This window comes from Ylistrum balloti, unplaced genomic scaffold, assembly GCF_031769215.1.
Source record: "Ylistrum balloti isolate Yb309-2 unplaced genomic scaffold, AGI_CSIRO_Ybal_v1 Utg369870, whole genome shotgun sequence".
NCBI classification, from domain to species: Eukaryota; Metazoa; Mollusca; class Bivalvia; order Pectinida; family Pectinidae; genus Ylistrum; species Ylistrum balloti.
In genome coordinates, this window is record NW_026782013.1 from 268364 (window position 1) to 340452 (window position 72089).

Sequence of the window (72089 nt, forward strand, 5' to 3'; positions counted from 1 at the left end):
CACCTTAGTGACATAGGAAAGTCCTTTATTCTGTTGAATACTAATTTCATATCTTGTTACTGTTTTGTGTACACACCTTAGTGACATAGGAAAGTCCTATATTCTGTTGAATACTAGTTTCATATCTTGTTACTGTTTTGTGTACACACCTTAGTGACATAAGAAAGTCCTATATTCTGTTGAATACTAATTTCATATCTTGTCACTGTTTTGTGTACACACCTTAGTGACATAAGAAAGTCCTATATTCTGTTGAATACTAGTTTCATATCTTGTCACTGTTTTGTGTACACACCTTAGCGACATAAGAAAGTCCTATATTCCGTTGAATACCAGTATCATATCTTGTTACTGTTTTGTGTACACACCTTAGTGACATAGGAAAGTCCTTTATTCTGTTGAATGCTAATTTCATATCTTGTTACTGTTTTGTGTACACACCTTAGTGACATAGGAAAGTCCTATATTCTGTTGAATACTAGTTTCATATCTTGTCACTGTTTTGTGTACACACCTTAGCGACATAAGAAAGTCCTATATTCTGTTGAATACTAATTTCATATCTTGTTACTGTTTTGTGTACACACCTTAGTGACATAGGAAAGTCCTATATTCTGTTGAATACTAGTTTCATATCTTGTCACTATTTTGTGTACACACCTTAGCGACATAAGAAAGTCCTATATTCTGTTGAATACTAGTTTCATATCTTGTTACTGTTTTGTGTACACACCTTAGTGACATAAGAAAGTCCTATATTCTGTTGAATACTAATTTCATATCTTGTCACTGTTTTGTGTACACACCTTAGTGACATAAGAAAGTCCTATATTCTGTTGAATACTAGTTTCATATCTTGTCACTGTTTTGTGTACACACCTTAGCGACATAAGAAAGTCCTATATTCCGTTGAATACCAGTATCATATCTTGTTACTGTTTTGTGTACACACCTTAGTGACATAGGAAAGTCCTTTATTCTGTTGAATGCTAATTTCATATCTTGTTACTGTTTTGTGTACACACCTTAGTGACATAGGAAAGTCCTATATTCTGTTGAATACTAGTTTCATATCTTGTCACTGTTTTGTGTACACACCTTAGCGACATAAGAAAGTCCTATATTCTGTTGAATACTAGTTTCATATCTTGTTACTGTTTTGTGTACACACCTTAGTGACATAAGAAAGTCCTATATTCTGTTGAATACTAATTTCATATCTTGTCACTGTTTTGTGTACACACCTTAGTGACATAAGAAAGTCCTATATTCTGTTGAATACTAGTTTCATATCTTGTCACTGTTTTGTGTACACACCTTAGCGACATAAGAAAGTCCTATATTCCGTTGAATACCAGTATCATATCTTGTTACTGTTTTGTGTACACACCTTAGTGACATAGGAAAGTCCTATATTCTGTTGAATACTAGTTTCATATCTTGTCACTGTTTTGTGTACACACCTTAGCGACATAAGAAAGTCCTATATTCTGTTGAATACTAGTTTCATATCTTGTCACTGTTTTGTGTACACACCTTAGCGACATAAGAAAGTCCTATATTCTGTTGAATACTAGTTTCATATCTTGTCACTGTTTTGTGTACACACCTTAGCGACATAAGAAAGTCCTATATAACATTACATACCAGTTTTCATATCTTTGTATGGCCTTGTCTACATATCAGACATCTTACAGTGCTTTAAACTCACTTTTAATGACCATTTAAAGAACATTTCTATTTTTCCATACAAATGTTTTGCATCATCATTATGGATAAAAACTCATTCATAATGATCTTTAATGTTACAGAATACTTCAAATTATCAATATTGAAGAAATTTTGTCTGTATATATGTAATATTTTAATTTGACTTTTGTTGGCAATGTGATGGAATGTAAGTACTACACTATGTTACTAAATTGTGATAGGTGATCGATATACTGCCGTGATATGATTTTGCTATGTTGGGAAGGTTGAGTTTAAGATGATTGGGAAGTCAATGTTAAGTTCTGTTGTCGTACACGTTGTTTCCCAGATAAAGTCTTTTATGTTTGATGTTGTTTACTTTGTTCATCGTGTGTTCTGAGGATGTTCACTGTTTCTTGCAAAGTATAAACAGGGATTATTTATTGTGGTTTCTGCGAGAGGAATGTTAAAATTAAATGTGGTTATCTGTTTTATGATAACCTATTATTTCTATGCTTTATGAACCATTGGGATTTATGTTGATATCATTAGGAGCTTTTGTGGTTTTGACGTTTGTACAAAATGTAACATTTAATTTTGTGAAAAGCATGTTTTTCCTGTGTTTGATTTTAATGTTTAGATTATCCATTGTTTTTTAGTACATAGGTTTGTAAAAAGCTGGGATCATACTTACATCAATATCTTTGTGCATTAGAACACACGATTCTGCAAGTGAAACTAGAGCAGAGCCTGTTTAACTATTTATTGTAATCATTGCTAACACCCAAGTTGTATTTATGTTGTAATAAAATATTTGTGATAAGTTTTTAATTTCAAATTACACAGCTAAAATCTTATAATAACAAATTGGCAATGCTTTCTACTGAACAAAAATGTGTGATTATGAGTCAGATATTTTACTGTCACGATAAAATACTGCAGGAAGCTGAATTGAAATGTTTTGACACAACTTTGTTTTACATGAATACAACATAGTGTTATTGAGTGTCATTCTAGATTATTTAAAACTAGAACTAACCTAACGATCATAAGAATTCCTGGGAATGTGGCCGGTGTAACTTTCTCACACCTGGGGTTTTACAATCCAGACTGTTGACAATTTAACGACCAAGTGACGGAGCTATGCTGCGATATTGCGTTGTAGTTACAAATATTATGGAATAAAAACGGCTTTTGTTGAATTTCTGTGAATCTAGAACATTGAAATGTACATCTATGTTTACTTCATGATTCAATGACTTTTTAAAGCACTTTAGCTTGATGATTATTCTGTTGTCATAGTGCATATATCATTATAAGATTTCAAATCATTAAGTCCGTTAAGTATCATATGTCCTACTTACTACCTCAATTGTAGGAGGACGTACAATAAAAAAAGTGTGTATGAAAATTTGGAAAACTCTATAACTGAGATATGTATCCCAGAGAGAGTGTATCACATAGATATCGGATGTAATCAGAAATATGAGTTCAAACAATAGAGCTGATTAAGTGCCTTTTACCTTCAAATCACGTTCTACATCAGTTATCATAGAAATACAGAATATCTTTCTTTTTCTTCATGTACTCTGTAATGAGTTAGTGTGTACTAGGTTATCAGCATCCTGTAGACAAACTTTTCCAAAAATATTTGAAATTTCTTTTACTACGAATATCATAGGTTTGAAAATATGTATTCTTCCAAAAGTATAAAACGTCTCATTTTTCTGTTTTCTGTTATTGGTTGGAGTATTAATCTATCGTTGTGTCTCAGCATCAAACCTGTTAGTCGTTTGAATTTCTTCAATTACAACATTTCATAAAACTTGTAATACTTGATGTAAAAAAAAAGTATAGCAGGTAATTTTCAGGGATCAAAATTTTCGTGATTTTCTTACAAAATGGTCGAAGGATCTGGATGTAAAAGAACATCTAATACATGCGTGTCTCATTATTCCAAACATTAAATGTTCTTCCACGAGATGTGGAAAATCTTCCCCATGAAATTTACTGGCTTTAGCTTTTTTTTCTTTATATATTTTTTCCTCTTGGGAAGACAATAGAATTAGAATGTAAACATTGGTGTATATTACATTATGGTCCTCTTATGTCAGCATGATGTGTGTGTGTAGTAAGGGTGTCAATAAGCTGGACTCAGCTCACTTAGTGTAACTGTGGAAATCGGAACCAGGGAAGAGAGTGTTCATGCTGGCTAAAAAAGCAGGTGGAGCTCATGATCAGTCATGTGTCAATATGTTTTTGTTTACTAACATAGTAACAAAATTCTTCCTGAATGGAACAGATATGTATATAACACATACGTGTCTGACTGGAAGTTGATGATACTTTGCTTATACATTTGCTTTGTGTTAATCGTCTCATATATTAAATTACAAGTTAGTTTTCAAAAAGCTCTTCCAACCATCATGCCATGCTCTACTAAACAAACAGTGAAACCATATATGGTTTTCACCACTTTTCCTTAAAAACAATCTGTTAAGTGAGAGTCTGTTTGGAAGATATATGTTTTCTCTCTGGGTATTTTGAAGCTTGTGCTTTAATCATCTTACTTTGTGTGTTTTTCGGCAGAGTTTATACCGCACAATTTTATGAGTATCATCACTAGGTTGTGATTATTGTTTTGTAAAGTTTGTCTTGCATAATATTCTTCTCTCCTAATTAGTTGATGTTTTGAGATCTGTGAATCATTTTAATGTTATGATTTTATCTGAGATTTTTTCTTCATTTGATTACTCCATTTTGTTGATGATGCTACTGTGTTATATTGTAACAATTTAATTCCAGCAATTAAAAGAAACATGTTTGATGTAAGACTTATTTCAGATATTAGATGCGAGATGTCTACTGAGATATAATTCCAATTTGTAATCAGAAAATACCAGGGATTTAAGTATAATTAAGAATCAAATCTTAAAGATATTTTTACAAGTCATATGTTTTAAGCAAATTATTGATAATTTCAAAGAACACATGGTTGGTAATCCAGGTCTGTTTGTACTATCACTTTATCATAATAAGTGATGACAGTGTACTAGACTACCAACGATAACGGAACATATATAATATGTAATAGATGCTTGATCATCTTGTAGTGTAAATGATGATCTTAGATGTCTGATACGAAATACTAAATGCATTAGTAAGATGTTGAATACATTAAAATTCATAAGTTTCGTTTTCCCGTACATTTATGAGAAGGTAAAAATTTGTCAATATCACAAAGTATGTTTTACCACCTTCAAAGCATCACAGACAAAGTCCGAGTGTTCTTTGTCTTCACATATCACTTGTTGTCACAGATATATCTACTTGTTATATGAAAGAAGAAAGAATAAAATTTGTTTCTAGAGAGTTAATGTTTTTATTATTATTGTTTTTCTTCTCTCGGTCTTTGTTCTAATTGGCTACATTCTCGTTGTGATGCTGTTTGTCAGTTTTCAGCTTGCATCCACATCGTTTGATCTTCATTTTTTCTTTAAAAGTTTAATCGTTTTCCTTCTGACCTCTTCTCTCCTCAAGGAAGTATCCTTGTTCATGAAAATGAACAACGATGTGTGAGCGGCAGAGTTCACATACTGAATAGTTATTTCGAATACACAGAAAACTTCAGGTTGAAATAGAAGATGACTAATTCACAGAAAGAGCGCGTCGTCTTTGGAGTATTACAAGGCACTTTTCCATGCCCCCTTCTATTTCAGTGCCAAACCATTCAGTGACGTTGCACGCGCTGTTACTCGCAAGTGACTTTCCTTGATCTGGACCAAATTTAAAACGTAGGTCTCCAACGACTTCTAAAAATCTTTTAAACAAAGTCTCCTACGTTAGAGGGTATGCCTACTGAGTCTCTTGCAATTTGTGAAGGGGGCGCGAAAGCTGTGATTATAGAGAATGTTTTGTTATTTTGGTTGTTTCCGTAGACAATACACTTTACCTTAAGTTCTATTTTGAAGAGCATGCGGCGGATCACTCGCATGATGTTAAGTCAGCTAACCACCAGCTACTACAAGAAGATCCTACCCCACAATGTCCAAAATGGCCGAGGACATCTGAATGACATTTATGTGCTTGCAACATGTATCTATGAACACGTTTTGCTTGTGATTACCTAGATACATCAGCAGGGTCGTCTTTGGAGACACTTTTCTCTTATTCCGAGTTCGAATTTAACTTTTTCTGTAAAACTGCATGTTTTTACTTATTATACTACTTACCTTCGTCTGTGTACTGTTGATCGGTAACATTTTTGTCTATACCATAAATATACAAAATTCTCAAACTCAACCATGCAAGACCAAGTTGAACGAAACTGTTTGAAATTTAAATATAACAGCAACCATATAAAGCATAGGACATCTAAACGTGTAAATCTGTCTCATTTATTACCAACAGTTGATTACAAATAATTATATGAATATTTCAAAACAAAGTGCTAATGACAAAATGAATAATTCATGGGAAATTTATGTCAAAAACAACTGTTGTAATAAAACTGAGATGTATGAAGACTCTAAGAGCGAAATCTTCTTGGGAGCGGACCATGTGATTAGTTATTGTTATCGTTACTAATTGCTTTACTACTAAAAAGGCATTGTAAGTACTCAGGATGGTTTGTGAAAAAACATTTGCTGGCCATTGTTGACCTCTGGAGGAGTTGATAGGGGCCACCGTGACCTTGGAGCAGGGTATAAATGTGACCAATGAGGTCGGACCTCATTAATCCTGATTAAAAGCCACAGTAGTCACGATGTTTATCCTAGCTTTATGCCTTGTAGCTTTCGCAGGTAAGTCACTATTTCCTATATCTTAAATATTTTGTTATTCCATTACAACTTAGACATTTTGAATAAAGTTGATGAAACGGTAAAGTATGAAAATGGAGACTGCCACAGAATGAAAACAGTGTTTCAAAGAGTTCACGAAACAGTCACTATTTAATAAATGTGAATAGCTTAGTCAACGAAGTATCGACTAAAAAAACCCTTACTTTTATTTTTATGTTACATATTTTTTTTTCGGTTATTTATTTATCTAATTTTATGTTTTTGTGTTGTCTTTTGTTTCTTTTGGTGTATCATTTTGTACCTGGATTGTTAAAGCTGTATTGTTATACTGTTATACAGCTCATGTGCCTGTTCATTAAACAGTATCATTTCCATGTTTACAGGCTGTTCCTCGCTGACACAAGCATCCAATGAAGATCACATACAGCAGGCATCGGTACGTAATTTTGTTTACAAACATTTTTTTTAGAACGTATTGTTTAATGTACGTTCCCTGTGAATTGATTTGTCTCACCGTGTTGTATAAGTTTTAACATGCTAATAAATTCAAAACGATTAATTTCAATCTTATGTTACCGATTTGATAACTTGAAGTCAAGTAAGCAAATAAAGAGTGATTTGTGTATGTAATACCTATAGTACTGGGTACATTAGATGATACTGGAACAACACAGTAGTACAATCGTTCTCTTTCGACTACCATAAACCTTCCCCTGAAATTCAAACTGTTCTGTATAATTGATCTCATTATTTGAGCTCTTTTAAGAAGAATGTGCCACGGCCACTGAGTGTTATCTATCCCCATATTGCTACTCTATCTATAACAATGTTCCTTACGAAAACAAACATAAAATGCTAACAAAACATAACTTCTGCTCTTGATATTTAAAAAAGAACCAATTTAAGTCTATAGTGGTAAATTATCGTTTATTGTAGCAATTATAGAAATATGCATTTTCATATATAAACTTGATTTTCTCCATTTTGCTCTCTTCAATACTCCATTCCACACTGAAGGAAAGCCTTTTCTCTGAAGTTGAGAGCTTTCTTATTTAAGAATAAGTGAACGGCGGTACAAGTGCATGATTGTGAATTATAGTGGAGCGTAATTCGTTAAAAAATCTGTCTAAATCAATGATACATCGGAAAGGTAAATGGTATAATGAATTGAATTTCTGATTGAATTTCTAGTTGACAATCCCTTCGTAGAGTTTGGTTGTAGGTTCTCCAATAGATATACCCATGGTGCTCCTCTCTTCTTGACTTCCTTTATTTTATACGAGACTTAATTTATCAAAGGGCTTGTCGAAATGGTGCTTCCATGTCGCAGTTCGATATTCAAGAACTTGTTCACAATATTACGATTTTTGTACAAGAAATCGACATCTGACGGATAATCTTCCAACTCAGGGTTTTGAGGGATATAGGTTGATGAAGATTACGGGGAAGATTTATGGTTGATATCATGACTTCAATGGGAAATTTCCTTGTGAGATATGCTTGGTTGGGTGTGTTATGATAGGTCTTATCCTTAATCCACATTTTCCCCCAAGTTTCAAAGAATTATTTATGTTTCAATTGAGATTCTGTTGCAATACTGTTTTTTAAATTCTTTATTCTATTATAAATACCTACCGGGAATCTGCTAAGTCAATATGGTACCAGATGCCATATCACATTTCTATACTTATACACATTTCAGACGCAAGTTGCTGCCTTATACCAATAGCAAATTAATACACAAGTTAATTATCGATAGTTTAATCCATCCGCGTCATCTGCGTTTCCATGCCAACAATTGATAACGTCGTTTTAAGGTCACGCGCAGTATTCTATTTATGCTACGTTTATATCGCAATTTTTCAGGCTAGTTTATATTGTGACGTGGTCTTGCAAAGTAAATACACGGGTTGTTATCTTTTTTTTTTCAATATGATTATGAACTTATGAATATTTCCTGTGTTCTAACAAAGTTTTAGAATGTATCCGTAGTTACCATATTTTCAGTCGTATGGGATGAGTAGAATTATTGGAGGAAACGACGCGGAGATATGTGAATATCCATGGCAAGTTTCTCTGATGTTCTTGGGCAGTCATATTTGTGGAGCAGTTGCTATTGGCGACACGGTAGCCTTAACAGCAGCTCACTGTGTCACCTTTGCACCGGCGAGGTATGTATATGACATCTTTAGAATGCGGTATATGTGACTTGCATTCTTAATAACAATGTATATGAGATACGTTTTTAAATTTTGTAGTCGGAAAATGGAATATAATACAGAATTTTTTACAATCAGAAATAACACTTAATTTCCAATAAACATGTACATTATGTTTTTTAGTTTGTACTTTATATGAAATAAAAGATATATTATCCCATGAGGATCTCCAAGAAAATGCGTTTTTCTCAAATATTTATCGGGGATAACAGAATCCAAAATGTACCTTGGCCTGTGTACATCATAACTAGGATGTTTTGGATATGAATATAACAATGAGAACTCTCAATTAAAAAAATGTCAACATTATTCCTTAGTAATCGAATTTGAATTAGTAGTTGAAAGCTGATCCGATCGTAAAGTCCTGTCATGTCCATCTTTCAGTACCATGACTTGCATTTTACGTGTCAACCGAAAAATAGATTAATGATTTATCATTCTTTCTATACGTTTCCCTATTTTTATTGGATCTTAATGATCTTAATGATGAACACGTTGTCATATTCTGAATGAATGCAATTGTCCAAAGTGATTGTACCAGGAAAGGTTAAAAAATGCCAAAAAAAAAAAAAAAATAAAAATAAAAAAAAACCAAACCCAAAAGAACATTTCTAGCATATGAGAAATCTACCTATTTGCGTTTTGTGTTCTTACCCGATCTATCAAGCCGTGGTTCACGTGTTTTCTATTTCTGTACAATCAAGTGATCGTAACAATTCTTCTTAACAACTTGCTTTACAACAAATAAGCACATTTAGTACGTAAATCGTAAAGCGTATTTTATCATGTAAATCTGGCCATCCATCTTTGTAAGAAATAAACACACTTTATCCTTCCATTCCTTGAATGTTGTCATGTAAATCAGGTCATAGTATATATTTACACATTACACCTCATCACTTTACTTACCGAGTCGGTTTTCATTGTTGAATAGTTTCTTCTCCATTCGGGTCGGATCTTCATCACGTGCAAGAGGAGGAGTGGTGTTTCCAGTGGCCGAAATAATTGTCGTAAGTAAATATAACTTACCATCTTACCTCTTACCTTGTTATCGTGGGTCAATTATCATTATCGTTCTGTATGATTGTATAAAGTATTTTAATGAATGATTGCCAAGGTTTAATGTAAGTGAGACATCTTTAGTAAACAACCTGTAAAATTACAACACACCTCTTCATCTCTATGTTTGTGTTCACTTTTTACAGCACGAATACTACGGCGAAGGTGATGGTGCTTTTCCTAATGACATTGCACTTCTCAAGTTTAACGAATCCATCACTGGTCCTGGGGCCGCATCATTGGTCAAATTACCAGACAACGACTCCAAAAACAAATTCGCTCCTCATCGCTGCGACATCACTGGATGGGGATATACAGTATATGGTGTAGGTAAGTATGCCCCCTTTTTGGTAACAGTATGCAAACTAACAGCATTGAGAACAGCAGAGTATAACGTATCCACTGTACTATAACGAGGGTACACAGTAACTCAATTGTCAGTCGAGTACACCATATATATTTTGTATGATAAGGAAATAGCGGAAATTCGGATATCGAAAGTAATTTTCCTTTGTTTAAATCATAAGCTTGAGAGTTAAGCTCTGCGAACCACTAAGAAACATCAATCTGATTACGAACTGATGGCGGTAAAATATCGTAATCATAGCCCAATATTCTGTAAAACTGTACCTTTTAAGTATTAAGAGCTAGATACAGTAGAGTCAAACAACGAAATTAAATGTACCATACAGCTGTTTTGTCCTTATAGGACTTGTCAGTGATGTTTAAGGCCTAAATGTTGAAGCCTCGTAGGTACTAAAAATATCCAAAGTAAACGAAAGATAAGTCAAAATATACACAGGGAGGTGCAGCAGCCCCATAATCAAATAAATTCATAACATTGAACATTGTAGCTTTATTTACTGAGTGGAGTAGTCACGTTCATATGCATTTGCAAAGTTTTCAATAAATACAGCTGAATATATAATTGTAATATATCTATATTCAGATTCTTCTGCACCACCCGTTTATCTCGATTTTTATTTGTTTATGTGTCGCGATTGATTCGATATTCAAAGGCATTTCCCTTTATCACGATTTCCGGCCAGACTGTCGTCAACTGCCTTATAATACAGGGTTTGAAAAGATGCAGGTTGTCATAACTGTCGTCATAGTGATCTCCTTGTACGGTTTGAAACAGGGCGTATTTGATGCTCGTTAGTCTCATTTTAAAACATAACATTGCGTTCTTGGATTGACCAAGATTAACATAGCGGATTCGCCGATAAAAACAGAAGAAGCTTACTCTTCCGGGACACCTGGTCTTTCCCTCATGGTGTTTTTTTCAGGAGTCTGCATGTAAATCTTCCTTTTGATCATATTTTGCCCTTGTTTTATTAAATATGAATTTATTTTCACGTTGGTATTTTTCATATATTCTATATAGATGAAAATCACTTTTCGGAATGAGCTCAACAGTATAATTTTATCACTAACAGTTCTTCCTGAAGTCCTGCAACAAGCTAAAATGACCGTAATGAAGGAAAAGTGGTGTGTTGACGTGTTTGGGGAAGATATCATTGCCGATGGTCATGTATGCATTTTATCGGATGATTCTTCCTCCTGTAATGTAAGTATACTAGGTAATCCATCGATATAACCACACACTTATTCTCAGTATCACGATTTCCGTGCAAGCTATCGATACCTGACAGATCCTTCTACAATATTTAGTGTCGAGAGATACAGCTTGATAAAGATAACGAGGAAGTCTTATGGTTTTCACAATGATTTCATCAGGGAATATTCCTGATACTTAGATATATGTGTTCCATACTCGTTAATTTAATTGGCGGTTCCGTTCTTCACATCTGGTAACGTTACATAATTTACTTTGTGTGACTTAGTATTAAGTTTGTATTTTGCAGGGTTCTCCGTGAAATCTTTCTTCTGTTAATATTCCGCCATCATGTTGAGTATAGATTCTGTTTGCGTTTTCTCTGCCGCATAGGGAAAAGCTGAAGATTTGCGCAAAATATATATATACTTTTTGTTTTACAAATTAGGGCAATGATGAATTTGCACACCCAAAATAATTACTTTAACATGGACAACATTCAGAAAATGCAGAGGTTATAGAATTATTGTGATAATTCACGATTAAAATATATGAGAGCCGCTTTATAACATATCGTGAAGGGTAGACGTATTGTGCGATTACAACATAAAGTGAACATTTTTCTCGACTATGCATACTGCGGTAAATGTAACATACTGTCACTTATCATCTCTGAAACGATTTGCCAATTTACCGAAAGCTGTCAGCCCTAAATTCAATTAGTGACATATGTTTCGTTTAAAAAAATGAGGTATATCCCTGCCGAATATCTACCAGCATATTATCTATAACTTACCAATAAAAAGTTAAAACAAAAATAACAACGGTTCCTTACGAACAACAAATGAATAACGGCGTGATGAAGATATGGATAAAGATGCATATTTTGCCTGCATCCATTATTGAACTGAAAGCTTAGGACAGTTGAGTTTGTAATACATATTTTTGATTTACTGTAATAAACTGCCACACAGTAATGTTTATGATAACACAGGTGAAATATTCGTTTATGTAAATTGCATAAATGCTGTTAAGCATACAAATAACAATTAAGTTGTCTTAGTTAAGTTCTCTGTACCGCATCAGTTACCCAGTATAGAGTGCATGATTATGTTTGATCAGGGCGATAGCGGTGGACCATTGACCTGTGGGGACACCTTAGTCGGAATAACGTCATTCGGTTATATTGGATGTCCTCCCATGTATCCTTCAGTGTACACCCGAGTCACTCATTACCGGCAATGGATCAAAGACAACTCCGGCATTTAAGGCCCAACGGTCATTCTGTACACCATGGGTGCAATTTGAAAAAAAGTCGTCTTATTGATTTATCGATTGATTGAATTCCAATAAAATTAATCATTACGGTAAAAACATTTTCGTCATTTTTCAACAAATAAATGAGTTTTCTGCTAGCCAAACAGCGAATAAAATAAAGGTTATTAAACCATTTCACCTGAACCCTATCTGTATCCTTATAATCTATACTTAATGCACGATTTGTATATACGTTAATTTCATAATATGCAAAGTAATCAAATTGCTATTTATGCATATATGAAATACCTTCATGAAATCTTACAACCAGTTACACACGTGCTGCACATTTAACGCGGGAGTAAGTGTATATTCCATGATTACTTTAGTAACCCTGTATTTCCATATGCAATCACACACTCTCTGACTCTGCGTGATCCATTCGCTCGTAAAATGAAAATTATACATTAAATCCATAATTATTGTTAAATTTCCTATTTGTACAGACTTTGTAATTAGATAATAATGGTAAACAGGAGATCCAAGAGTATCTTGGTACACATCATTGTAGAAGCTTAATTAATTCCTTATCACTTGTGTCTTTTTCTTCTCCTCTTTCCTATTTTGCCACCAGTGGTATATGTACAACAAGGGGACCTACAAATTTGAAAACGATCCGTCCACAGATCCTCATAAGATATAGTAATAACCAATAACAGTCGTAATCTTAGATTAGAAAAATATTCATTCAGTACGTGCATGTACTTCTCAGAAAATAGTGATAACAATTTTTCATAGCAAAAATTCGAGATGGCCACCTGTATGTCTTTTTTTCGCAAATCGGTCCCTAACTAAAAACGACAAAAGTAGGGACATTGGCTGACTTCATGAAAATCCTTTCCCAGGAATGGTGATTACTAACGTTTCATTGTCAAAATCCAAAGCTGAAAACAAGGGACAAATGGGACATTCGTATGAAATTTGAGAAATACTCATCCAGTACTTCTCAGGAAATTGCGATAACACATTTTCATAGTCAAGATCCAAGATGACAGCCATTTTTCTATCAAAGCTAGGGTTTCAAAATTGAGAAATATCCATTCGGGCCATTTAAGACACAGCTATGATAATTATTGTAAAGGGACATGAGGTGGATGGACGGACCACGGGCGATTGACGGACCACGGAAGCAAGGTGGCAATCTGATGATAGCGAGCTAACCATGTACACACAGTAAAATTCTCATCTGCATTGAATACATAACCATTATAAATTCACTTATTTTTCAGCAAGCGTTAATGGTGTACAATTGTTATAAATGTGCAAATGTCGTGCATATCACTGTAATATCAGTTCCTGTACAAAGTAATTGTGCAGTTCGCATTCGCTTAAGAGCAATTTCAGCATTCATGTTTCCTGAAGTAAACAGTATTGTACAAGCAGAAGTGCAAACATTTCGTAGAACCAAACGCATATATAACTCGATTACGTACTAAAATTTACAATACGTGTACACTTGTATCATATGTACATTATACAAAGTATCAGACCACTCACTCCATAAAATACTTGTATATACATGACGATATTGGCCAGTTGATTATAACCGTTCACTGGCAGCCCTCTCTCTGTCATTTCTATATCCGAGGTTATCGAACACGGCCTGGTCGTCTTCGGTAATCGACTCAAGATTCACACTGTTAGACTTGGACGAATCTTCACGTATGTACGGAATTTTATTTTTTCGTTTTTGTCTACAAATAAAGTAATAACAAATATAGAAAAAGTATACTATATGACACGCAATGATATATATTGTACTGTATAACAATGCCTCAGTGGATTTGCCACAATCCAGTTATGTTTTATCTTAATTGAGGCTATTTGTTTGACAAACTGGGCGATCGGTTTTGAATTCGAACAGAGATTTTGGTTTTTACATAATGTTGTTGTTCTGTCTTCGGTTCATAGGATGAAAAAGCAAAATATCAGTAGGATGATTTTTTCAAGATAGATTAGTATGTACGATGCGATATGAAAATGAATGACACACCGATTAATTAGTCAATAAGGAGTGCTTACCTTCTTTTTATAATGATGACGGAAGCAATGATGATGGCTAGAGCTAGGAATGCTGACACTGTCGCAATCACAACAGTGTGTCCGGCAGCACGTTTCTGAAGACAATTGATGGTTATTGGAAAAGATACCATATGAGTTAATACTAATGGTCCCTATCATGTAAGTGACCTTCACTGTTTCACATGGATATCTATAGTTGCCATCACTGGATCGAATTTATTTTCATAATGCAAACGACATATGGCAATGTGTTTCATACTCCCGGTAACACTAAATATTTGGTGTCGAAATTATCGCCCGTTTATGATATATATGTTGCAACCACATAAGGTTTGTTTTATTCGTGTAAGTCTTTGTGATTCATCAGATCTTTTGTACTTCCAACACGTTTTCATACTATCCTTAGTAACACATAATAGAAGTTCCTAAATATCATTCTCATTTTCCACTATCTTTCTTAATTATTGCGTTATTCTTAAGATAACAAGTTTTTTGCCACTTCACTACTTACTTTAGGATTGGCAGAGTTTGCGTTCGAGTTGCCAAGTTTGTGATATTTTCGTACATGTAATGTTGACAAAACTTTGTTGATGGTTGCTTCCAGCGTTGCGTGGGTAACTGGAGAGCTTTTCGATGTTACAATGATCGTCATGTTAGTAAAAGTTATGCTGAAAGCGAAATCAGTTTTCTTAGTATAATTAGAGATATGTCATCTAGAAAATTATACCATATGAAGTCTTTATAAAAAACTAGATACACTCATTGTATCACTGCCATATATAAGCGCCTAGTGAAATATGCTCAGAGAAAAGAGAGCTGAACAGGTATCACATCTATGACAACATTCAACGACAAAGTGTAAATAAATAGAACAATATAGAAACCAAGACACTCGAGGACGCAGTCTTTACCTCATCAAACCAACACATTTTCTCACGTGATTTCATTCAATTCAAGATTTCAATATTAAATAGGAAATTGTTTCACATCACCTGTATTACCGAACTCAATATCGAAGAAAAAGTAAGATCTAAAGATTGTAGATATGGGTACATAGTGCATAGTGCATAGATGTCTGTAGTCTTGTATACATAGGTCTGTAGACTCATGGGTCTGTACACTTGTACATAGCACTGTACATGGGACTGTACACTTGTAAATAAGTCTGTAGACACATGGGTATGTACACGTGTAGATAGGGCTGTAGACACATGGGTCTGTACACTTGTACATAATGCTGTAGACACATGGGCCTGTACACTTGTACATAAGGCTGTAGACACATGGGTCTGTACACTTGTACATAGTGCTGTAGACACATAGGTCTGTATACTTGTAAATAAGTATGTAGACACATTGGCCTGTACACTTGTACATAGGGCTGTAGACTTGTACGATATCTTTTTATTGAAAACTGAAGGCATATACGGTTAATGGGAAATTAAGCCCGAAACAGTAAAAAAAGGATTTGCCTGGGCTGATATATTTATTTGATTTTTCAGTGCTTCATACTTGTTCACAAGACCATTGTTAGTCGCATGTTTTCTCTTTCTTAGTGGATACAATTTCTCTTAATTTGCAATAAATAAATAAAAAATCAACACAATAAATTTGAATATGTTCAAAGTAAGTATTGGTAGATATTTCTTAACGATATTGATAATTATCTTTTGTTCGAATACATCCTTGGTAACATATATATTCTTTTCGCGTCGGAATTCGATCAGCAGTATTTATGTTGAAGAAGGTATGTAGTTTACCTGTTGCTGCCTTGAAATGATGCTGATGAAACTCTGACTGTCATCGAAGGCATTCCTAGAAGCTGAAGCACGTGTTTCCGCAATATATTTACCTCACCCGATACATTTCCTTGCAACTGGACACTGACAGAGGTGGTAGATATATCAGCATCCTGTAGACAAACTTTTCCAAAAATATTTGAAATTTCTTTTACTACGAATATCATAGGTTTGAAAATATGTATTCTGCCAAAAGTATAAAACGTCTCATTTTTCTGTTTTCTGTTATTGGTTGGAGTATTAATCTATCATTGTGTCTCAGCATCAAACATGTTAGTCGTTTGAATTTCTTCAATTACAACATTTCATAAAACTTGTAATACTTGATGTAAAAAAAAAAGTATAGCTGGTAATTTTCAGGGGTCAAAATTTTCGTGATTTTCTTACAAAATGGTCGAAGGATCTGGATGTAAAAGAACATCTAATACATGCGTGTCTCATTATTCCAAACATTAAATGTTCTTCCACGAGATGTGGAAAATCTTCCCCATCAAATTTACTGGCTTTAGCTTTTTTTTCTTTATATATTTTTTCCTCTTGGGAAGACAATAGAATTAGAATGTAAACATTGGTGTATATTATGGCCCTCTTATGTCAGCATGATGTGTGTGTGTGTAGTAAGGGTGTCAATAAGCTGGACTCAGCTCACTTAGTGTAACTGTGGAAATCGGAACCGGGGAAGAGAGTGTTCATGCTGGCTAAAAAAGCAGGTGGAGCTCATGATCAGTCATGTGTCAATATGTTTTTGTTTACTAACATAGTAACAAAATTCTTCCTGAATGGAACAGAGATGTATATAACACATACGTGTCTGACTGGAAGTTGATGATACTTTGCTTATACATTTGCTTTGTGTTAATTGTCTCATATATTAAATTACAAGTTAGTTTTCAAAAAACTCTTCCAACCATCATGCCATGCTCTACTAAACAAACAGTGAAACCATATATGGTTTTCACCACTTTTCCTTAAAAACAATCTGTTAAGTGAGAGTCTGTTTGGAAGATATATGTTTTCTCTCTGGGTATTTTGAAGCTTGTGCTTTAATCATCTTACTTTGTGTGTTTTTCGGCAGAGTTTATACCGCACAATTTTATGAGTATCATCACTAGGTTGTGATTATTGTTTTGTAAAGTTTGTCTTGCATAATATTCTTCTTTCCTAATTAGTTGATGTTTTGAGATCTGTGAATCATTTTAATGTTATGATTTTATCTGAGATTTTTTCTTCATTTGATTACTCCATTTTGTTGATGATGCTACAGTGTTATATTGTAACAATTTAATTCCAGCAATTAAAAGAAACATGTTTGATGTAAGACTTATTTCAGATATTAGATGCGAGATGTCTACTGAGATATAATTCCAATTTGTAATCAGAAAATACCAGGGATTTAAGTATAATTAAGAATCAAATCTTAAAGATATTTTTACAAGTCATATGTTTTAAGCAAATTATTGATAATTTCAAAGAACACATGGTTGGTAATCCAGGTCTGTTTGTACTATCACTTTATCATAGTAAGTGATGACAGTGTACTAGACTACCAACGATAACGGAACATATATAATATGTAATAGATGCTTGATCATCTTGTAGTGTAAATGATGATCTTAGATGTCTGATACGAAATACTAAATGCATTAGTAAGATGTTGAATACATTAAAATTCATAAGTTTCGTTTTCCCGTACATTTATGAGAAGGTAAAATTTGTCAATATCACAAAGTATGTTTTACCACCTTCAAAGCATCACAGACAAAGTCCGAGTGTTCTCTGTCTTCACATATCACTTGTTGTCACAGATATATCTACTTGTTATATGAAAGAAGAAAGAATAAAATTTGTTTCTAGAGAGTTAATGTTTTTATTATTATTGTTTTTCTTCTCTCGGTCTTTGTTCTAATTGGCTACATTCTCGTTGTGATGCTGTTTGTCAGTTTTCAGCTAGCATCCACATCGTTTGATCTTCATTTTTTCTTTAAAAGTTTAATCGTTTTCCTTCTGACCTCTTCTCTCCTCAAGGAAGTATCCTTGTTCATGAAAATGAACAACGATGTGTGAGCGGCAGAGTTCACATACTGAATAGTTATTTCGAATACACAGACAACTTCAGGTTGAAATAGAAGATGACTAATTCACAGAAAGAGCGCGTCGTCTTTGGAGTATTACAAGGCACTTTTCCATGCCCCCTTCTATTTCAGTGCCAAACCATTCAGTGACGTTGCACGCGCTGTTACTCGCAAGTGACTTTCCTTGATCTGGACCAAATTTAAAACGTAGGTCTCCAACGACTTCTAAAAATCTTTTAAACAAAGTCTCCTACGTTAGAGGGTATGCCTACTGAGTCTCTTGCAATTTGTGAAGGGGGCGCGAAAGCTGTGATTATAGAGAATGTTTTGTTATTTTGGTTGTTTCCGTAGACAATACACTTTACCTTAAGTTCTATTTTGAATAGCATGCGGCGGATCACTCGCATGATGTTAAGTCAGCTAACCACCAGCTACTACAAGAAGATCCTACCCCACAATGTCCAAAATGGCCGAGGACATCTGAATGACATTTATGTGCTTGCAACATGTATCTATGAACACGTTTTGCTTGTGATTACCTAGATACATCAGCAGGGTCGTCTTTGGAGACACTTTTCTCTTATTCCGAGTTCGAATTTAACTTTTTCTGTAAAACTGCATGTTTTTACTTATTATACTACTTACCTTCGTCTGTGTACTGTTGATCGGTAACATTTTTGTCTATACCATAAATATACAAAATTCTCAAACTCAACCATGCAAGACCAAGTTGAACGAAACTGTTTGAAATTTAAATATAACAGCAACCATATAAAGCATAGGACATCTAAACGTGTAAATCTGTCTCATTTATTACCAACAGTTGATTACAAATAATTATATGAATATTTCAAAACAAAGTGCTAATGACAAAATGAATAATTCATGGGAAATTTATGTCAAAAACAACTGTTGTAATAAAACTGAGATGTATGAAGACTCTAAGAGCGAAATCTTCTTGGGAGCGGACCATGTGATTAGTTATTGTTATCGTTACTAATTGCTTTACTACTAAAAAGGCATTGTAAGTACTCAGGATGGTTTGTGAAAAAACATTTGCTGGCCATTGTTGACCTCTGGAGGAGTTGAAAGGGGCCACCGTGACCTTGGAGCAGGGTATAAATGTGACCAATGAGGTCGGACCTCATTAATCCTGATTACAAGCCACAGTAGTCACGATGTTTATCCTAGCTTTATGCCTTGTAGCTTTCGCAGGTAAGTCACTATTTCCTATATCTTAAATATTTTGTTATTCCATTACAACTTAGACATTTTGAATAAAGTTGATGAAACGGTAAAGTATGAAAATGGAGACTGCCACAGAATGAAAACAGTGTTTCAAAGAGTTCACGAAACAGTCACTATTTAAAAAATGTGAATAGCTTAGTCAACGAAGTATCGACTAAAAAAACCCTTACTTTTATTTTTATGTTACATATTTTTTTTTCGGTTATTTATTTATCTAATTTTATGTTTTTGTGTTGTCTTTTGTTTCTTTTGGTGTATCATTTTGTACCTGGATTGTTAAAGCTGTATTGTTATACTGTTATACAGCTCATGTGCCTGTTCATTAAACAGTATCATTTCCATGTTTACAGGCTGTTCCTCGCTGACACAAGCCTCCAATGAAGATCACATACAGCAGGCATCGGTACGTAATTTTGTTTACAAACATTTTTTTTAGAACGTATTGTTTAATGTACGTTCCCTGTGAATTGATTTGTCTCACCGTGTTGTATAAGTTTTAACATGCTAATAAATTCAAAACGATTAATTTCAATCTTATGTTACCGATTTGATAACTTGAAGTCAAGTAAGCAAATAAAGAGTGATTTGTGTATGTAATACCTATAGTACTGGGTACATTAGATGATACTGGAACAACACAGTAGTACAATCGTTCTCTTTCGACTACCATAAACCTTCCCCTGAAATTCAAACTGTTCTGTATAATTGATCTCATTATTTGAGCTCTTTTAAGAAGAATGTGCCACGGCCACTGAGTGTTATCTATCCCCATATTGCTACTCTATCTATAACAATGTTCCTTACGAAAACAAACATAAAATGCTAACAAAACATAACTTCTGCTCTTGATATTTAAAAAAGAACCAATTTAAGTCTATAGTGGTAAATTATCGTTTATTGTAGCAATTATAGAAATATGCATTTTCATATATAAACTTGATTTTCTCCATTTTGCTCTCTTCAATACTCCATTCCACACTGAAGGAAAGCCTTTTCTCTGAAGTTGAGAGCTTTCTTATTTAAGAATAAGTGAACGGCGGTACAAGTGCATGATTGTGAATTATAGTGGAGCGTAATTCGTTAAAAATCTGTCTAAATCAATGATACATCGGAAAGGTAAATGGTATAATGAATTGAATTTCTGATTGAATTTCTAGTTGACAATCCCTTCGTAGAGTTTGGTTGTAGGTTCTCCAATAGATATACCCATGGTGCTCCTCTCTTCTTGACTTCCTTTATTTTATACGAGACTTAATTTATCAAAGGGCTTGTCGAAATGGTGCTTCCATGTCGCAGTTCGATATTCAAGAACTTGTTCACAATATTACGATTTTTGTACAAGAAATCGACATCTGACGGATAATCTTCCAACTCAGGGTTTTGAGGGATATAGGTTGATGAAGATTACGGGGAAGATTTATGGTTGACATCATGACTTCAATGGGAAATTTCCTTGTGAGATATGCTTGGTTGGGTGTGTTATGATAGGTCTTATCCTTAATCCACATTTTCCCCCAAGTTTCAAAGAATTATTTATGTTTCAATTGAGATTCTGTTGCAATACTGTTTTTTAAATTCTTTATTCTATTATAAATACCTACCGGAAATCTGCTAAGTCAATATGGTACCAGATGCCATATCACATTTCTATACTTATACACATTTCAGACGCAAGTTGCTGCCTTATACCGATAGCAAATTAATACACAAGTTAATTATCGATAGTTTAATCCATCCGCGTCATCTGCGTTTCCATGCCAACAATTGATAACGTCGTTTTAAGGTCACGCGCAGTATTCTATTTATGCTACGTCTATATCGCAATTTTTCAGGCTAGTTTATATTGTGACGTGGTCTTGCAAAGGTAAATACACGGGTTGTTATCTTTTTTTTTTTCAATATGATTATGAACTTATGAATATTTCCTGTGTTCTAACAAAGTTTTAGAATGTATCCGTAGTTACCATATTTTCAGTCGTATGGGATGAGTAGAATTATTGGAGGAAACGACGCGGAGATATGTGAATATCCATGGCAAGTTTCTCTGATGTTCTTGGGCAGTCATATTTGTGGAGCAGTTGCTATTAGCGACACGGTAGCCTTAACAGCAGCTCACTGTGTCACCTTTGCACCGGCGAGGTATGTATATGACATCTTTAGAATGCGGTATATGTGACTTGCATTCTTAATAACAATGTATATGAGATACTTTTTTTGAATTTTGTAGTCGGAAAATGGAATATAATACAGAATTTTTACAATCAGAAATAACACTTAATTTCCAATAAACATGTACATTATGTTTTTTAGTTTGTACTTTATATGAAATAAAAGATATATTATCCCATGAGGATCTCCAAGAAAATGCGTTTTTCTCAAATATTTATCGGGGATAACAGAATCCAAAATGTACCTTGGCCTGTGTACATCATAACTAGGATGTTTTGGATATGAATATAACAATGAGAACTCTCAATTAAAAAAATGTCAACATTATTCCTTAGTAATCGAATTTGAATTAGTAGTTGAAAGCTGATCCGATCGTAGAGTCCTGTCATGTCCATCTTTCAGTACCATGACTTGCATTTTACGTGTCAACCGAAAAATAGATTAATGATTTATCATTCTTTCTATACGTTTCCCTATTTTTATTGGATCTTAATGATCTTAATGATGAACACGTTGTCATATTCTGAATGAATGCAATTGTCCAAAGTGATTGTACCAGGAAAGGTTAAAAAATGCCAAAAAAAAAAATTAAAAAAAAAAAACAAACCCAAAAGAACATTTCTAGCATATGAGAAATCTACCTATTTGCGTTTTGTGTTCTTACCCGATCTATCAAGCCGTGGTTCACGTGTTTTCTATTTCTGTACAATCAAGTGATCGTAACAAGTCTTCTTAACAACTTGCTTTACAACAAATAAACACATTTAGTACGTAAATCGTAAAGCGTATTTTATCATGTAAATCTGGCCATCCATCTTTGTAAGAAATAAACACACTTTATCCTTCCATTCCTTGAATGTTGTCATGTAAATCAGGTCATAGTATATATTTACACATTACACCTCATCACTTTACTTACCGAGTCGGTTTTCATTGTTGAATAGTTTCTTCTCCATTCGGGTCGGATCTTCATCACGTGCAAGAGGAGGAGTGGTGTTTCCAGTGGCCGAAATAATTGTCGTAAGTAAATATAACTTACCATCTTACCTCTTACCTTGTTATCGTGGGTCAATTATCATTATCGTTCTGTATGATTGTATAAAGTATTTTAATGAATGATTGCCAAGGTTTAATGTAAGTGAGACATCTTTAGTAAACAACCTGTAAAATTACAACACACCTCTTCATCTCTATGTTTGTGTTCACTTTTTACAGCACGAATACTACGGCGAAGGTGATGGTGCTTTTCCTAATGACATTGCACTTCTCAAGTTTAACGAATCCATCACTGGTCCTGGGGCCGCATCATTGGTCAAATTACCAGACAACGACTCCAAAAACAAATTCGCTCCTCATCGCTGCGACATCACTGGATGGGGATATACAGTATATGGTGTAGGTAAGTATGCCCCCTTTTTGGTAACAGTATGCAAACTAACAGCATTGAGAACAGCAGAGTATAACGTATCCACTGTACTATAACGAGGGTACACAGTAACTCAATTGTCAGTCGAGTACACCATATATATTTTGTATGATAAGGAAATAGCGGAAATTCGGATATCGAAAGTAATTTTCCTTTGTTTAAATCATAAGCTTGAGAGTTAAGCTCTGCGAACCACTAAGAAACATCAATCTGATTACGAACTGATGGCGGTAAAATATCGTAATCATAGCCCAATATTCTGTAAAACTGTACCTTTTAAGTATTAAGAGCTAGATACAGTAGAGTCAAACAACGAAATTAAATGTACCATACAGCTGTTTTGTCCTTCTAGGACTTGTCAGTGATGTTTAAGGCCTAAATGTTGAAGCCTCGTAGGTACTAAAAATATCCAAAGTAAACGAAAGATAAGTCAAAATATACACAGGGAGGTGCAGCAGCCCCATAATCAAATAAATTCATAACATTGAACATTGTAGCTTTATTTACTGAGTGGAGTAGTCACGTTCATATGCATTTGCAAAGTTTTCAATAAATACAGCTGAATATATAATTGTAATATATCTATATTCAGATTCTTCTGCACCACCCGTTTATCTCGATTTTTATTTGTTTATGTGTCGCGATTGATTCGATATTCAAAGGCATTTCCCTTTATCACGATTTCCGGCCAGACTGTCGTCAACTGCCTTATAATACAGGGTTTGAAAAGATGCAGGTTGTCATAACTGTCGTCATAGTGATCTCCTTGTACGGTTTGAAACAGGGCGTATTTGATGCTCGTTAGTCTCATTTTAAAACATAACATTGCGTTCTTGGATTGACCAAGATTAACATAGCGGATTCGCCGATAAAAACAGAAGAAGCTTACTCTTCCGGGACACCTGGTCTTTCCCTCATGGTGTTTTTTTCAGGAGTCTGCATGTAAATCTTCCTTTTGATCATATTTTGCCCTTGTTTTATTAAATATGAATTTATTTTCACGTTGGTATTTTTCATATATTCTATATAGATGAAAATCACTTTTCGGAATGAGCTCAACAGTATAATTTTATCACTAACAGTTCTTCCTGAAGTCCTGCAACAAGCTAAAATGACCGTAATGAAGGAAAAGTGGTGTGTTGACGTGTTTGGGGAAGATATCATTGCCGATGGTCATGTATGCATTTTATCGGATGATTCTTCCTCCTGTAATGTAAGTATACTAGGTAATCCATCGATATAACCACACACTTATTCTCAGTATCACGATTTCCGTGCAAGCTATCGATACCTGACAGATCCTTCTACAATATTTAGTGTCGAGAGATACAGCTTGATAAAGATAACGAGGAAGTCTTATGGTTTTCACAATGATTTCATCAGGGAATATTCCTGATACTTAGATATATGTGTTCCATACTCGTTAATTTAATTGGCGGTTCCGTTCTTTACATCTGGTAACGTTACATAATTTACTTTGTGTGACTTAGTATTAAGTTTGTATTTTGCAGGGTTCTCCGTGAAATCTTTCTTCTGTTAATATTCCGCCATCATGTTGAGTATAGATTCTGTTTGCGTTTTCTCTGCCGCATAGGGAAAAGCTGAAGATTTGCGCAAAATATATATATACTTTTTGTTTTACAAATTAGGGCAATGATGAATTTGCACACCCAAAATAATTACTTTAACATGGACAACATTCAGAAAATGCAGAGGTTATAGAATTATTGTGATAATTCACGATTAAAATATATGAGAGCCGCTTTATAACATATCGTGAAGGGTAGACGTATTGTGCGATTACAACATAAAGTGAACATTTTTCTCGACTATGCATACTGTGGTAAATGTAACATACTGTCACTTATCATCTCTGAAACGATTTGCCAATTTACCGAAAGCTGTCAGCCCTAAATTCAATTAGTGACATATGTTTCGTTTAAAAAAATGAGGTATATCCCTGCCGAATATCTACCAGCATATTATCTATAACTTACCAATAAAAAGTTAAAACAAAAATAACAACGGTTCCTTACGAACAACAAATGAATAACGGCGTGATGAAGATATGGATAAAGATGCATATTTTGCCTGCATCCATTATTGAACTGAAAGCTTAGGACAGTTGAGTTTGTAATAAATATTTTTGATTTACTGTAATAAACTGCCACACAGTAATGTTTATGATAACACAGGTGAAATATTCGTTTATGTAAATTGCATAAATGCTGTTAAGCATACAAATAACAATTAAGTTGTCTTAGTTAAGTTCTCTGTACCGCATCAGTTACCCAGTATAGAGTGCATGATTATGTTTGATCAGGGCGATAGCGGTGGACCATTGACCTGTGGGGACACCTTAGTCGGAATAACGTCATTCGGTTATATTGGATGTCCTCCCATGTATCCTTCAGTGTACACCCGAGTCACTCATTACCGGCAATGGATCAAAGACAACTCCGGCATTTAAGGCCCAACGGTCATTCTGTACACCATGGGTGCAATTTGAAAAAAAGTCGTCTTATTGATTTATCGATTGATTGAATTCCAATAAAATTAATCATTACGGTAAAAACATTTTCGTCATTTTTCAACATTTTTCTGCTAGTCAAACAGCGAATAAAATAAAGGTTATTAAACCATTTCACCTGAACCCTATCTGTATCTTTATAATCTATACGTAATGCACGATTTGTATATATGTTAATTTCATAATGTGCAAAGTAATCAAATCGCTATTTATGCATATATGAAATACCTTCATGAAATCTTACAACCAGTTACACGCGTGCTGCACATTTAATGCGGGAGTAAGTATATATTCCATGTTTACTTTAGTAACCCTTTATTTCCATATGCAATCACACACTCTCTGAATCTGCGTGATCCATTCGCTCGTAAAATGAAAATTATACATTAAATCCATAATTATTGTTAAATTTCCTATTTGTACAGACTTTGTAATTAGATAATAATGGTAAACAGGAGATCCAAGAGTATCTTGGTACACATCATTGTAGAAGCTTAATTAATTCCTTATCACTTGTGTCTTTTTCTTCTCCTCTTTCCTATTTTGCCAACAGTGGTATATGTACAACAAGGGGACCTACAAATTTGAAAACGATCCGTCCACAGATCCTCATAAGATATAGTAATAACCAATAACAGTCGTAATCTTAGATTAGAAAAATATTCATTCAGTACGTGCATGTACTTCTCAGAAAATAGTGATAACAATTTTCCATAGCAAAAATTCGAGATGGCCACCTGTATGTCTTTTTTTCGCAAATCGGTCCCTAACTAAAAACGACAAAAGTAGGGACATTGACTAACTTCATGAAAATCCTTTCCCAGGAATGGTGATTACTAACGTTTCATTGTCAAAATCCAAAGCTGAAAACAAGGGACAAATGGGACATTCGTATGAAATTTGAGAAATACTCATCCAGTACTTCTCAGGAAATTGCGATAACAGATTTTCATAGTCAAGATCCAAGATGACAGCCATTTTTCTATCAAAGCTAGGGTTTCAAAATTGAGAAATATCCATTCGGGCCATTTAAGACACAGCTATGATAATTATTGTAAAGGGACATGAGGTGGATGGACGGACCACGGGCGATTGACGGACCACGGAAGCAAGGTGATCTGAACAGCCGGCAATCTGATGATAGCGAGCTAACCATGTACACACAGTAAAATTCTCATCTGCATTGAATACATAACCATTATAAATTCACTTATTTTTCAGCAAGCGTTAATGGTGTACAATTGTTATAAATGTGCAAATGTCGTGCATATCACTGTAATATCAGTTCCTGTACAAAGTAATTGTGCAGTTCGCATTCGCTTAAGAGCAATTTCAGCATTCATGTTTCCTGAAGTAAACAGTATTGTACAAGCAGAAGTGCAAACATTTCGTAGAACCAAACGCATATATAACTCGATTACGTACTAAAATTTACAATACGTGTACACTTGTATCATATGTACATTATACAAAGTATCAGACCACTCACTCCATAAAATACTTGTATATACATGACGATATTGGCCAGTTGATTATAACCGTTCACTGGCAGCCCTCTCTCTGTCATTTCTATATCCGAGGTTATCGAACACGGCCTGGTCGTCTTCGGTAATCGACTCAAGATTCACACTGTTAGACTTGGACGAATCTTCACGTATGTACGGAATTTTATTTTTTCGTTTTTGTCTACAAATAAAGTAATAACAAATATAGAAAAAGTATACTATATGACACGCAATGATATATATTGTACTGTATAACAATGCCTCAGTGGATTTGCCACAATCCAGTTATGTTTTATCTTAATTGACTATTTGTTTGACAAACTGGGCGATCGGTTTTGAATTCGAACAGAGATTTTGGTTTTTACATAATGTTGTTGTTCTGTCTTCGGTTCATAGGATGAAAAAGCAAAATATCAGTAGGATGATTTTTTCAAGATAGATTAGTATGTACGATGCGATATGAAAATGAATGACACACCGATTAATTAGTCAATAAGGAGTGCTTACCTTCTTTTTATAATGATGACGGAAGCAATGATGATGGCTAGAGCTAGGAATGCTGACACTGTCGCAATCACAACAGTGTGTCCGGCAGCACGTTTCTGAAGACAATTGATGGTTATTGGAAAAGATACCATATGAGTTAATACTAATGGTCCCTATCATGTAAGTGACCTTCACTGTTTCACACGGATATCTATAGTTGCCATCACTGGATCGAATTTATTTTCATAATGCAAACGACATATGGCAATGTGTTTCATACTCCCGGTAACACTAAATATTTGGTGTCGAAATTATCGCCCGTTTATGATATATATGTTGCAACCACATAAGGTTTGTTTTATTCGTGTAAGTCTTTGTGATTCATCAGATCTTTTGTACTTCCAACACGTTTTCATACTATCCATAGTAGCACATAAAAGAAGTTCCTAAATATCATTCTCATTTTCCACTATCTTTCTTAATTATTGCGTTATTCTTAAGATAACAAGTTTTTTGCCACTTCACTACTTACTTTAGGACTGGCAGAGTTTGCGTTCGAGTTGCCAAGTTTGTGATATTTTCGTACATGTAATGTTGACAAAACTTTGTTGATGGTTGCTTCCAGCGTTGCGTGGGTAACTGGAGAGCTTTTCGATGTTACAATGATCGTCATGTTAGTAAAAGTTATGCTGAAAGTGAAATCAGTTTTCTTAGTATAATTAGAGATATGTCATCTAGAAAATTATACCATATGAAGTATTTATAAAAAAACTAGATACACTCATTGTATCACTGCCATATATAAGCGCCTAGTGAAATATGCTCAGAGAAAAGAGAGCTGAACAGGTATCATCTATGACAACATTCAACGACAAAGTGTAAATAAATAGAACAATATAGAAACCAAGACACTCGAGGACGCAGTCTTTACCTCATCAAACCAACACATTTTCTCACGTGATTTCATTCAATTCAAGATTTCAATATTAAATGGGAAATTGTTTCACATCACCTGTATTACCGAACTCAATATCGAAGAAAAAGTAAGATCTAAAGATTGTACATATGGGTGCATAGTGCATAGTGCATAGATGTCTGTAGTCTTGTTATACATAGGTCTGTAGACTCATGGGTCTGTGCACTTGTACATAGCACTGTACATGGGACTGTACACTTGTAAATAAGTCTGTAGACACATGGGTATGTACACGTGTAGATAGGGCTGTAGACACATGGGTCTGTACACTTGTACATAGTGCTGTAGACACATGGGCCTGTACACTTGTACATAAGGCTGTAGACACATGGGCCTGTACACTTGTACATAGTGCTTTAGACACATAGGTCTGTATACTTGTAAATAAGTATGTAGACACATTGGCTTGTACACTTGTACATAGGGCTGTAAACACATGGGTCTGCACACTTGTACATGGGGCCGTAGACTTGTACGATATCTTTTCATTGAAAAATGAAGGCATATACGATTAATGGGAAATTAAGCCCGAAACAGTAAAAAAAGGATTTGCCTGGGCTGATATCAATTTGATATTTTAGAGTATAGTATAAATACGTTTGCCCGATTATTTTTTATTTGATTTTTCAGTGCATCATACTTGTTCATAAGACCATTGTTAGTCGCATGTTTTCTCTTTCTTAGTGGATGCAATTTCTCTCAATTTGCAAAAAATAAATAAATAAATCAACACAATAAATTTGAATATGTTCAAAGTAAGTATTGGTAGATTTTTTTAACGATGTTGATAATTATCTTTTGTTCGAATACATCCTTGGTAACATATATATTTCAGACTTATTAAAGTTTTGTCAAACATTTGGTTGTCGGAGTCTTTTCGCGTCGGAATTCGATCAGCAGTATTTATGTTGAAGAAGGTATGTAGTTTACCTGTTGCTGCCTTGAAATGATGCTGATGAAACTCTGACTGTCATCGAAGGCATTCCTAGAAGCTGTAGCACGTGTTTCCGCAATATATTTACCTCACCCGATACATTTCCTTGCAACTGGACACTGACAGAGGTGGTAGATATATTCACTGGAAGAAAGAGTCTTATATGTACATACTTGTTTGTATTAATACCTAAACATTACAAACATCGACTGTTTAATTAATGTCAATGGTATGTAAAGTAAATATTAGGAACTTGGTATGTGGATATCGTCCTCTACATAATATAACAGGGAAAAGGACGGAATCGTCGCATGTCAATCGTCAAACAACCGATCGAGATAAGGAGATAAGGAGACACTTATGTTTCTTAACGGTAAGCGTTACTCTTCAATAAAAATCAGTAGACATCCTCAACAGTAATTACATATCAGTTGACGGTGATAATGCTGTTATAGGGACCGTGGTTTTGCTGGTAGGTAGAACACTGACCGGTAAAGCCGTGATGGAATCAAGAAAACGATGTAAAAGGTAAAATGAAATAGGCGCTGCCTAAAAGCGAGCGCAAGTTGGTCAACAAGATGCACATTTTGAACAGCCTGATCCATGTCTTCTTCTTCTTCTAGAAAACAAAGTATCATCATGATCAGGCGGTGGTTTGGTGGCAAAGTTGTAACACACTTGTCTTTCACCTAGCCGTCCGGGGTTCAATTACCCGACGGGATACATGTTTCCCCCCAAAGTTAGACCCTTCGCGTGATTTTTATAAGTTGAAATAACAAAGTTTCCATATGCAAGTAAGTCATGCACATATACTCATACACCTAGAAGGCAGACAAAGAAGAACAAAAGACGACAAAATAACGCAAAAACCTGGCATTTTCCCTGCGCCCAGCTGTTGAAAAGAAAGACAGACAATTCATATATATATATGTATATATATATGCTAATATTGCAACAAGTTTAATTTCTAATTATTCCATACAAAGTATTGAAATTGAGAACTTCTGCTAAAGTACTTGTTTGATGCCTGAACAAAGTTTTGAGTAACTGGTAATAACCTTGAATGGTTTAAGAGAAGTGATCTGAAAAAAACTTAACTTTCTAATTTGGCCTATCTGTTTCCATGGTAACAGAAAAAAACATTTAAATGTTGAACTTCCCCAATAGCAAATGATACTACTATCCTAATAAGTGTAAAACGTTTTGAGCAATTATCTCGAATGGTTTTAGAGCATAGGGCCAACTGAAATTTGTGATGAGGGTCATCGGTTTCAATGGTAACAGTAAATGTATTAATAAAGTCTTTGACAACATAGCTAGACTTTAAAAATTGATTTGAAAAAGTCTTCAAAATGAATGTACAAGAGTTTCCCTTTCAGAGTTACAGATATTGCAGAGAGGACTATCTATCGTCTTTGCTTTAATGAAGAAAGGAGTTTTTAGTCAAAATATGGTGACAGACAAAGTAGTTTCAATCGGATTTGTAAAGGCGGTGGTTATATGTTTAACAAGTTTTCATGAATGTTCTCCACCACCGTTTTCTTTTCTCTTTGCTATTGAAGTTTTCGTTCTGTTAATTAACAAATCATAAAATGCTTTAGAACCTTCAGTTTTTTAAACAATGTTGACTTGTCTTGATAGCAACAACAACAACAACAAAAAACACTCACCACTAATAGTTATCTTATCATCGTGCCTTAAAAGTTTCTGCTGGAAAATTTCTAAACATTCAAATACTTGATCATAATCAATTTCAGTTATCAAAATAATATCAACATCTTGCTGAATTGATATAGTTAGGCGGCGGGAGAGGTTTTTCGCCAAATCGGGACCTTTCGACTGCTTCCGTGTAAGAGACGATGTTTTACGGAAAATGACGAAAGTTCACGAAGGTTATATCGGAAAACTTTTAGTATGATTTCATTTCCACAGGAGAGCTTTAAACGATATTTTGTCGGTAAAAATAATTTTAATCCAGTTAATAGGTTGGCAGTTTTCATTGCGTGCTGCGGTAAGTGTATTGTGGGTAATGTAGTTCTAGCCACACTTTCGTTTAAAATTGATAAAGTTGAATAACCAGACACACAATACCATAAAGCGCTCGCAGGAGAGATCATCACCATTGAATTCGTTCATATATTAAAGTAAGTTTACTTCTGATTACCTAATCAGAGACACCGTTAGTTGCGAAACGTCAGTAACGATTCAAGTGAAGACAACAATTTTCAATTATCAAATACTTCTTGACAAATATTGTGGTCGTTGCTTACGAATACGTACCAGATGTTGTCGGTAAGGTAGGTGCAATGCTCGTGAACCCGATAGCTGACGTACTGGTCAACAGAACTTCGACCGTGGATGCTGCTGAAGATAAATGCAACGATCAAAAATCATTTTAATCCAGTTGCTTTGAAAATGCTTATACTTGTCTTCAATGGAAATCATCCAATATAATAAGAATGGAAGCTATTGAATCAGAGGGTATTGCACCGCCCAACCTATATAGACTTCTTCAGTCGTCTCCTAGAATTCAACTTTTTAGGTCTCTAGCATCAAAGGCGAATCAAAGAAGAATGAAACATTGGCATGGTGCAATTTAATTCATTATTTGTCTATACCGTATCAAATTTTCACAGAAAAGTGCTATTCTTTTGTGTGTCGTTTGTTCTCAATTGTAAGTACAACTGAAGTTGTCTTGATTTGTATGCATTAAAAGCAGGTAGCTGTCAGTACTTGTAATCACATACTTGTAATCATATATTCAATAATTACATGATTCTAGATATCATTCCCTGATATTGTGAACGACACATTGAGATTTAATCTATCTTAAGTACAATCTTATTAAGTGCAATACACTAGACATATCTTCATATAACGTTTACAGACTAGAATACGTCGTTATTAGCAAACTCAATACTGGAATACGATAGTGTTGTATCACCTCGGTTCCCAGAATTCTTGGGTGGTGCTTCTGTTCGATTAGGTAAAATACTCGCCACTATATCAGTCTTTGAAAATAATGTAAAAAATATCAATTGGTTATAATGTCACTACAGTATCAGTCGTTATTTCTTCAGTTTTCATTCCTCTGACATATAATCAACGTAATCAGATCGAAAATGTTATCATAAAGATATAAAAATCAGGCATAAACGATTTTATCATATACGGCTTGAAAAAAAAAATTTGAAAAGAGTTTCATTAAATCTGGTATGAAATGAAATCAAGTTATAGTTATATTTTATCACATAAAGTAGAAAAAAATACATTTTGAAACGTTTTAAGGTAAAAATGAGTGGAAGGAATCACAATCGATTTCTAATTGGTGCAGCCATTGAAATAAGTTCTTAATGAGTATTGACACTTTAGTACATTATGTCATTGCGTGTTGACAAGGCAGTATATTACGTCATTGTGTATTGACACTTTAGTACATTATGTCATTGCGTGTTGACAAGGCAGTATATTACGTCATTGTGTATTGACACTTTAGTACATTATGTCATTGCGTGTTGACAAGGTAGTATATTACGTCATTGTGTATTGACACTTTGGTACATTATGTCATTGCGTGTTGACAAGGCAGTATATTACGTCATTGTGTATTGACACTTTAGTACATTATGTCATTGCGTGTTGACAAGGTAGTATATTACGTCATTCTGTATTGACACTTTAGTACATTATGTCATTGCGTGTTGACAAGGCAGTATATTACGTCATTGTGTATTGACACTTTAGTACATTATGTCATTGCGTGTTGACAAGGCAGTATATTACGTCATTGTGTATTGACGTTGTGGTATGATATGTCGTCGTGTCTTGATGAGGGACAAATTTTGTTGACGTGAGTTGACAATGTGTTACTTTTTTTCGTCCTGGGTCCTGGGAATCTCGCCAAGTGAACAGGCATTGTATATTTGAGTCGCGGTCTCCTTCCTTGTAGTAATTAGTGATTACCTATCTGAACAACATTCGAAAAAACGTGCAACAAGTCATCTAGGTAACCAAGGTAAGGTGTCTTTCCCAATGACACGTCTGCACAGACCAGTCCGTTTCTCAGCTTTCCGTGAACCACAAACTGCCAAAGGTAAGGAGTATCAAACTACATGTCCACACTTGGAATCTTCACATGAAGTTATGTAGGTGAACTAGTCTGAATTATTCTTACATTCTATCGACCATTTTATATCGGTCCTGATGAACGCCAGAGCTCTGGCCCTATATAAAGCGAGGGATATAAGCGACCCGTGCCTGGGTCTGCATTCAAACAATAAATGTGAAAGGAAAGCATCATTTTCACACGGTGTCGCACATGGATCAAAAGGTCTGTTCTTAATCTAATAGATGATACCAATGACATGTTTCAAAGTTTACTGAAAACACATATTTTTAAATATTTTTCCTTGTATATACCCATATTTTGCTGGAAATTAGGACAGGAACTAAACCATGTGTCTTAACGAAATCCTGCGATACCCAAGGTATTTCTCAAAATGTTCTGACGTAAATTATCACAAAAATAAACCGCACAAATATAAATACGCTCTCGGTGTTCTTAGATAACATTCGCTGTAATTTTTAATGTATTATTTCGTAATCAAAATTTTGAAATATGTCTTCATCTTTTGTACAAATGGCCGAGAAGTAAGATGAAAAACGGAGAGCAAAACATATTTGTTTACATTATTTTCTTGAACGTTTGCACATACGCAAGAAGAGGCGAGACTATAGACATGGCTATCAAAAACACATTATGACTAAAAAAAGAGCCAATGAGTAAATGTGCATTTAGTTTTATAAAGGGCCGGAATTCTGACGTTCCTCGACCCCAGACCGATATAAACTCGGTAGAACGTCAGAATAATTCACTTGTTATACCAACTAACCCATGCGCCCAGTTTTGTCGCTGTCAATTTATACTGTTGTATATTTTGTTATTGTGTTTTGACAGTGTGTTAACGCTGTGATATGTTCTTATGTGTATGTGTAATCATGTGTTGACGGTGCTTGATGTAATTATGCGTTGACGCGTGTGGTATTTAATTATATGTTGATGTGATATGTGTTGACGGTGTCATGTAATTATGCGTTGACGCTGTGATAAGTAATCATGTGTTGATTGTGTACTATGTAATTATGTGTTGATGCCTGTGGTATCTAATTATATGTTGGTGTTGTGATATTCAAATATGCGTTGACGCTGTGATGTGTAATTATGTGTTGACGGTGTCATATCTAATTATGCGTTGACGCTGTGATGTGTAATCATGTGTTGACGGTGTGGTATATTTTGTCATTGTTTCTATCGTTGTATTTCATTGGTTACTAGTTACTATTAAGTTTCTTTATACTAATAATAAGTAACAAAACTTGAAAGTAGATAAATAATACATTCGATTTATCATAAGTGTTCATAGTCTTCATTGCTGACATAGGACATTGAAGAGACATTGCTTTCATACTGCCTACTATAAAGGTACCAATTATAAAAACGTGTCTCTATCTATCCAATTAGTACATTTTATTGTGCTGTACCATTGCCTCTAGATGACTTCATTTAAAAGTGTTACTGTAATTATTCTTACCTGATTGTGTGTGTTCAATGACAGACTCTGTGACAAACGGATGTATGACGATAGTGCTCTGGGATCTGGAGTATTTCCAAGATTTTGTGTCTCTTGGTGCGTATTCGGTGGACAAACACGGTGAAACAGTGATAGGAACTTTTGTTTGGAAACTAGTATGTAGCTGTTGTGACATGTGAAGAGTTGGATTCCCGGTTGAGTATAGGAACGACGTTTGTCCTCCATTGATGGTGTAAGATGGAATGATCAGCGCACTTGCACAGTGTACTCCGGTATATCCTTTGTCGCAAAGACAGCTATAACCATTCCCATGATTAACACAAGTTCCTTGGTGACAGGGATTGGTAGTGCACTCCATGATCTCATTTTCACATACTTCCCCTGTGAATCCTAAGTGACATGTACATGTGAATCCGTTGATAACATCTGTACAGGTACCGTGGTGACAGGGGTTAAACATGCATTCATTAACATCGGTGTCGCATCTTTCCCCAGTATAGCCTGGGTCGCAATTGCAGCGATAGTCATTGACGAGATCTACACAAAATCCATTCATACAAGCACCAAAATAACAGTCGTCTATGTTAATTTCACAAAACTGACCTGTGAATCCTTCGATGCAGTTGCATACAAATCCATTTACAATATCAGTACAATTTCCATTATCACAGAGTCCTGATTCACATTCGTTAATGTCTTGGGAACAATCTTTCCCCGTGTACCCCTTATTACAGTTACATTCGTAACTATTCACGAGATCTATACACTCACCAGCATTACACGAAACGAAGATGCAATCATCTATATTTTGATCACAGACCTGACCTGTATATCCAAGGTCACAACTACAGGAGAAGCCACCGACATGATCCGTGCAGTTTCCATTCTTGCAGGGATCTCTGCTGCAACCATCCGTTCTCTTGTCACACTGCATTCCCGTGAACCCTACATCACAACTACATTGAAAACCGTTTTCATCTGGTGTACATTTGCCGTTGTAACAAGGGTTCGCATTACATCCCTTTATCACGGTTTCACATTGACTTCCGGTGAAGCCTATTTTGCAAGAACAAGTAAATTTATTTATGTTATCCGTACAGTTTCCATGGTAACATGGGCTAGATGCGCATTCGTTGATATCAGTATCACATCTTTCCCCAGTATAGCCAGGGTCGCAATTGCAACGATAGTCATTAACGAGATCTACACAAATTCCATTCATACAAGCACCAAAATAACAGTCTTCTATGTTAGTTTCACAATATTCCCCAGTATACCCAAGAATGCATTCACAATGTGAATTGATTCCATTTCCAGTACAATTACCATTTTTACACGGATTTTGACTGCATTTATCTTGCGGAGTTTCGCACCGCTTTCCTGTAAATTCGTCATTGCAAACACAGCTAAATCCATTTACAAGGTCCGTACAGTTGCCATGGATACAAGGGTTAGGGGTACAGTAATTTATATTGGTTTCGCAGTATTTACCTGTAAATCCAGTATAACAGCTACAACTAAATGCATTTACTAGGTCGGTACAGTTGCCATGCTTACACATGTTATATTCATCACATTCGTCGATATCAGTATCACAGCTTCCGCCGGTGAAGCCAGGGTAGCATTCACAACGATAATCATTGACAAGATCTATGCAATCCCCGTGTACACATGCATCAAGATAACAATTATCCTCATTAGTTTCACAAAACTTTCCAATAAAACCTAAAGTGCATTCACAATTCGCTTTTTTATCCTTTTCATAACAAGTTCCATTTTTACAAGGATTTGGATCACAATAATTAATGAGAGAGTCACAGAGCTTTCCTGTATAGCCAACATCACAGATACAACTAAATCCAACGGTGTCTAAAGCACAGCTTCCATAGTGACAGGGATTAGGAACACAGATGTCTACAAAGGTATCACAAGTTTTACCTGTATAGTCTGCTTCACAGTTACAACTAAATCCAGTTTTATCCTCAGTACAGCTGCCATACTTACATGGGTTAGGTTTGCAGACGTTGATATTGGTTTCACATTCTGTACCTGTAAACCCTGTATCACAAGTACAGCTAAATCCATTAACTTGGTCCGTACAGTTGCCATGGATACAAGGGTTAGGGGTACAGTAATTTATATTGGTTTCGCAGTATTTACCTGTAAATCCAGTATAACAGCTGCAACTAAATGCATTTACTAGGTCGGTACAGTTGCCATGCTCACACATGTTATATTCATCACATTCGTCGATATCAGTATCACAGCTTCCGCCGGTGAAGCCAGGGTAGCATTCACAACGATAATCATTGACAAGATCTATGCAATCCCCATGTACACATGCATCAAGATAACAATTATCCTCATTAGTTTCACAAAACTTTCCAATAAAACCTGAAGTGCATTCACAATTCGCTTTTTTATCCTTTTCATAACAAGTTCCATTTTTACAAGGATTTGGATTACAATAATTAATGAGAGAGTCACAGAGCTTTCCTGTATAGCCAACATCACAGATACAACTAAATCCAACGGTGTCTAAAGCACAGCTTCCATAGTGACAGGGATTAGGAACACAGATGTCTACAAAGGTATCACAAGTTTTACCTGTATAGTCTGCTTCACAGTTACAACTAAATCCAGTTTTATCCTCAGTACAGCTGCCATACTTACATGGGTTAGGTTTGCAGACGTTGATATTGGTTTCACATTCTGTACCTGTAAACCCTGTATCACAAGTACAGCTAAATCCATTAACTTGGTCGGTACATTTCCCATGTAGACAGGGGTTAGGTTTACAGTCGTCTATATTTGATGAACAGTTGTGTCCTGTGTAACCGACTGTGCACTTACATTGGTAGCCATTCACGAGGTCGGTACAGGTTCCATGTTGACAGGGGTTAGGATCACAGTCGTCTATGTTTGATGAACAGTTGTGTCCAGTGTAACCAGCTGTACATGTACATTGGTAGCCATTTATGAGGTCGGTACAGGTTCCATGTTGACATGGGTTAGGATCACAGTCGTCTATGTTTGATGAACAGTTGTGTCCAGTGTAACCAGCTGTACATGTACATTGGTAGCCATTTATGAGGTCGGTACAGGTTCCATGTTGACAGGGGTTAGGATCACAGTCGTCTATGTTTGATGAACAGTTGTGTCCTGTGTAACCGGCTGTACACTTACATTGGTAGCCATTAACGAGGTCGGTACAGGTTCCATGTTGACAGGGGTTAGGATCACAGTCGTCTATGTTTGATGAACAGTTGTGTCCTGTGTACCCGACTGTACACTTACATTGGTAGCCATTTATGAGGTCGGTACAGGTTCCATGTTGACAGGGGTTAGGATCACAGTCGTTTATGTTTGATGAACAGTTGTGTCCAGTGTAACCAGCTGTACATGTACATTGGTAGCCATTTATGAGGTCGGTACAGGTTCCATGTTGACATGGGTTAGGATCACAGTCGTCTATGTTTGATGAACAGTTGTGTCCTTTGTAGCCTTTTGTACACGTACATCGGTAGCCATTGATAAAGTCAGTACAGTTGCCATGGTTACAGGGGTTTGGGTTACAGTTGTCAATTTTTATATCACAGTCCTCTCCTTTGAACCCTAAATGTATTTAAACAAAAATAATACGTATTAGAATTAGGTTTTCATTGATTGCCTTGGGTGATCAAAGTTTTGTTTTACGAGTAATATTTATTCGATATATCATACATATAATGTATGTGAGGAAGCAGTTAATATTATATTCGGTTTTTTTTTTTTTTTTTTTTCCCCTTCTTTTTATTTTATTTTATTTTATTTTTTGTTTTTGTTTTTTTGGTAAATGAATATAATTGGTCAGGAGAACAGAGGTGTTGAGTTGCTATACCTGGTAAGATGCAGACTTTCGTTCCATTAACAGTACAGTGGGTGCGAGCGTCCTCCTCACAAAACTTAGTGCATGCAGGGCCATAATATTGAGGTAAGCACTTAACGCTTATTTCAAAAGTTAACCTGGAACAAACGTATTGATAATGCAATGCAAATATCAACATTATCATTGAAATTCAGAAATATTATCGTCTATAGCACGCCACTTCAGTAACACTTACTATAATGCAATCGGTTGATAAAAGTCTACATTCAAACAAGTGAAAACTTATGTAATTTGAACATGACCTAACCCTACCGTATACGGTAGAATACAAGTGCAACAAAAACTACAAAAAATTGCCAAACTTAAATTTAATGAAACGAGGGCAAATATGAACATAAGAAAAGATCACACAGACAGAAAATGTACAGGGAGAATAAGACCATGAGTTTCAATTTGTAGCGTAGATATGTTTTACATCACAGTTTATCGATATCAATCTCTGTTTTCTGTTTCATAAACACTGTTCCTTTATTATTTGTCCTTTTATTTTACCTATTACCTGAGTTTGCTGTTTCCTTTAACTTCCTCGGTTGTAGTTTTACTTGTTCCTACAGTACCCTGGAAGTTGTAGTGTACGTTTCCAAATTTGTCGTCATTACCCACAGAATCATAATCCAAAAAGTCAACTGACAACAAAAACGTCTGTAACAACGAGAACGAAAAATCGGTTCCAATGGATGTCATATTTATATTTATTGACAAATGAATATCATAAAAGATCATCTTAGCTGTATACGTTTGTGGACTTATGCCTACATGTTTCCGCGCTTTCTGTCCTCAGCATCACTGACTGTGTAGCGAGTTTGTCAGTTGCCGACATCTTGCGCGAAAATCGTGATATTTGAAACGGAACTTTAAATATGATATCAACTGTGATATGTAAACACCATAGTTTGGTAACATATTGCTTCTGCCATCCAGAAATGCAAAACACACATTAGGGGAGTTGAAATCGTAAATAATAACTCCACGATATGCTTATTAATCACAAGATCTAGATTTACGTCGTATATATGTGTAGTAATGTTTACGATTGAAATAATGTAACATGACGTCAAGAGATGACCAACGATTAAGTAACATTAGGTCGTCAAAGTTATAGAAACGTGTTTTTCCTTGTAACACTCGTACAACTATAAATTGATAACAGAACATGTTATAAAAAACGAACGCATCCCAAGACAGTATTTTTGTTCTTACCCCGTTCCATCTATCCATGTACCAGTACGAAGGATTATATTGTTGTGTCTTAGGTTGATCCTTAAAGAGAAAACCGTTAGTATTGTCCACTCTGCTGCTGCTGTCCTTCGTCGTACATATACTAAAACACCAAAAAAGAGATCAATGTCTTTCACTCTCATTTCCATTCTTGGATTCTGTTCCAAGACCCGCAGACTTGACCAAGATATGTTTACTTTATAAATATTTGTTTGATGAAACCCTTTCAAAGAATGAAGTCTCTAGAGCGCTGACAAACTTCGGTGTTACGTACGTACGGAACTAAATATAAAGAATCTCTGCTTACAACAAAATGAAAACTCTAAACGTGGTTTCTATCAACATATCTACAAAAGGAAGTGACTGATTTAGAATTTTCTGAATTCACCTTAATCCAGATGAACACTTACTTAGCAGTTGTGCAGAGTTGCATATAGACATCACACTTTGGGTTCATGAACACTACGCCCACATCACATTTCGTATTGCCTTTGTCTTCGTACTGCTTCAGGTCAACGATAACCAGCGCCCTGGAGGACTTAGTCTAAACAAAGTGCGACCAACTCTGAATATTCTGTTTTTCCCAGTGGTATATCATGGATTATAAAAAAGATACTACATTAATGAATAACGTTATCATCGGTCAGATAAGAATTTCTGGAAACATTTGTTAATAAATTCTCTAGTATTAATAATGCATTCTACAAGCTGTATACCAAAAACTAGTAATTCTAATTTGGGTCGACAAATATGGAACTTTAGACCTATGTAAACAAGGCAGTGCAAACTCCTTATGTTATGTAAAAAAGAGCTTATCTTGTTGCAATCGGTGGTAAAATAACAATCAAAATTACTCTGTCAGTACATAATAGGGCCAGTGTAGTTAATAACTATACAAATACGAACAAAGGGCGATAAAAATGAAAGAAATACTTTTCCTATATCCGTCCTGCATCGAACCTGTAAAAAATATATAAAAAATCATTGCAGTTTTGCATCTGTGAAAGTAGATGAATTGTTGTACATGAATATAATTCCTACAGGATTGTCCATATTCAGCAAGTAACTTATATTTTGTGTAGATCTGAAGTTTGATATCTTACATTAAACATTCATTTCTATTTACTAAAATACTCTGTAAACCCCTATACATAGGAAATTAAGTAGAAAGACGTATTTTTTCACGGGCATGAAAAGCAGTGCAATAATTCCTTAAAGAAGAAGTCGGTTATAGAATTATAAAATATGTAGTCAGTTCATAATACAAATCTCATCACTGTTTATTCAATAACAATTTGGGAAATGACAAAAAATTTCTTTGTACATTTCTATATATACTCGGCGAGATGAGGGCGGCCGAACAACTCGTTCTTGTAACGATTCCATTCTTTGTTATCTTACAATAGCCATACTTCATTCCAATTTAAACACAGTACCCCAGTCGAGGCATAATGCTATATATATAACCATACCTTGACTGTGCCATATCAAAATGTATACGTATATAGGATGTAGATATGAGATTAAACATACACATGTAAACGTGTAATATGACGGTATATGCTGTGTAAAGGACACTGCAATACTTTTTGTCCATCAAGAATTGTACAACACTTCTTATGCTTCGAGTCTGATGTAACATAAAGCCTACAACAAAACAAATTATATTGTGAAGAAGAAATGGTATATCATTAACACAGGATGTACTACGTTAAAATGTAAATCAGCTTGCTACCTTACCTCAACAGATAGTAATAATAGTTGTATTATGAGTAATTGTGTCCAGAGGGAGGGATGTTGGAGAGATCTACCCATCTCTTCTGTATTTACATGTCTCCGTCTTTCTGTTGTTATTGTAGTATCCTATCTTTCGTACCCGATTACATGGACTGTGTACGAACTTCGAGATAAAGAGCACGCTGATAGGACGATTAGTGACGTGATCAATCAAGCAAGAGGACAGTATATAGAAATAAAAAGCCTCTGTTACCTCACATGTCATCACTACAATCTTCGCCATTATATTTCAGTAAATCTATGTATATTAAAGTGTTTGTTCGCTCATAACCATCAAATGAAAAAGGAAAATTAAGTGAGAAGAAATTGCCTAATAAGACCCTTATTTCGAGACGACATGATATCTTGTACTTTGAAAGACGTATCAAGTTGACATGTAATAGAGACTTGTTTTCATCATTATTTTAACGTCTTAGCAGTATAATCGGAAACTGTTGTTTACAATAGGATAAATAATGATGAAGGAAAATCCGGGTACACCATTTTTTCACCATTAATAATCTTCCATTATTCATGTCGGCGATTTCATTTGAATCAAATGTTAAATTTCAAGGAAAGATTTTTGAATGATAAGTATAATTCCTGGGTGGCGCAGTGGTAAAGCACTCATTTTTCACTTAGCCGTCCGGGGTTCGATTTCCGGAACTGACGTGAAAAGGTAAGGGTCACCTGCCCGGCCACGTGGGTTTTCACCGGGTACTCTGGTTTCCTCCCACAATAAGACCCATCGCGGGCTTACATCCTGACTAACAAGAGTGATTAATATAAGTTGAAATAATTTGTTCCACAATTGTTGTAAAAAAGACAAAGTTTATTTTCTACTAACTAAAGGAAGATGACATATTCTTTAAGACCACATAGATAGTACACTGAATGTCAACAAGACAGACCATGTATTTGAAATTAAAAAAAAAACCTTTTAAACCAAAATTGTATCCGTTTACTCGATACCCGATTAAAATGTGTTTGTGTCGGTTAACAAAATATTGAGTGATATTATCTTTGACAACAATATTACTTATTCTTTTTGTGACGTTTTCGTAGGCTAGCTTGATAATCAAATCTACTCACTCATTTATCAATGTATTAAAACACGAAAGATCATCAGATCATTCGTCCAAGTACGAGTCCTTCATTATATTGATTGGTGCCTCACATCCATTGGATTACGTAAATAAACGCAGAAGATCTCTATAAATCACATTTAATTGCCAGCTCCGCTAGTTATCTGTATTTTTAATCGTTTCCGCGTTTTAATGTGACTTCTCCCTATATATACATTACACTCGACACAATCAATCTGAAGAAACAATCAACCCAACTGTACCCTTGTCTTCTCTGTTTTACTTTAGTTTCCATACGAACCTAAATTTATCAAAAAGTTTCCGACAAAAAAAAAAAGACTTTCCATTTTACATTTTACATCGTCATGAATAGAGAGCCTAAAGCAACTATAATGTTAAAAAAAACACTACTAGAAAACGATATAGAACGTTCTAGTTTCAAATAATATGTTACTAAACTAAGACTTTATGTTAATTACTAAAAGTAAAAGTCACTGCAACCATTTTTTTGTTGATATCTAAAAAATAAAGAATGTCAACAATGCGGTCTTGATCTAATTCATACATTTCCGCTCCTAACCCTGATGCTGCGCATGCGTATAAGCCTAGACGCGTGAATATGTTAGGAACAACACTACTAAAAGTGTTATCTGATAAATGTTGAATGAAAATAGTTGTGTTATTCGCTTGAATTTACAAGCGACAACGTGTATTTGTTGTTGACTGCAAGGTGGGGCCCAATTGCGGGTATTCGTTCTAAGTGTAAAAATATGACGGTACTGGTGTTACTGTGAGAATAACGACCGTGGTGATTAACATAGCCTTCATAATAATCAGTGCAATATCTATTAATCTGTACAGAAAAATTCATGTGTATTTTTGCACAATGAGTTTTTTTCTTTTCCGATTGTGACACCCCCCCCCCCCTTCTCTCCTTTTCCGATTGTGACACCCCCCCCCCCCCTTCTCTCTCTCTCTCTCTCTCTCTCTCTTTGGGGCCCCACTAGTTTAGCGCCATAATTGACATAGATAATTCTCGCACGACAAAGCCAAAAACAAAACGAATTACTAAGATTGATTGTTAAAAATTATATATTATAACACTATAAATTCCTTTACCTCGTAATCCATTTTTCTTTGCGGCGGAAGTAAATGACTTCGTCACATGACAAGCCATGTAACCCACTCGGCTTTCTTCGTAATAAATCGAGCGTGAACATCTTTATAAACAATAGTCAAGATAAACAACGTTCCGAAGCCGACAATATGTACAAAAACAACAAATTTGACGTTATAGGCGCGTGTATCGCTTTATTATGGATATATTTTACTATCCATAAACCGAATTCTCCATTTCCCAATGTTGAAATCTAAGGTAAAATAGCCATTTTAATAGATGTTTACACAACCTCAATGATATTTGTTCCATTATTTACGATGTATTTCGTTGTTAATTTCCGGATCTCCTTTTGAGAACTTGACGGTATTTGAACCACCATGTACTTATTTTCCCCTTGATTTAACCATTGTTAGTAGGCATTTTTGTACTCCGCAGTGTTACATTTAAATGCTTTCTAGAAAATAAAGTAGCATTTTATTCAGAAAGAAATCGAGGGTCCTTCGTTGGTTACCGTAAAGTTACTTATGATGCTTACTTTTTTAAGTAGAAATGTTCATTTGAAAAGTTAAAGATTATTCTTACACCTAGAAGCTGAGAGGGTAACTTTATTATTAAAAGTACAATGAAGTTTTCAAAGTAAAACATCGATGATGGTGTTGACGTGAGTTTAATAAATCAGGGAAGGTTAAAAACAAACGTTAAATGTGAAAACTTTCGCTATCCGTTTATGACGATGTAGTTCATGGTGTAAATTAGAATTCAGTCAATTAAATCAGTTTCTCAAATATATATATCTATTCAATCCTGATATTGAATATAGTATCGGGGTTAGTGAATATTAAATGATTGAAATCTGTTAATGTTGTTCAATCTCGGTTTGGAGTCGGGGGGTCGTAAAATTTTGTTTCTATACTGTATATCATATATTTTGTATAAAAACGACTCTTATTCTTCCGATTTACAACATATTAATCTCCATCAAGTAGATATACAACTCCATCAAGTAGATATAAATTTCCATCAAGTAGATATAAATCTCCATCAAGTAGATATACAACTCCATCAAGTAGATATAAATCATTAGATATACACTCCATCAAGTAGATATAAATCTCCATCAAGTAGATATACAACTCCATCAAGATATAAAGATATAGATATACAACTCCATCAAGTAGATATAAATCTTCATCACTCAGATATAAATCTCCATCAAGTAGATATACAACTCCATCAAGTAGATATAATCTCCATCAAGTAGATATTCATCAAGTAGATATAAATCTCCATCAAGTAGATAGTAGATATAAATTTCCATCAAGTAGATATAACTCCATCAATAGATATAAATCTCCATCAAGTAGATATACAACTCCATCAAGTAGATATAAATCTTCATCACTCAGATATAAATCTACATCAAGTAGATATACAACTCCATCAAGTAGATATAAATCTTCATCACTCAGATATAAATCTCCATCAAGTAGATATAAATCTCCATCAAGTAGATATACAACTCCATCAAGTAGATATACAACTCCATCAAGTAGATATAAATCTCCATCAAGTAGATATACAACTCCATCAAGTAGATATAAATCTCCATCAAGTAGATATACAACTCCATCAAGTAGATATAAATCTCCATCAAGTAGATATACAACTCCATCAAGTAGATATACAACTCCATCAAGTAGATATAAATCTTCATCACTCAGATATAAATCTCCATCAAGTAGATATAAATCTCCATCAAGTAGATATAAATCTCCATCAAGTAGATATACAACTCCATCAAGTAGATATACAACTCCATCAAGTAGATATACAACTCCATCAAGTAGATATAAATCTCCATCACTCAGATATAAATCTCCATCAAGTAGATATAAATCTCCATCAAGTAGATATAAATATACTCAGATATAAATCTCCATCAAGTAGATATAAATCTCCATCAAGTAGATATACAACTCCATCAAGTAGATATATCTTCATCACTCAGATATAAATCTACATAGTAGATATACAACTCCATCAAGTAGATATAAATCTCCATCACTCAGATATAAATCTCCATCAAGTAGATATAAATCTCCATCAAGTAGATATAAATCTTCATCACTCAGATATAAATCTCCATCAAGTAGATATAAATCTCCATCAAGTAGATATACAACTCCATCAAGTAGATATAAATCTTCATCACTCAGATATAAATCTCCATCAAGTAGATATACAACTCCATCAAGTAGATATAAATCTCCATCAAGTAGATATACAACTCCATCAAGTAGATATAAATCTCCATCAAGTAGATATAAATCTCCATCAAGTAGATATAAATCTCCATCAAGTAGATATACAACTCCATCAAGTAGATATAAATCTTCATCAAGTAGATATACAACTCCATCAAATAGATATAAATCTCCATGAAGTAGATATAAATCTTCATCAAGCAGATATGAATCTTCATCAAGTAGATATGAATCTCCATGATAGGATGTTCAAGAACGATAATTGTTCCAAATCAAACACATTACACATTTCAACCATGTAAAAAGGATATCTGGTTTTGCACCTATATTTGTCAACAGAGTTATTTCCCTTTACGTATGATTATATGACAACTCCTGCGTTAAGTCCTAACAAACATCTACGTATTACTTGATAATTCTAATTTCTCACTTCAGACATTTGCAAGATTGTACAAATGTCACAGAAGTAAATACGCCCTTTATTACACATTATACTGCATAATACAACAGTTTCGTCTTTCTATGGCTAGGCAGTGAAGCTAATGGCCTTTATCTAGAAACCTAGGACGCTATTTAGTAAAAACCAAAAGGGGAGTACTGCTCCCATAATTTGATTAATATTGTAATTTTCATAAGAAAGTAATACTGAATGATCAACGTGGTATTCTTTTTATATAAGAAAATATAAGAAAAATATCTTGATTTCATTTTCATATCACGTAAAAGATTTTAAAAGTACCCCCTCCCCCACCCCCCACTCCCCTCTTGACTTCACATTAGGTCTTAGTATCACTAACGAACATTAGACAGACGACACACATGCATTTTGCAGTTTGATTAATTATTTAATAATATGATTATAATGTAATTAACTGAACTATTCACTTGTGTGTCTTTTGCACAGGCTTTCACAATGAGGTTGTAGTTTTAGGATAAAAATCATATTTGATATACAGTTAGCTGTTTATAATTTAGGAGTTCTCTGATGCTTTTAAAAACTTTTAATATATAAAAGATAAAGTTTACACAAAATATAAATACTATTTTATTGATGGAAACCTTGCAACGGTTACATCCTCTAAAATAGATTCGCACGTTCATAGTCTTCTTACTATCATGTACACGTATTCAAGCATGCATTCTCACAAACACATCCCTCTGGTAGGTTATTATGCACGTTTAATACATATATAAAGTCGATATGATATTTATCATACATTTTTGGCAGCTGTTTTGTCCAATTTGTATAAAAGAGCATATTTACATACGTTTCTTGATATAGAACCAGTTTGGACATACACATGCCGTTAAGAAACATCTATGCAATGATATTTCAAGAATATTAAAAGAGATCAAATATAATTGGAATCATTGTAACATTTCACTAACAAACCTATCATATTTAAGACCTTTCCTGGCAGAGCAGCACTGGTAATATATTTAAGCAGTATCTACTGTTGTTCTGTTCAGATCTAGTTTTCGGAATGTCGTTGGCTGTGGTGTTGTTTATAACTGCTCAGTAGGAGCTGAGATCATCATACGCTCGGTTATCATACGTTATTTTTTCGGCGTCATATACCGGTGCCAGAGTAATTCCATTGGATGTACACTCATCTATGTAGGCAGCTTTACCTTGTTTCGTTGTGTGCCTAGAAGACATAAAAAAATCACAACATAATTTCAGTAATTAACAACAAAATGGCGTAACTGTACTATGGTGTCAGTGCTCGTCCTCATTTTACCTCAACATATGTGTCGATCGATTGTAATTTATTTAACTCGTCTTCTAGCTTTCTAAACTTTAGACCCCTAAATTCACTAACGAGACCGAGAAAGACGAGACAGCTGTTTGGCGTGTAAAAACTACAAGAAACTACCAGTTGATATACAATGGATGTGGAAATTTCTTGTTATTTAGAGGCATGACGTCATCAAAATATTCAAACATGAAGTTAAACACTTTAGCAAGGTCCTTGTGAATTGTTTTGATAACCTCTTCGATAAATTCAGCCTCGCACGACAAAAACAAAAAAGTCACCAAATAGAGGGTCACATATGTCTGTTGGAAGATCTTACCACCAAAATCGACGAAGATGTTGTCAACCAGATAATTTTTTTATGATTTTGTCCTCCATATATTTCATCTTTGATTTGGACGTATTTTTCACCAAATACGTTACAGTATAGTTCACAGCCATATATTTGTACCTCCGTTCACCTTTCTTGGAAAAGAACGTTCTCCCAACAAGAGAATTATTACGTTCTTTCAGTTTAGCATGGGGTATATTTTGATGTAGAATATTCATTGTTTTGTAAGTATACTGTATCTTATTCTGCAATGCGCTATAAGGTGGTATTTTCTTGTGTTACGATTTTTGATCAAAATCACTACCATGAATTCGATTACGTATAATACCTGGAAATCATGAGCTGTAATAGTTCTCGAAAATTGGGTATTGGCAAATGAAAAATTGTATACAGAACAGATGTTTATGTGGCATGTAACCACAAACTAAGTTCTTCACTGACACAGTAGTATATTAACGGTAAGTCGGCAGATTTACAGTTTACTTCGCTCAAATCTTTTCACTGGGACTGGGACGGACGCAGCAACATAATTTATTGTCTTAATATCTACTTATCCATTGTATGAACCTTTCAACGAATCCATGTTACAAGTGGATTTTGCCAGTTAAATGACTTATTCACTTGTGTGTCTTCTGTACAATCTTACCTGTCAACACATCGAAAACGCATCGACATTTTTTTTCTTTTCAAACAAATGATGTCGATATTCAACTGGAAAAGTTGTGTATTTTCTTTGTGTCTCTCTCTATATATAAACAACGTATTGAAAGTTTGTAACGTTTTTCCTGTTTACAAATGATCTCTAGAGACGAGTTTCTTAAATTCTCGTACAGGTAAAATCGAACAGAGACAGCAATTTTACTGCGCTATTTAAATCCATGACGTATCGTTGTTTTCATTGTTATGCCTTCTGAATGGGGCAGCCAATAAAAGCGCTCTATGATATATTCACTATAGACATATACGCACAACATTACATCGACGAAATAACTGGACAGCAGGCTGATTATATATTAAAATAACACACCTTTTCCTTATCAACACGACTGCAGTCGTGATGGCGAGGACCACCACAACTCCCGCAACTATTCCAATTACAAGAGCATGGTCAGCAGCCCAGTTCTGTAAGTATATATTCACTTGAAAAATAATATTTACAGTTACATTTTCGTAGTTAAATTGACTGAATATCAGTCCAACTTCGATGTAAAATCTCACCGTGTGTGGTTAAACGTACTGTTGCATTATACATGAAATTCGTATGAAAACGTTGTTAAGGAATACAAGGGAGATAACTCCAACATTATAAACATTACACAGTTACACGACAAACAATCTCTCTATAACATAATTACATTATCACATCTGCACAATATAGAGAGACTTCAGTTCTTTTGAAAGCAATTTCCTCCCATAACAAGTTAACCCCAAGAAGATGTTAGACGTTGACAAACATGCTCAAGTTACCGGAGAACACAGATTTAGGTAAAGCTGTTAATTTCTTTATACGCAGTACTTTAAATACTAAAACTATATTTCAACTTTAAAACAATTAACTATGAATTCGAAATACTAAATATACAAAAACCATCGTCTAGATATATAAGTTAAGATAGAGATCTTTTCAGCGCGTTCGGTTGAGCATAAGCGTACTGACCTCTCGTACACTCCATTATTGGATTATATTTTTGCCGTACTTACTATGTTACTGGTAGTTTGTGAATGTGGGTTCCCGTTTTTGACGTACTGTCGAAGTTGTAGAATAGACACTGTCTTTTGAAGGGCTGCTGCTAAAGCTGTTTTAGAGACATGTAGTCTTGAATTCGTGGAGCTGATGCCAATCGTCAAGTTTGTTACCGTCTCACTGGAAATATGGAAACACTGAAATGACTCAAATGCTTTTACAATATTTATTCGTTTTAAGTTGCTCGGGGTCTTGAATTATTTTTGTCATTTACACACAATTATCATACGATACACTGTTCGGTTTCGTGATTTTTCTCGATGAAACGACGATTTTTCTTGATCTTTTGCACTTGTATTCAATTCGTAACATTGCATGTATTCAAAATTGCATATTCATTATCGTTGAATGTGACCTCGGTAAGGGACAAAGCTTTATGTCGCCTCTGCTACATAATCTTATTGTGCTGATGCATAGTAACAAATATGCACCATAATTAATTTGTACTTAATCTATAAAAACAAGAAAGGCTAAGAAAAAGTAGTGGTGTTTTTTCCTAAAATGGAAACAGATATGTATTATGTTAAAGCAGTTCAACAATACATAACATGACTGGGATAGCATCAATAACTCATTCGTGTGTTGTGAATTAATATATTCTTTCAAAATAATGATAATGATACAAACAATCAATAGGATTAAACAGCAGGCTAAAGCCTAAATAAACTAAAACATATTTGCTTTAACAAATAAACATCTTGAATTGTCAGCGATGTAGCTGGTAAGGATTTAAATTATTCTGCATGCAAGTCAATAGCCTAATGTTGTTAGCAAATGTTTGATGTTGCGTGCCAATAAATGTAATTTATTGAATTTGAAAATTTGAGTGTCGGGGACAACAAAGACATACACCCCTAAAAATTGTTAACATGGTTATCAGCAACAACCACATCGTATTAAACTCATGTTTAAAAACGGAAAGATTTAGATTGAAACCATTTAAATAAAAAAGCAGTACAAGACCAAGAGTTCAAAAATGGTAAACATTTTTTCTGCTTTATCAACAACAATGTAACGTTCTCAAAATAAGAGCAAGGTTGCTAACACCGACATCGTAACATATCACACTTCTACCTTCATACTGTACAAGGAAATCACAATGAAGTCATTATGGCGACCATAAAACTTTTCCATTGCCCATATCAATACAATTTGTCAAAAGTTTGTTGAGTTTCCCGTCAACTCTCGACATCTATCACGGAAATACATACAAGGATCACAAGCCTAAATATATATTAGTACTGTGACAAGATAAGAGTATTGAAAGAGAGGTAAGTATACACTGTAGCGTCATGCAGGTTGTAAATGTTAAGTGTTACATGTAAGTCAATTTTGTGTGTTGAATGTAAGCAACTTCCAACTCTAAATAGAAAATTTATTAATCTTTCAATGAAAAGATTTTTTCTGAAATAACTTGTATAATAGGTTGCATCGCGTTTAAATTCGAGGCGTCAACACCTTTCTCGTGTTATTTTTTCAAAACAGACAAAAGTAGAAATCAGTATACAACACTTATGTTAACTTCATGTATAATAGCACGTCCAGTAGGTAAAGATTGAGCATACCCGCCAACAACTTGGATTATTTGTGTTGAAACGTCCAACGAGGAAGCATTTGACGATTCCAGGAGTTGTAGAACGTGATCCTTCATTGTGATCAGTTGGCCCGATATGTCACCTAGCAGTTGGACACTGACTATGGTATTGGATACCGTCACTTCTGGAACATTACACCATTTAGACAAACTTATTTTAAAGAATAGATTCAGAAACATTTACGTCAAACGAACACTTCTAACTATTTGTGAATGTATCCCATGATTTGTTCAACATTATACTGAAGGCAGGACCTTCGTTAAGGTAACATGTATAAATCAGGATTTTGTAATAACTTTCCATAACATCGTTAAAATAATAGCAGCAATATATCGTACGTGTATGCCTAGAACGGCAGAGGTCCTGGGTTCGATTCCTGGCGGGAAGCAAATATCCTCTGTTAAACATTAAGGACTCGGCAACAATGCCTAACGTTACTTTCACAAGCATCTCTAGAACCTCTAAAAACTCGATGCATTGTTCTTTCCTGAAAGGCGAGAATGTAACTAAATACTGGCTGCTACAGTAAACTCCTCTTCAGCACGATCGGTTACGCTTAACACCAGCCATACAGAGGTTCAGTTTTGTGACCATGTGGATGCATTAGAATAAAGAACGACCTGTGCTTCAGAGGCAGTTGACGATAAAACAGAATGCAAGAAGGCAAAGATGAAGTCGACTGGTCCATGACAATTTTTCTTGTTTCTACCGTATACACAGAAATTTCCAAAACAGTGATGCTAAGGGCCCAGATTTTGGAAGCCAAGGAGACAATTGAGGAAAATTCAAAATGATCGAAAGAAAAGCGAAAATCTAGTTGGGGAGATGCACTACCCTAATATTTCGATAGATTTCGTAATTTTCACACATGACAGATTCTATTTATGAATTAACCGGAAAAAAGAATAACTAACCTGTTTTGCTTGGAGGAGTTGGAGTAGATGTACTCATTGCTTCTGTAGAAACTGGTTCAACCGATATGGGTATAGGTTCAGATGATGTCAGCATTGACTCGGAAGGCGAAAATGGTGTTGTAGAAGGCACAAATATTGGTGTGAATGGAGAAATTTCTGCATACGGCGTAGAAACTATTTCTGACGATACTGACTTTATTTCAGATGTCGTTGACATCAATACCGCCGATGGAGATAGTGCTTCTGAAGATGAAGGTATTTTGTCAGCTAACGTAGAGATTACATCAGTGGTTTCAGGTGACATAGGCAGTAGAGTGGCTGTTCCACACTTTCCATCATGACAGGGATCATGATTAATATCGTTGATACCGGTATCGCACAGTTTTCCTTTGTAACCTGCATTACAATCACAACTAAATCCACTTACTTGATCCGTACAGTTTCCATGTTGACAGGGGTTAGGTTTACAGTCGTCTATGTTTGATGAACAGTTGTGTCCTGTGTAACCGAGTGTACACTTACATTGGTAGCCATTCACGAGGTCGGTACAGGTTCCATGTTGACAGGGGTTAGGATCACAGTCGTCTATGTTTGATGAACAGTTGTGTCCTGTGTAACCGAGTGTACACTTACATTGGTAGCCATTCACGAGGTCGGTACAGGTTCCATGTTGACAGTGGGTTAGGTTCCATGTCACAGGATTCGTCTATGTTTGATGAACAGTTGTGTCCAGTGTAACCTGCTGTACATGTACATTGGTAGCCATTCACGAGGTCGGTACAGGTTCCATGTTGACAGGGGTTAGGATCACAGTCGTCTATGTTTGATGAACAGTTGTGTCCTGTGTAACCGACTGTACACTTACATTGGTAGTCATTCACGAGGTCGGTACAGGTTCCATGTTGACAGGGGTTAGGATCACAGTCGTCTATGTTTGATGAACAGTTGTGTCCTGTGTAACCGACTGTACACTTACATTGGTAGCCATTCACGAGGTCGGTACAGGTTCCATGTTGACAGGGGTTACAGAGGGGTTCACAGTCGTCTATGTTTGATGAACAGTTGTGTCCTGTGTAACCGAGTGTACACTTACATTGGTAGCCATTCACGAGGTCGGTACAGGTTCCATGTTGACAGGGGTTAGGATCACAGTCGTCTATGTTTGATGAACAGTTGTGTCCTGTGTAACCGACTGTACACTTACATTGGTAGCCATTCACGAGGTCGGTACAGGTTCCATGTTGACAGGGGTTAGGTTTACAGTCGTCTATGTTTGATGAACAGTTGTGTCCTGTGTAACCGGCTGTACATGTACATTGGTAGCCATTCACGAGGTCGGTACAGGTTCCATGTTGACAGGGGTTAGGATCACAGTCGTCTATGTTTGATGAACAGTTGTGTCCTGTGTAACCGACTGTACACTTACATTGGTAGCCATTCACGAGGTCGGTACAGGTTCCATGTTGACAGGGGTTAGGATCACAGTCGTCTATGTTTGATGAACAGTTGTGTCCTGTGTAACCGACTGTACACTTACATTGGTAGCCATTCACGAGGTCGGTACAGGTTCCATGTTGACAGGGGTTAGGATCACAGTCGTCTATGTTTGATGAACAGTTGTGTCCTGTGTAACCGGCTGTACATGTACATTGGTAGCCATTCACGAGGTCGGTACAGGTTCCATGTTGACAGGGGTTAGGATTACAGTCGTCTATGTTTGATGAACAGTTGTGTCCAGTGAAACCGGCTGTACATGTACATTGGTAGCCATTCACGAGGTCGGTACAGGTTCCATGTTGACAGGGGTTAGGATCACAGTCGTCTATGTTTGATGAACAGTTGTGTCCAGTGTAACCGACTGTACACTTACATTGGTAGCCATTCACGAGGTCGGTACAGGTTCCATGTTGACAGGGGTTAGGATCACAGTCGTCTATGTTTGATGAACAGTTGTGTCCTGTGTAACCGACTGTACACTTACATTGGTAGCCATTCACGAGGTCGGTACAGGTTCCATTGGTAGCCATTCTATGTTTGATGAACAGTTGTGTCCAGTGTAACCGGCTGTACATGTACATTGGTAGCCATTCACGAGGTCGGTACAGGTTCCATGTTGACAGGGGTTAGGATCACAGTCGTCTATGTTTGATGAACAGTTGTGTCCAGTGTAACCGGCTGTACATGTACATTGGTAGCCATTCACGAGGTCGGTACAGGTTCCATGTTGACAGGGGTTAGGATCACAGTCGTCTATGTTTGATGAACAGTTGTGTCCAGTGTAACCGAGTGTACACTTACATTGGTAGCCATTAACCGAGCTGTACACTTACACGAGGTCGGTACAGGTTCCATGTTGACAGGGGTTAGGATCACAGTCGTCTATGTTTGATGAACAGTTGTGTCCAGTGTAACCGAGTGTACACTTACATTGGTAGCCATTCACGAGGTCGGTACAGGTTCCATGTTGACAGGGGTTAGGATCACAGTCGTCTATGTTTGATGAACAGTTGTGTCCAGTGTAACCAGCTGTACATGTACATTGGTAGCCATTCACGAGGTCGGTACAGGTTCCATGTTGACAGGGGTTAGGATCACAGTCGTCTATGTTTGATGAACAGTTGTGTCCAGTGTAACCGAGTGTACACTTACATTGGTAGCCATTCACGAGGTCGGTACAGCTTCCATGTTGACAGGGGTTAGGATCACAGTCGTCTATGTTTGATGAACAGTTGTGTCCTGTGTAACCGAGTGTACACTTACATTGGTAGCCATTCACGAGGTCGGTACAGGTTCCATGTTGACAGGGGTTAGGATCACAGTCGTCTATGTTTGATGAACAGTTGTGTCCAGTGTAACCGAGTGTACACTTACATTGGTAGCCATTCACGAGGTCGGTACAGGTTCCATGTTGACAGGGGTTAGGATCACAGTCGTCTATGTTTGATGAACAGTTGTGTCCAGTGTAACCGACTGTACTGTACATTGGTACATTGGTAGCCATTTGACGAGGTCTATGTTTGATGAACAGGTTCCAACAGTTGTGTCCAGGGGTTAGGATACAGTCGTCTATGTTTGATGAACAGTTGTGTCCTGTGTAACCGACTGTACACTTACATTGGTAGCCATTCACGAGGTCGGTACAGGTTCCATGTTGACAGGGGTTAGGATCACAGTCGTCTATGTTTGATGAACAGTTGTGTCCAGTGTAACCGGCTGTACATGTACATTGGTAGCCATTTACGAGGTCGGTACAGGTTCCATGTTGACAGGGGTTAGGATCACAGTCGTCTATGTTTGATGAACAGTTGTGTCCTGTGTAACCGAGTGTACACTTACATTGGTAGCCATTCACGAGGTCGGTACAGGTTCCATGTTGACAGGGGTTAGGTTTACAGTCGTCTATGTTTGATGAACAGTTGTGTCCAGTGTAACCGAGTGTACACTTACATTGGTAGCCATTCACGAGGTCGGTACAGGTTCCATGTTGACAGGGGTTAGGATCACAGTCGTCTATGTTTGATGAACAGTTGTGTCCAGTGTAACCAGCTGTACAAGTACATTGGTAGCCATTCACGAGGTCGGTACAGGTTCCATGTTGACAGGGGTTAGGATCACAGTCGTCTATGTTTGATGAACAGTTGTGTCCTGTGTAACCGTACACTTACATTGGTAGCCATTCACGAGGTGTACACTTACATTGGTAGCCATTCACGAGGTCGGTACAGGTTCCATGTTGACAGGGGTTAGGATCACAGTCGTCTATGTTTGATGAACAGTTGTGTCCTGTGTAACCGACTGTACACTTACATTGGTAGCCATTCACGAGGTCGGTACAGGTTCCATGTTGACAGGGGTTAGGATCACAGTCGTCTATGTTTGATGAACAGTTGTGTCCTGTGTAACCGAGTGTACTTACATTGGTAGCCATTCACGAGGTCGGTACAGGTTCCATGTTGACAGGGGTTAGGATCACAGTCGTCTATGTTTGATGAACAGTTGTGTCCAGTGTAACCGAGTGTACACTTACATTGGTAGCCATTCACGAGGTCGGTACAGGTTCCATGTTGACAGGGGTTAGGATCACAGTCGTCTATGTTTGATGAACAGTTGTGTCCAGTGTAACCAGCTGTACATGTACATTGGTAGCCATTCACGAGGTCGGTACAGGTTCCATGTTGACAGGGGTTAGGATCACAGTCGTCTATGTTTGATGAACAGTTGTGTCCAGTGTGTAACCGAGCTGTACACTTACATTGGTAGCCATTTACGAGGTCGGTACAGGTTCCATGTTGACAGGGGTTAGGATCACAGTCGTCTATGTTTGATGAACAGTTGTGTCCTGTGTAACCGACTGTACACTTACATTGGTAGCCATTCACGAGGTCGGTACAGGTTCCATGTTGACAGGGGTTAGGATCACAGTCGTCTATGTTTGATGAACAGTTGTGTCCTGTGTAACCGAGTGTACACTTACATTGGTAGCCATTCACGAGGTCGGTACAGGTTCCATGTTGACAGGGGTTAGGATCACAGTCGTCTATGTTTGATGAACAGTTGTGTCCTGTGTAACCGAGTGTACACTTACATTGGTAGCCATTCACGAGGTCGGTACAGGTTCCATGTTGACAGGGGTTAGGATCACAGTCGTCTATGTTTGATGAACAGTTGTGTCCTGTGTAACCGAGTGTACACTTACATTGGTAGCCATTCACGAGGTCGGTACAGGTTCCATGTTGACAGGGGTTAGGATCACAGTCGTCTATGTTTGATGAACAGTTGTGTCCAGTGTAACCGAGTGTACACTTACATTGGTAGCCATTCACGAGGTCGGTACAGGTTCCATGTTGACAGGGGTTAGGATCACAGTCGTCTATGTTTGATGAACAGTTGTGTCCAGTGTAACCGAGTGTACACTTACATTGGTAGCCATTCACGAGGTCGGTACAGGTTCCATGTTGACAGGGGTTAAGATCACAGTCGTCTATGTTTGATGAACAGTTGTGTCCAGTGTAACCAGCTGTACATGTACATTGGTAGCCATTCACGAGGTCGGTACAGGTTCCATGTTGACAGGGGTTAGGTTTACAGTCGTCTATGTTTGATGAACAGTTGTGTCCTGTGTAACCGATTGTACACTTACATTGGTAGTCATTCACGAGGTCGGTACAGGTTCCATGTTGACAGGGGTTACGTGTACAGTCGTCTATGTTTGATGAACAGTTGTGTCCTGTGTAACCGACTGTACACTTACATTGGTAGCCATTCACGAGGTCGGTACAGGTTCCATGTTGACAGGGGTTAGGATCACAGTCGTCTATGTTTGATGAACAGTTGTGTCCAGTGTAACCGAGTGTACACTTACATTGGTAGCCATTCACGAGGTCGGTACAGGTTCCATGTTGACAGGGGTTAGGATCACAGTCGTCTATGTTTGATGAACAGTTGTGTCCTGTGTAACCGGCTGTACATGTACATTGGTAGCCATTTACGAGGTCGGTACAGGTTCCATGTTGACAGGGGTTAGGATCACAGTCGTCTATGTTTGATGAACAGTTGTGTCCAGTGTAACCGAGTGTACACTTACATTGGTAGCCATTCACGAGGTCGGTACAGGTTCCATGTTGACAGGGGTTAGGTTTACAGTCGTCTATGTTTGATGAACAGTTGTGTCCTGTGTAACCGACTGTACACTTACATTGGTAGCCATTTACGAGGTCGGTACAGGTTCCATGTTGACAGGGGTTAGGATCACAGTCGTCTATGTTTGATGAACAGTTGTGTCCTGTGTAACCGAGTGTACACTTACATTGGTAGCCATTCACGAGGTCGGTACAGGTTCCATGTTGACAGGGGTTAGGATCACAGTCGTCTATGTTTGATGAACAGTTGTGTCCTGTGTAACCGGCTGTACATGTACATTGGTAGCCATTTATGAGGTCGGTACAGGTTCCATGTTGACAGGGGTTAGGATCACAGTCGTCTATGTTTGATGAACAGTTGTGTCCTGTGTAACCGAGTGTACACTTACATTGGTAGCCATTTACGAGGTCGGTACAGGTTCCATGTTGACAGGGGTTAAGATCACAGTCGTCTATGTTTGATGAACAGTTGTGTCCAGTGTAACCGAGTGTACACTTACATTGGTAGCCATTCACGAGGTCGGTACAGGTTCCATGTTGACATGGGTTAGGATCACAGTCGTCTATATTTGATGTACAGTCATCTCCTGTGAACCCTGAAAGAAAAGTGTATTATGATAAATGTATATCTTTAATTATAAACCCAGCATGGTTATATTTGATAACGATAACAAATATAAAAGATTATTGATCATTTATTGAATCATCTATGCGCTCGACCCCAATGGACATATCAATCAATTTTAAAGTTATTTCAATGTTAGATTATTACTCATGCGTTATAGACATATACTATCTTCAATTAGACTTAGTTAGGGTAATTGCTTAAGGATTTCAGTTTCCATTTCTGGATAGTAACAACCCATGCATCCCTATTTTCTTTTATATTTCGCAATTGCTTCGATTTTTGTATTAGTTTTTAAATATTAATGATTGAAATATTTATTATAGTTTACTACATTACTGTAAGATAAAATTGCCTGATCGTCCAGAGTACAAATGTATACTAATTACATACACTCGAACTTTTACTCCTTTCTTAAACGACTTTACTTCCACTGCATAGCATGTCGATAATTAATAATCCTACTGTTTCACATCACCGTTTTCATTGAATCATTCTGTATGATTATATGACCAATACGGACGTACGTCAAACTTTGATAATGGGTAACACTGAATTGTGTCTTGCTTTATTTATTTGTAATATATTTTACGGTCACCTTAAATGGATTAATCTTAATAAGCTTAGCGAATGTTCGCATCATATTTTAAACTCGCTATTGACATAAAACGGTTTTAACGGTCATTAAACACCGTCGTTGCTCTTATAACATGTCATAGAAATAATATTGTAAGGAAAGTAAGATATCTTTAACATCAAAATATGAACTGTATAACATTAACTGCCATCCCATGTTAGGTATTTTTACCGGGTTTAAATTAAAAGAAAACAAGTCTTCCTATTTAATTATGATTAACTTCGACCGGTTAATGTGTGGCCATCAAGCTCATAATTTTGGTAAAGCACCTTAATATCCTGAGTTACCTCCTTGAAGAAAATTTTATTCTTCCATCTCTGGACCTTGAGAAAATATCTGAGCCTGCTCTGATCTATTTTTAAAAACAATTTACGACCCCTCCATCAATGAAGAGCACTTTATTGTACAATATCTGAGTGTTGAGAATATTTGAGAAATCCGGGTTAATTTGACACCTTTGGTCCCACCCATCTGGCCCGAGAAGAATTCGAAAATGTTTATTATTTACGACGGACAGACAAAAAGGTGGAAAATTCAGAAGCTTCGATCACAATTGTTCTAAACATGGGAAGTATTACATCAAAAACAACCTGAACAGTAGATAGTTCGTACAGGACATTTATTGATTTGATCAGGAAGGACTGAATTTTAACCTTTCCAATAGTTACAAAACGTTGACAACGCCTTTCACATCAATTAAAACAATAAATATTATGCTTTTCTATATGTATATAATTCTTGGGAAAGTAACTGAATACATATAAGGTATCACGTCATCTAAAACATCTGAAGGTGTTGATTTAGAATGGTCTGGCCAAACGACAAACAAAAATGAATAGCACATTTGCGTGTTAATTGATATCTTTAATGATACTTTTACATATGAATAAAGCATTTTTTGTTATTGTTCATAGATATGTATTCTAACCTGTTGCCACAACAATTTTGACTCACGATTCCGGAAAAGGGGCACGAAAAATTCGAAAGAATGAGTTTTCAAACGCATGTTTTGTGACAAAGGTACTTAACAGTGCCTATTTGAGAAACTCAAGGAGGCAACTTAATTCGACAACGTTTATTTTGATCATGCCGACGGTGAACACACGCTATGAGCATACAAACCATGTTGGCAGATTTTGCTTCCATTTACATCACAGTGCGCATGTGCGTTTTCTGCACAGAAGGTAGTACAGTTGGGGCCGAAATATCGGGGAAGACACTTCACAGTTATTTGAAATGTTAATCTGAAACAAATGGTAAAAAAAGAATGCCTTTTGTATATAGATTTACTCTTGCTTTTGGTAAAAAAAAAAGATATGAATGAAAAAAAATAATCACGTTTTTACAATTGACCAGTGATCAGGTCGCGGAATAAAGTTATCTAAAATTATTTTGTTTCGAAATACAGATAGTTTAAAATCCATTCAAACCAATAGAATGATGTATACTTTTGTGAAACGCACCTGACGACCCCGAAATGCCGTATTAAAACCAAACCGAAATGTACGATAAATGCAGGTGAGAAAGAAAAGAAGATAGATAATTGAAAAAGAGGCATATTATACAATATGATGTTTCAAATTTATGTATAAACCGCAGAATAATCATATGATTTCTACCCGAGGGTTCCTGTTGTTATACTATATATGTTTTATCTACCTGTAGTACTATGTATACATACCGTATTCTGTCATGTTCTGGTATACTTAGAGTTACATTGGTGCTCTCTCCAGTATGTCCATGAAACGAGTACTTAATTGTGCCCAGGTTGTCATCACTTCCCAGGTAGTCATAATCGTATATATGCACGGACAAGGGAAAACTCTGGAAGAACAAGTGCAGACTGAGTTGTCAGAAGTTAGCGACTGATCCAAAAGTCTCTCATGTCTATAAAGCGATGTAATTTCTCATTTATCGTTTTAAGTTAAAGTATCAGAACATAGGAAATATATCTCGATGCGTGAGAACGTTTCTTCATAACTGTCAGCTGATTTATTGAAAGTTAGAAGTAAAAACCAACTGCTCACTTCCGATCAGTAGTATATGATCAACGATATATATCCTATTCAAGATTATTTCTCAAAACAACCACTTGATTTTTATGACAATAAACCTTGTTGTATATTTCTTTTTTCCAAAAACCACGCACACACACATGCACACACTCATACATTCGTTGACATTCATTTTTTTACACAAGATTAATACTTTTTTCGTATTTCAAACCTTACGTTTACAAGAGTTCTAGATGACGTGTTCCATTTACTCATTTGTATACCGGTATTTATATGATCTTTACAAATATAGACAGAAAACAAATACGTCTATAGATGTGTAGTGAAATATCTGGCCTAACATTGATAGCATGGCAGATTCTGTATCATATCTAATAAGCTACGGCTAGACAATGGGGTAGTCCCACCTATTTCAAGATTTCAATCTATGGACGTTTCCAAGCCCATCAACGGCATTAATAGTCATATGTTAGGAATCTCAAAGCCGTCATGTTTGGTCAAAATATAAACCGAATGATATATTCTTGTCATGATTTTTTTCTTCTTCTCAAAAAGCATGATAGTAGCTGAGTTTCGTCATATTATTTTGATAATGTAAATATAGTATTGCGCAAATTGTATGCATATTCCACTTTTCCGTTTCGTGTTTGCACCACAATATTAACAATGATGTTAGATTTGAACTGATAACATACAAACTAAGATAGAATCTTACTCCACTCCATCGCTCCAGGTACCAATTGGATGGGTTGTACTGCTGTGTCTTTGGTTGGTCTTTAAACAAGAATCCGATGGTGTCGTCTACCCTATTTCCATTGTCCTTTTTAGTACATTTACTAGAATTATAAGAAACATTACCAATATACGTTTTATTTTTCTCAAGTTGGTGGATCAGTTTTGATTACATTAAACACAACAATAACTTTTTTGATATTTCCACTTTGTATGCCAAATAGAAAGTCATGCATTAATTTTCTCATAAAAAGAACAAAATTGAAGCGAAGACTTGTCGTAATTAACACAAGGGAACAAAAGCAGATGTTCCCTGATTTATATCATGCCTGCGTCTGTGAGTATAAATGATCTACTATAGTAGCGCAAGCGCAAGCTCAAGCTCTCTCTCTCTCTCTCTCTCTCTCTCTCTCTCTCTCTCTCTCTCTCTCTCTCTCTCTCTCTCTCTCTCTCTCTCTCTCTCTCTCTCTCTTGCTCCCCTCTCTCTCTCTCTCTCTCTCTCTCTCTCTCTCTCTCTCTCTCTCTCTCTTACTTACGTACTTTAGCTATACTTACCGAGTTGTGCAAACTTGCATGTAGATATCACATCTACCTTTTAACGAATCACAATACATGTGTTCCGTGTCTTCATATTGCAACAAGTTGATTATCACCCACGCCTTCGACGTCAATTTCTAAAAATTCATGTAATATTAAGTGTATAGATATACCCTACATCTAGCTATAACCTACATGTGTTTACATTTGATCGACGATGTAACAAATATGGATCTGAAGCCGATTTTCATTTAAGGACAATCTCTCTTTTATATCTCGTGAAAACTTTGATGATACCTTAAATTCATATACACTCTGCGTTACAACAAATATATTTCAATGTGTGCTGAAGAAATCATGATTAAACCGTAAATGTATTTGATTGTTTACCTATAGCCTTATTAAAGGACTCTTCAGTATGATTTTCAACTCCATACTTTAATAAAAATCGATCTAAATCACAACGTAGCGTAGCATTTTCGTGAGAAAACCATGTCTGGATTTCGACAAGCTAACACACCACCAAGAGCTCAAACCGTGTTTCGTTACAAGTCAAATCAAATAAGTTTAAATTGCAACATCAAATCGAAAAGCGAAACGGGGAGTTCAAATTAGAATGAATCTTTGAGTATACATACACAAAAAAATGGCAAATAAAATCAATAAGATGTCGAACTCACACACACACACACCCTCACATAACTAAATAATTAAATACACAAAAACGAAACAAAAAAATAATTGTAACGGGGACAATTACATAAATTCCCCAAACTACCCCTTCTGTCGCAAATAAAATGCTTATTAAAATAAGAAATAACTTTAATTCACAACTAAGCCTATCTACATTAGAGCAGAGTTCCTCGTCTCTGGTGCACATGCTTTACACCTGAGAGGCAGTTGTGCACGACACCGATAATCTATGGCCAGTTAGCAATACCCTGGAAGACGACACTAGAAATACATAACATGAGTGATAGTATACCTATTAAGTGCTCGAGAGCCTCGACATTAACAATTGACAATATCAAAGTTAAAACATCTGTGACGGCCATGTCTGTTATTCATTCTTTAAAAAAACTGATTGCACCACTGCTTTCCTTACATTAGACAAGACATGCATCAATTTTCATAAAAATTCGGTACCAACAAATCTTCAGTGGCTGCGTCAGTCATCTTGGAATGTGGAAATATGACATGGTTATCACTGCAATCTAGTTTTCACTGTACAGTAAATCTTCTGAGTGTGATTTACATACTTCAATAATTTACTCATTTGGCTTATAAAAACGAAATACTTACCGATCCTATATCCGTGCTGCATTTTACCTGCAATTGTAATGAACAACAATTATTTCATTTTAATGACACAATCGATATAAATCTCGATGAAATGTTTGTTTTGATTTGAACTAGAACTGTTGAATATTAAGAAACGATAAATAATCTACTTATTGCAATTTTCTCACTTTCCATGGATGCCAGTTTGAAGTCGATGTTCTGTATATAGCTGAAATGCGTGTTCTGCCGGAAATATTGTTTCATATTTAAGACAATGATTATCAACATATGAAATACTTAAATGATTAGATACAGAATGACTGGGATGAAAGCACTTTAATACAGTTCGCTTCCTACCATTTTATAGGGCTGTCTCAGTATGTCTACATTATTTAACGTTCCTAAAATTCCAAATGTATTCAGCAATAATTGATATTTTCACTGCAAATACAGCTATTTAATTTGACAGAAATGAGTGGAAATACGAAAACTTGTTATTTCACTGGAGTAAAATTATCACACCGCAGTGAAATATCACTTTAATGTAAAACCTCATGTTTCACAGTGACAACTGTAATAGATTATTTTACGTCAACATTAAAAACAGGTTGAAATACCCTTCCACATTAATATAAAGTAACGTTACCTGTACATTACGTAGAATCCCTTGCAATAATAGTAACGTCATAAGATTAAACACTAAGTCCCTTGGACTTTTTTCGTATATACTCAACATAATGTTTAAGTTTTCCTATCTTGACTGTCAGCCGTCCCGCTATTACATCTGTGATTGTGGTGTGATGTTCGGTAGTATGATAGTATATCTATACCCACGCTATGTCTAAAAGATTAGGACAAACCAACACATGGATGGAGACCTGCTGTTCAGGTAGATACCTGTTAATTGGCAACAATGTAAGTCGGGTCAAGACAACAAACAAATTAAAATACATTAAAAAATAGAAGTAAGAGCATAACTTTTCAAACAGGAATGGACAGAGTCATGTCTATCACATAAAACCACGAACGCTTGTTTGTAATACTTAATGTAGTCATAACAATTGCATAAAGATAACGACATAGGAGATACGTGAGTCAGTTTTTCACTAATATACAGTTTAAAAGTACCAATTAGTCCCGAGATTTCCTTGTTAAGTATGGCTAGTAATTACAGAAGTATACGGCCTTTTGTTAAGCTTCTTCATGCTGTTCTGTTATAATCACACTACTTTAATGACTGAAAATATAGAGAAAAGTGACCACAAGAGAAGTCTGTCATATGGTCATACTCGCTATTCGGGCAACCCCGCAATTAAGACCATTTTTGTCCAGTCCCAAGGGTGGTCCTTATATTAAGATTTCAGCGAATGGAACAGTTTCACCGTTGCATCTAACTGGATTTTATATATTTAAAACATATCTAGTTGTACAATACACCCTACTACTTTGCCTCCAGAATACCATTAGCGTGAATGATCGATTATTCGTCACGAACAAATTAAGTTGAAACTTCTGACAAACATAACCTTGGTTACAGTATCTAACAGGGCGCGTGCAGTCGCGGTGTCGCACGTGCTTGACCACCAATTTCGCGTAATTCAGTCGCGTGCCGTTGCATGTTTGCTAGACGGAAGCACGGGTCTTATTGTTGTCGATTTCAAGAGATGCCGGAACTTCTGCTCCACGACGGTTTGACTGGTCGACCGGTCACGTGTCGCCATGGCAACACCGGCATTACGTGAGTATATAGGTGGCTGTAGTCTCGAGCTTTTCACAGATTGATTCTGACATCAAAATGCTTGAATGATTTCTCCTTGGGAAAATTAATAGAGCAGCATATATAGATATATCTGAAGATGGCCCCAAAGGAACCAAAAGTCGCAGTAAGTATCAAATTTGATGTAAATAAGCTCTATGTAAATCATATGCGGATGAGACGGAATAAATCTATTAACGGAATGAACAAACATAAAAAAACAATCTACAGTACCAACGGTACAATTAAACACCACAACACATTTTAGGGATACAACATAAATACTAAACATAAAGAAAGGTATCCCTAATGTAAGAGAAGGATCTCTGAAACATACACGCGTCATTCTCAATCTTAGTTTTGCATTGCTTACATCATTGTTTTGAATAAGGAAAGTAATGTTAATGCTAAATTAAAAGCGAAACTATTAACGGATGTTTATACAGTAAGTATAAAAACTAAGGATAAAATCTTATAAGATATATATGGCTGTTCGTTCCTCTGTATATCAATATCAGGTACATATATATCTTACTCTGTTCATCTAAGGAACAATCCTCTCACAAGGTGATAGAAAAACGGAGGAGAGATAGGATCAACGCCTGTCTGTCGGAACTCAGCCAGACCGTACCAGCGGCCTTCTCCAAACAGGTAAGACTGTTATACTATTAAACTGGTAGTCAAAACTAAAGAGATAGTTATCGTTACACTGTCCAAAAAAAAGACAATGCCACACCACCATACTGATATACGTAATCAATATCACATCATCATACAGGTAGTCAATATCACATCATCATACAGGTAGTCAATATCACACCATACAGGTAGTCAATATCACACCATCATACAGAGTCAATATCACATCATACAGGTAGTCAATATCACATCATCATACAGATAGTCAATATCACACCATCATACAGGTAGTCAATATCACACCATCATACAGGTAGTCAATATCACACCATCATACAGGTAGTCAATATCACACCATCATACAGGTAGTCAATATCACATCATCATACAGGTAGTCAATATCACATCATCATACAGGTAGTCAATATCACATCATCATACAGGTAGTCAATATCACACCATCATACAGATAGTCAATATCACACCATACAGGAAGTCAATATCACATCATCATACAGATAGTCAATATCACACCATACAGGAAGTCAATATCACATCATCATACAGGTAGTCAATATCACACCATACATGTAGTCAATATCACACCATCATACAGGTAGTCAATATCACATCATCATACAGGTAGTCAATATCACACCATACAGGAAGTCAATATCACATCATCATACAGGTAGTCAATATCACATCATCATACAGGTAGTCAATATCACACCATCATACAGGTAGTCAATATCACACCATCATACAGGTAGTCAATATCACACCATCATACAGGTAGTCAATATCACATCATACAGGTAGTCAATATCACACCATACAGGAAGTCAATATCACATCATCATACAGGTAGTCAATATCACACCATCATACAGGTAGTCAATATCACACCATCATACAGGTAGTCAATATCACACCATCATACAGGTAGTCAATATCACATCATACAGGTAGTCAATATCACACCATACAGGAAGTCAATATCACATCATCATACAGGTAGTCAATATCACACCATCATACAGGTAGTCAATATCACACCATCATACAGGTAGTCAATATCACATCATACAGGTAGTCAATATCACACCTTCATACAGGTAGTCATTCACACCATCATACAAATAAAGGTAAGGTGTTATATTTTTGCAGCACAAATGCATCAAAATGAAGCAACATCACACTGATAACAATGTTTGCATCAAAGATTATTTATCATAATACCTGTCAAACAAAATCATTCAACCAAACACGTTCCTGTGTACTCACGGTCCACGTAAGTATAGTTACCGTACCAACTACATACACAGGCCACACACAAACAGTAATTTATTTTCAATGAAAGCAAGTGTCTAAAGCTGTTTCATTAATATATATGCTGAGTCTCAGTCGATATTTGTTAATATAACATTTAGCAATCGCTACGAAAGGGTGATATTTAGACACAAACTTGTGCAAACACACTTTACTTAATATAAGCACTTGATCAGAAATTGTTTGTTTCTAGAGCGCTGGCAAACTAGAAAAGGCCGAGATTCTAGAGATGACTGTGGAGTACTTGCGAGCGGTCCAGACAACAGAGATAGGTACTCGATTCGATCATGGTAGGTAGTTTACAAAACGATGTCATGTGGCTTCCCATTTTTCTCTTACTTAAGGGACACTTAATAATGTGTTATCAGGTTACATAAAATGATACAGTGTGTCACTATGAATGATATTATCTAACGTATATCTAAAGGGTATAGTCCACAAAATATATAGATAGTATAAAGTAAAAGTAGACGATTAAGCAAGACAAAGTACGTCTAAACTAGAAAACGAGACATGTAATGACGTCAACACACAGTATCCGTACATCTGTTGTCAGGGATGTGTTTATACCGACATTTCATTTAATCACCGGCTTATACAAATGCTCTATACTCGACATAGCTCCTGAGTGAATTTCATCATGGCTTGTCATACAAATGAAATTAAATTGATCCAATGACATATATAATAAAACGGTACCCATAATACCCTCTGACTGCCATTGCCGTGTCATATTATAAAGGGATTTTTTTTATAATAATCATTATTTCAATTCATTATTTGTCTCTGCTGTACCTGGTTCTAAGGTGCTATTCACTTGTGTGTCTTTGGAATAATATTCCGTGTTGTTTTGGTAGAACTTTGTTGAATAGTTTGCAGAATAACCTTATCGTTCTTATTTCTATGGACTTCAAAATTTACGTAAAAGTACACTGCGACAGTTCATGCATGAATGACCCGAGGTACCCACTCAGCAGACAAAACAATTACTATTTCTCGACATCTAAATCGTGAATTGACCATGCCTAGTGCGACAGTTGCTTGTTATTTCATTCCGCACGTGACCTAAGAAAGAAGCATTAGATTTTCGCGTGCTGTGTGCGTGGACAGCACGCTTGGCACGTGACATACACGTGCGACTTATCAGATAATAACTACCAGTAAGGTAACATATCGCAAGAATTGCGCATTGTAACGTCGCAATGTTACGAACACGTGAGTAAATTAGTTTTAAACACCCGCATCTACGTCTGTTGTCTTGAAATGCAAAGTGACACAAAGAAATGGCGGATTGATCCCTTGTTTTGGGACATGAGACCGTGTCTCACCTAAGGGTCTATTAAAACGGGATTCATCATAGATCCCGTGATAGGCGTGTACAAAGAACTACGGACATCCCCTCAAATCGAGCCATGCATACAACAAAGGCGTCGTATGACAGCTACGCGCCACTAATTATACGTCACACACAGGCTCGCAGAATACTCGTCACGGCTGGCGTGGTGCGCATGGAGGCTGGTGCGGTATACGTGCCTTTGTTGCACTGACGCTGTGGAGTGTCGTAATGTTTGCTCCACACACTGTCATCTCCACGTAAACACTAATTAAAAAGATGTAAAAATGTCACACACCTGTCCGTTTATGTCACAGGAGGATTATCTGTAGAATTTGTTAGTTTTCATACAATGCTTACAACTCTTATGTTGCTAGTATCTTTGTCAGTAACCTTCCATAAACTTAAAGGAAAAGTTTTGTGTTACAGGTGAATGGTACAGCTCTGACGTTTGGGCTGATTTTGTTCACCATTACCAAGCTGGGTACGACGATTGTGTTCGGGAAATCGTTCGCTATATGACAGACGTGGAAGGTCTTCAGGCAAGCGATGAACGATGCATGCGTATAATTTCCTACCTTCAAACACGTTTTCGCGCAGACTCGTCTGTAAGCGGAGGGTCTGCTTACCGTGACGTTTTACAACGACTGACGTCATTAGCCAAATCTCGAGCGTCACCTCCTGAGAACAGATCTTACAGATATACTCCATACGTGTTACCGACTAGAGATCTCGCAAAAACAACACATGGATTATTTACCAACATGTTCAGCAGTAGCTTTTCAGATGATAGCAGTGGCAGAATTATAGGATCGACAGACAGTACATCGTCCCGACTCTCCCCTCCCGACTTGACCAGGACTCCAAGACCTGAAGACAGGCACCAGGCAAGTTTGCCTTATTTCAGGGGAAAATGAACATACAATTTGATGTCATCGTTGTATATAAATATGTTTATATTTATTTTTTATTTTACTTTTGTCTTTTAAGAATCACTGACCAAAGAATACAAATTACCATGTGCATGGCCGTTTTAGTGTTTTTCTTTAAATTGTTTTAGCATTGTTTCTCACGAAGATCCAACAACGGAAAGTCTACAGGTGTATTAACGTGAATATTATTGTGAATCAATACCAGTGTTACTTATATTCCGGTAAATATTCTAAATAAAGAGCTGTGTGAATGACGGCAAAAACTATCTCATATCAAAATTGACATGTTGCACAATTATATGACAACTCTGGCCATTTTGTTTAATATGACACCACAAATGATATCCTTCACTGAAACCTTTGAAAACACTAGACACATCCAGCGATTACCCACGAAAGATAAATGGTAAGTTTGGATTACTGTATACCGATTTATCCACTTTTTGTAATAGCAAGGACAGAGGAATGGTGTTAGAAGGAGTATAGTCTGTTTCAGATGTTTACCTGTGTTTTTATTCTATATCGGAATATCAATATCATCTAATATCAAATAAAATGATAGGAAATTTATGAACCTTAAACAAATAATTAAAGTTTTACATACCTGTATTCTTACTTCATGTTAATATAACACCACTACACAATATGTATCAAGAGAATTATGTAAAGTTAAGTGTATTGTAGTGTCGAAGAAATGTTACATACTTCTTTGTATTTCATTTCAATAAATGTAGAATTACATGTGATGTGTATCATGAAATGTAATATGATTATATGTAGGCTTATCATATTAATTTATGACTCTAAAAGATTTTGATTTTAAAAAAGTATAGTATAGTATCTCAGGTAACAGATAACACAGGATTAAACACAGCTATATTAACTCAGGTGGAATGTATAAGTATGAAACTGACTATAATTTGTTTGCCATTGTCTTCATAAAACAACACCTGTCTTTGTCTTATAAAATGTTATCAAATCGGGAAGCTCCCGTGCGGAGAGCACACTACCATATCATACCTCCCATTTCAAATATTGATTCGTGTAATAAAATGTCTTTGTCCGAAGCCTTGTCATGTTCTTGTTATTATCGTTCATTACTTAAATTTACAATAGTGATGTTCATTTAAAGGAAGGAAAGACAAATAAAACGCAATATTAATATGAAAATCAATAAAACCACGAAGTGCTTGTAATCATTCACTCCGACTGCGGCGTATTGTCGTATCAGCTTATTAATGTATATTTCAGAATGAATTCAAAATTGTCGGAGCTAATCTTAAGTTTAAAGATATGTCCGATATTTATCATAATCTTCCATGAAAAGATAGGATACATATCAATAAATCACCTGTTGTTTACTTTCTAAATACAATCAATCAATTTTGATAAAGTAAAAAGGACACGAGTCTGTTCATTTGACATTAGACAATGTTGAAAAATCAAACTGATGCTCAAGATTGAGAGAGAGACACACACAGAGAGAGAGGATTTGTT

At 35.8% G+C, this 72089-nt stretch overlaps 4 protein-coding genes across 4 annotated transcripts; 3 read left to right on the forward strand and 1 right to left on the reverse strand.

Annotated features, from left to right (window-relative positions):
• Positions 1-6454: 6454 nt before the first annotated feature.
• LOC132545968 (fibrinolytic enzyme, isozyme C-like) lies at positions 6455-12596 on the forward strand. Its single transcript, XM_060209650.1, has 5 exons — positions 6455-6491; positions 6875-6927; positions 9916-10099; positions 11209-11339; positions 12450-12596. The coding sequence occupies exons 1-5, from the start codon at positions 6455-6457 to the stop codon at positions 12594-12596; spliced, it is 552 nt and encodes a 183-aa protein (XP_060065633.1).
• A 7119-nt stretch (positions 12597-19715) lies between these two features.
• LOC132545969 (fibrinolytic enzyme, isozyme C-like) lies at positions 19716-25850 on the forward strand. The gene is made up of 5 exons (XM_060209651.1): positions 19716-19752; positions 20136-20188; positions 23170-23353; positions 24463-24593; positions 25704-25850. Exons 1-5 carry the CDS (start codon positions 19716-19718, stop codon positions 25848-25850), a joined length of 552 nt encoding a protein of 183 aa, XP_060065634.1.
• Positions 25851-27442: 1592 nt separating this feature from the next.
• Positions 27443-59842, reverse strand: LOC132545970 (uncharacterized). Its single transcript, XM_060209653.1, is given in 21 exon segments — positions 27443-27596; positions 27923-28017; positions 28434-28590; positions 29808-29955; positions 32092-32175; positions 35403-39017; positions 39283-39407; positions 39830-39972; positions 40531-40651; positions 40959-41092; positions 41482-41508; positions 42289-42411; positions 48373-48442; positions 49909-50003; positions 50583-50745; positions 52191-52344; positions 53135-53810; positions 53812-55160; positions 55163-57039; positions 57041-59369; positions 59827-59842. Coding segments are annotated over 21 exon segments (11655 nt in total).
• Positions 59843-66456: 6614 nt separating this feature from the next.
• On the forward strand, positions 66457-70577 carry LOC132545963 (hairy and enhancer of split-related protein helt-like). The gene is made up of 4 exons (XM_060209645.1): positions 66457-66483; positions 66906-67007; positions 68521-68617; positions 70090-70577. The coding sequence occupies exons 1-4, from the start codon at positions 66457-66459 to the stop codon at positions 70575-70577; spliced, it is 714 nt and encodes a 237-aa protein (XP_060065628.1).
• Positions 70578-72089: the final 1512 nt, after the last annotated feature.

What these genes read in the sequence shown, in the direction of transcription:
- LOC132545968 (XM_060209650.1), top strand. Translation starts at nt 6,455, where the DNA reads ATGTTTATCCTAGCTTTATGCCTTGTAGCTTTCGCAG. An exon ending in ATATACAGTATATGGTGTAG is followed by an intron (nt 10,100 to 11,208) that starts GTAAGTATGCCC and finishes TATCACTAACAG; the next exon opens with TTCTTCCTGAAGTCCTGCAA. An exon ending in ATGATTCTTCCTCCTGTAAT is followed by an intron (nt 11,340 to 12,449) that starts GTAAGTATACTA and finishes ATGTTTGATCAG; the next exon opens with GGCGATAGCGGTGGACCATT.
- LOC132545969 (XM_060209651.1), top strand. Translation starts at nt 19,716, where the DNA reads ATGTTTATCCTAGCTTTATGCCTTGTAGCTTTCGCAG. An exon ending in ATGCCTTGTAGCTTTCGCAG is followed by an intron (nt 19,753 to 20,135) that starts GTAAGTCACTAT and finishes CCATGTTTACAG; the next exon opens with GCTGTTCCTCGCTGACACAA. An exon ending in ATATACAGTATATGGTGTAG is followed by an intron (nt 23,354 to 24,462) that starts GTAAGTATGCCC and finishes TATCACTAACAG; the next exon opens with TTCTTCCTGAAGTCCTGCAA.
- LOC132545963 (XM_060209645.1), top strand. Translation starts at nt 66,457, where the DNA reads ATGGCCCCAAAGGAACCAAAAGTCGCA. An exon ending in CAAAGGAACCAAAAGTCGCA is followed by an intron (nt 66,484 to 66,905) that starts GTAAGTATCAAA and finishes TGTTCATCTAAG; the next exon opens with GAACAATCCTCTCACAAGGT. An exon ending in AGGTACTCGATTCGATCATG is followed by an intron (nt 68,618 to 70,089) that starts GTAGGTAGTTTA and finishes TTTGTGTTACAG; the next exon opens with GTGAATGGTACAGCTCTGAC.